This window comes from Balaenoptera musculus, chromosome 15 (genome assembly GCF_009873245.2).
Source record: "Balaenoptera musculus isolate JJ_BM4_2016_0621 chromosome 15, mBalMus1.pri.v3, whole genome shotgun sequence".
NCBI lineage: Eukaryota > Metazoa > Chordata > Mammalia > Artiodactyla > Balaenopteridae > Balaenoptera > Balaenoptera musculus.
This window is the reverse complement of record NC_045799.1, coordinates 32,978,577-33,050,665: the sequence shown is the minus strand read 5'-3', so window position 1 is coordinate 33,050,665 and position 72,089 is coordinate 32,978,577. Positions and strand designations below refer to the sequence as shown.

At 43.0% G+C, this 72,089-nt stretch overlaps 2 protein-coding genes across 3 annotated transcripts; one reads left to right on the top strand and one right to left on the bottom strand.

Moving 5' to 3' along the window:
* Positions 1 to 21,857: 21,857 nt before the first annotated feature.
* Positions 21,858 to 36,867, top strand: LRRN4 (leucine rich repeat neuronal 4). Its single transcript, XM_036826731.1, has 6 exons — positions 21,858 to 22,013; positions 22,365 to 22,472; positions 25,019 to 25,697; positions 27,544 to 27,748; positions 33,180 to 33,317; positions 34,871 to 36,867. The coding sequence occupies exons 1-6, from the start codon at positions 21,858 to 21,860 to the stop codon at positions 36,114 to 36,116; spliced, it is 2,532 nt and encodes an 843-aa protein (XP_036682626.1). The 3' UTR covers positions 36,117 to 36,867.
* Positions 36,868 to 39,807: 2,940 nt separating this feature from the next.
* CRLS1 (cardiolipin synthase 1) lies at positions 39,808 to 66,241 on the bottom strand. Of its 2 annotated transcripts, none has more exons than XM_036825567.1 (7): positions 65,809 to 66,241; positions 62,874 to 63,011; positions 58,179 to 58,308; positions 45,234 to 45,319; positions 44,258 to 44,326; positions 42,551 to 42,642; positions 39,808 to 40,805 (listed from the first exon to the last, which is right to left on the bottom strand). In XM_036825567.1, the coding sequence occupies exons 1-7, from the start codon at positions 66,112 to 66,114 to the stop codon at positions 40,718 to 40,720; spliced, it is 909 nt and encodes a 302-aa protein (XP_036681462.1). In that variant the 5' UTR covers positions 66,115 to 66,241; the 3' UTR covers positions 39,808 to 40,717. The 2 variants fall into 2 exon arrangements, with proteins under 2 accessions (XP_036681462.1, XP_036681463.1); XM_036825568.1 differs by lacking the exon at positions 65,809 to 66,241 and adding an exon at positions 65,637 to 65,789.
* Positions 66,242 to 72,089: the final 5,848 nt, after the last annotated feature.

The window sequence follows — 72,089 nt, the reverse complement described above, 5'->3', positions numbered from 1 at the left end:
ATTTAGAAACAGCCTCCGGGAGCCTCCCCACATTTGCCCAAACATCCGTGTTGCATGAAGACCCAGTTCCCTCAGAAGAGCCCCTATGAAGAATGCACGTAAGCAGAATGGGAATGTGAGGTTTCTCTTCAGGCTCACTAATGCTCCTCACTAACAACTGTTGAAGAGATTTTCAACTAAATGAATTTACTTCCTTCTGACTCGCCATGTGACCTTGAAGACCCATAATTCCCCAGCAGGCCTCAGTTTCTCCAGTCATTACAGAGGAAAAATCCCACCGCCCCTCCTTCTCAGGGGACCCTCACTGACGGTGCTGTCCTGTCCGGGAACCCAGCAGGACATTGTTTCTCTTCTTGGGCCAGTGAGTTGGGAGACCCGGCCCCTGGCTGCTCTCTGAGATCCCTGGGATGTGGGAACTGCCCAGGGAAGAGGCGGAGCCCTTTGTGAGGTGACCCAGGGCCTCAGGGGAGGGGAGGGTCCAAAGCCCAAGCCTGTGTCCTCTGACTCAAGGGCTGTGTCATCAGGGTCCTTGTTGACCCCAAGCAGGGCCCATGACAGGGAAGCAGGGAAGGCAAATGAGGTTCCAGAAGGGAAAAATTTATGTATATATAGCTCCTTGAGAAAAGAGGGGGCGGGGAATGCAACAGAGCCTGGGGGACTCAACAGCAGGGGTTAGTGATGGGATGGCTGGTTTGAGCCCACCACCTGGCTGGTAAAGGAAGCCCCCACTTGTGCCCACTGTGGCTATTGGGAGAGAACAAGGGTGCTCTTGCAGGCAATATGATGGAAAGTGGGGGAGCCAGTTCTGGAATAGTCAGGTATCCCAGGAACCGGTCAGGCTTTGGGATGGAGGTCTGATGAGGTGCTTACAAAGGGGCCCTAAATATCCGTGCTACAACTTAACTCCCTGCAATGTTCCCAAAGCACCAATATTGGCAGCCAGGTCAGCCCACAAGACCCAGCGTTAAAAACATAGCAGAACCAGTGTTCTTTTCTAGGACTTACAAAGCCCACGCACCCAGCTTCAAAATGGAAAGCATCCTCTTCGCTATTGAGGCTCAGATACCGAGCATTAAACCCACATAGACTGCAGCTTGAGACCTTGCTACTCAAAGTGTGTTGCTTGAATCCACAGCATTGGTCAGAAATGCTGAATCTCACAGGGCCGGGACTAGCAAGTTACCCAGGGCACAGCATTTAAGGAGATCCCACCGTCAGGGCCTCCTTACCTCACCCTAGTCCCAGCTCCGAGGCCCACCTCAAACTTCTGAATCAGACTCTGCATTTTAACAAGACATTCAGGTGATATGTGTACACGATTAAGTTTGAGATGCTCTGGCCTAAGACACGTGGTATGGATTTGGCGGGGAGGACACCAAACACTGGAGGAATTATGAGCATAAATGCCATAAACTCTGCATGCCAGTGTGTGGGTTGACTAGTGTCCCCCAAAACTTCATGTTCACCCAGAACCAGTGAATGTGACTTTAATTGGAAATCATCTTTGCAGATGTAATCAAGTTAGGATGAGGTGTACTAAATTAGGGTGGACCCTAAATCCAGTGTCCTTATAAGAACAGAAGAGACACACAGAGACAAGGAGAAAGAAGGCCATGTGATGACAGAGGCAGACATTAGAGTGGTGTAGCTGCAAGCCAAGGAATACTGGCAACCACCAGAGCAAGGAAGCGTTCTTCCCAAGAGCCTTCAGGGAGATCACAGTCCAGCTGACATCTTAAGTTTAGATTTTTAGATTGCAGAACTGTGAGAGAACAAATTTCTGTTTGAAGCCACCAGGCCTATGATAATTTTTTATGGCAGTTCAAGGAAAATAGCATAGCCAGAATTTTCACATCTTTAAAACTGGGGTTGCTGCTTTCGCCACCATATCACTGGGCTACTGGAAAGAATATAGGACAGAATGACGGCAAAGATGTTTTAAAAACTATAAAATGCAATACAAAGGTAAAGTATCATTATTTTTAATGAGGACATACTTTCAGTTATAAAAGTATTTACGGATTTATTTTCAAAGAAGTTCATGTGATAATTTGGATACTTGCTCCCCTCCCAGTGTGGGTAGTGCATACCTCCTGCTCCATTGTACGGGCTTGGCCATATCACTTCCTTTGGCCAATGGGATGTTAGTGGTTGATGTGAGTAGAGGCCTCCATGTGCTTGTACAATCTGACTGGCTTCTTGCACTCCTGTCACCCACTGTGAGAACAGGCTCCCTAGGTAATCACCTGGGCCACAGAATGAGACACGTGCAGCAGGTCAGAACCTAATCCACAAGGTGGACCCAAGCCTGGCTAGATCAGCTGACCCTCAGACTATTAGTACGGGAATCAATTCTTGCTATTGAAACTGAGTTTTGGGGTCATTTGTTAAGCAGCATTATTGTGGAATAGCTAACACAGAATAAAGTATCACAAAAAGCAGAAAAAGAAATCGATCCACTATCTATCTATCCACACTAACATTATCCAAAGACATACTCTGTTGGCATTTTTGAGTGTCTTTCCAGTCTTTATACCATCCTGTACCCTGGTTTGATTTGCTTTTGTTTTTGTTTTTTTGTATTTGAATATAGTATCTATTAAGGTATTACAGACTCGTGGAAATTGGTTAACTAATTGATAAGATATTCATTGGGGGAAAAAAAATTAGTTATTTTAGTGCTGTCTGAATGCACATTGTGGGGCTATGATCCTGCCCTAAGGCAGCTTACAACTTCTGATGTGGAACATAATGCTTCATCTTTTAAGACATTAATCTTTCTTTTTTTTTTTCTTTTTTTTTCCCACCTTCACCAATTTCTCCCAGCTTCCACTCCCCACCTCTGGCAACCACCAATTTGTTCTCTGTTTCTGTGAGTTCAGTTTTTTTAGATCCACATATAAGTGAGATTATACAGTATTTGTCTTTTTCTGTCTGACTTACTTCACTTAGCATAAAACCCTCCAGGTCCATCCATGTTGTTACAAATGGCAGCATTTCCTTCTTTTCTATGATTAAATAAAATTCCATTGTGTGGATGTACCACATTTTTTTTTACCCATTCATCTGTCAATGGACACGAGTTTTTTCCACATCTTGTCTATTGTGAATAATGCTGCAGTGAACATGGGGGTACAGATACCTCTTCAAGGTAGTGATTTCATTTCCTTCAGGTAAATACCCAGAAGTGGAATTGCTGGATCATATATGGTAACTCTATTTTTAATTTTTTGAGGAACCTCCATACTGTTTTCCACAGTGGCTGCACCAATTTACATTCCCATTTTACGATATTTTCTTGCTTGCTTTTCTGATCCCATTCAGAAAATTATCTTACAGATTCTGAACTTGATCTGGTTTTCACCATAATCAAAAGCTAAGAACATCAGCCTGGTCAAAAGTGAAACTGGAAAAACAACAGTAAAGGAAGATCAAGCCTCGGTCTGAGAGTGTCTGTCTCCTCAGCTGTAAGGCAAGGGTTTGGCACTGTGTGGTTTCTTGTAACCCCTTACGTCCCAGCATTCAGTGATTACGGTCCATTCCTCCCCCTCCTCCCCCCTCCCCCCAATCAGGCCAAGTTGCGTCCCCTACTCTGATGTAACACTCCGGGCCTTTCTACCACGCATTTGCTTTTCTCTCAAAACTCTGGCATCACTCTGCCAACAGGACCCTGTTATCTGTATCAGGCAACACAGATGACTCAAATATCAGGACAGGTTGACAGCCTGCCATGGCAGTCAAATATGGCCCAGGGGCAAAAGGGATACCGAGAGGTTAAATGGCTGTGCCATTTTAAAGCCACTGAAGTCAGCTCCTGCCTCCCCAAAGAACAGTCTCAACAATAATATAGCTAACAGGCCACAGCTAAAAGAATTAGGACGCTAACACGTATTAAGGGTTATCACTTGTGCTTCCCACCAGGTCTTTCAATTCATCCTTTAGGTGAGATAGGTATTATCAGCTCCGTTGTACAGATCTGGAAAGTGCAGTGGAGTCCTGATAAATTTTTAATAACTCCATGGGCAGGAGGGAGCCCTGATTTGCCAGTTTCCCTGGTATAAAGACTCCTACTACAGCCAACATGACCCCAAGAGGACATCAGTGAACACAGAGTTGGGAAGAGATTCAAACACCTGGCTCTCTGACAGGGCTGACCCGACTCCAGCACACACTGGAACTGTATACAGAGAGGTCAAGCAACTAGTCAAGATCACCCAGCTAAAATGTGGGAAGTGAGGATGTGAACCCAGACCTCTGACTTTAGCACAGCTCTTGATATTCCCATGTGAACGGCAAGGCCTTGTGAGCCAAGAGCCCTAGACTGTCTTTATATGTGATAATATACCCCTGAGATGACTTTTCCCAGAACATATTAGATCAGGACTACAAAACTCCATAGACATTTTTTTCCTCCCAATTACGTTACATCAGATTTCAAACGTCAAAATGGTGAAAATTTCCTCTAAAAAATCTTTAGACCCCAACAGCTGGTCTACCTGCCCAATATGACATTTGACGGCAAATCTGGGTCAGAGATGGGGTTTAGGAAGGGAAAAGAGTTCTATCTTCTTCCCAACAGAGCAAACACCAAACCATGACAGGAGGCAACCCCTCCCACCCCGACACACAACCCCTGCCCACCCACCCCCCGCCCCACCCCGGCCCAGCCCGACAAAGGGTTGGCCTAGCTCCTGCCATTGCATATAAATGATTGATGACAATTCAACCAGGGAGAGGTGACTCTTCCTCAGGGACTGAGCTCTGTTTTCAGAGGCTGAGTGAAATGTGTTTATTCTGCCTTTTCCGCCCTTTATAAATGGTCCTTTGAAACCGGTAAACATCAGGAGAACAAATGGGCAGTCAAACACTTTGCAAGCTGTTGAATAATCCATTGCTTAAAACCTAACAGAGTCCACTCTAGGCTAAAGCACTGTAAATGCAAATGCATTCGGGGGTAGGCAATGTGCATGGGCACAGTAAGTCAGCTATGAGACCACAGGGATTCGTGAGGCATGCCCAGCCTAGTATTCGCATATCTTTAAAATATGTGAATATATATCCAATATATCTGAGAACGTAATGCAGCCTATGGGCCAAGAGTTTTCAAGCCATGCTAGGATTCAGCCAATTATAATTCAACCAATTTAGTTAAATACACACACACACAATTTTTACACATTTCAGTTAGAATTGTTTAGCTACAAGTGACAGAAAACCCAAAATAATAGTGGCTCAAAAACAAGAAAATGTTTTTCTCTTCTACCTAAAACTAAGGCAAGCCTAGGCCAAAAATACATTATATACCATGTCAGGGACCCACATCCTTTTAGCTTTTTACTCTGCCATCTCGTGGTGTGACTTTGATGTCATCTTTAATGTGGCTGCTTTAGCTCCAGGCATTATGTCACATGGCTTCATTTAGCTACAAGGGAGATTGAAATATTTGGTCTTTATTCAAAGTAACATGAACTCAATTAAAAACCAGCGTTCTTTTTCTGATAAAGGTGAGAATAGTTGTTGGGAGATGAGGAGCTCATTCTGCCATAAGCTCCAGTTACATGCTACACACTATGTCAGCTGCTAAGGAGAATCTATTGAACAGAGTTTATAATCTAGCAAGAGACAGGCCTTTGAGCAAATAACTTTGTAATGCTGTATAACAGGTACTATTCTTGATATATAAAAAAGACATATGAGAAAAAGAGGAGAGAATAGTTTTGTTAGATCAGGAACAAAGTAGGAAGGATTTCCCAGAGGAGGGGACATTTAGACTTGGCTTCGAAGGAAGAGTAAGAGTTTGCCAAGTGAGGAGATGGATGGGAATTAGGCCAAGCTTGCCAGAGTAGCCACTAGTAGAGAGAGCCACTGAATGTTCTTATACTTGCGGGGCCATAATCAGATTTGCATTTTAGAAACATAAGTCTGGCAGCTGATGGAGGATGGTGGTAGGAGGGCTACGTTGGAAGTTGGAGGGTCAGTTCAGAGGCTGCTGTGATAGACAAGTCAAAAGACACTGAGGACTGGAGCTAAGAGAGTGGAGAGAGAGATAGGAAACCTGAGAGCTATCTCAGAACTAAAATCAGCAGACTTTGCAACTGTGACCAACACTATTATTTACCCACCAACACAGTTTTACCTACCAACACAATTTTCCCTTCTTCCTTGCTAACAGAACTGGAATTTGGCTGAGGGAATGTGTCTAGCCCCAGGCATGGATCTTTATTGGTCTGGACCAATCTGCCCATCCTGTTCCACACTTCCCAGTTCCCTTTGCAGGTAGGGGTGTCCATGTGACCGGTTCTGACCAATGAAGCCTAAGGGAAAGTACACTGTGGAGATTTCTGGGAAAGCTTTTTCTATCCTGATAAAAGGGATATGCAGCTGGCTTCACCTTTCCCATTTTTCCTGCCTTGAATGTGGATATGTTGCCTGGAGGTACAGCAGCCCTCTTACAACCCAAAGGCAACAAGCCTGAGGATGAAAGGATCCCCTTTGATGGTGGAGCCTGAAAACAGAAGGAGTCCATGTCATCATGGGACAGCTGAAGGGACACCAACAGCTGCCTAATTCTGGACTTTTTGTTATGTGAGAAAAATAAACAAATGTGTTTAAGCCACTATTATGTAGGTTTTCTATAAATTTCAGCTGAATGTATCCCCAGCTGATTGTGGTGAACAGTAAACAAGTGAATTTGTAGAGTAATGGAGCAGAGGGTCGAGCTTTACCTACAGTTTCTAACTTGGCTAGTTGCGTGGATGGAAACCCAGTTGATAAATTAAATATAAAGGATACTGGAGACCAGAGCCTCCCGTCAAGCCTCTTAGATAGCCTCAACCACCAGAGGGCAGACAGCAGAAGAAAAACCATAATCCTGCAGCCTGTGGAAGAAAAACCACATTCACAGAAAGATAGACAAGATGAAAAGGCAGAGGGCTATATACCAGACAAAGGAATAAGATAAAACCCCAGAAAAACAACTAAATGAAGTGGAGATAGGCAACCTTCCAGAAAAAGAATTCAGAATAATGATAGTAAAGATGATCCAGGACTTCGGAATAAGAATGGAGGCAAAGATCAAGAAGATGCAATAAATGTTTAACAAAGACCTAGAAGAATTAAAGAACAAACAAACAGAGATGAACAATACAATAACTGAAATGAAAACTAAACTAGAAGGAATCAATAGCAGAATAACTGAGGCAGAAGAACGGGTAAGTGACCTGGAAGACAGAATGGTGGAATTCACGGCTGCAGAACAGACTAAAGAAAAAAGAATGAAAAGAAATGAAAACAGCCTAAGAGACCTCTGGGACAACATTAAATGCAGCAACATTCACATTATAGGGGTCCCAGAAGGAGAAGAGAGAGAGAAAGGACCAGAGAAAATATTTGAAGAGATTATAGTCAAAAACTTCCCTAACATGGGAAAGGAAATAACCACTCAAGTCCAGGAAGCACAGAGAGTCCCATACAGGATAAACCCAAGGAGGAACACACCAAGACACATAATAATCAAGTTGGCAAAAATTAAAGACAAAGAAAAATTATTGAAAGCAGCAAGGGAAAAACAACAAATAACATACAAGGAACTCCCATAAGGTTAACAGCAGATTTCTCAGCAGAAACTCTACAAGCCAGAAGGGAGTGGCATGATATACTTAATGTGATGAAAGGGAAGAACCTACAACCAAGATTACTCTACCCGGCAAGGATCTCATTTAGATTTGATGGAGAAATCAAAAGCTTTACAGACAAGCAAAAGCTAAGAGAATTCAGCACCACCAAACCAGCTCTACAACAAATGCTAAAGGAACTTCTCTAAGTGGGAAACACAAGAGAAGAAAAGGACCTACAAAAACAAACCCATAACAATTAAGAAAATGGTCATAGGAATATACATATCAATAATTACCTTAAACGTGAGTGGATTAAATGCTCCAACCAAAAGACACAGGCTTGCTGAATGGATACAAAAACAAGACCCATATATATGCTGTCTACAAGAGACCCACTTTAGACCTAGGGACACATACAGACTGAAAGGGAGGGGATGGAAAAAGATATTCCATGCAAATGGAAATCAAAAGAAAGCTGGAGTAGCTATACTCATATCAGATAAAATAGACTTTAAGATAAAGAATGTTACAAGAGACAAGGAAGGACACTACATAATGATCAAGGGATCAATCCAAGAAGAAGATATAACAATTATAAATATATATGCACCCAACATAGGAGCACCTCAATACATAAGGCAACTGCTAACAGCTATAAAAGAGGAAATCGACAGTAACACAATAATAGTGCGGGACTTTAACACCTCACTTACACCAATGGACAGATCATCCAAAATGAAAATAAATAAGGAAACAGAAGCTTTAAATGACACAATAGACCAGATAGATTTAATTGATATTTATAGGACATTCCATCCAAAAACAGCAGATTACACTTTCTTCTCAAGTGCACACAGAACATTCTCCAGGCTAGATCACATCTTGGGTCACAAATCGAGCCTCTGTAAATTTAAGAAAATTGAAATCATATCAAGCATCTTTTCTGACCACAATACTATGGAATTAGAAATGAATAACAGGGGAAAAAACGTAAAAACCACAAACACATGGAGGCTAAACAATACGTTACTAAATAACCAAGAAATCATTGAAGAAATTAAAAAGGCAATCAAAAAATACCTAGAGACAAATGACAATGAAAACACGATGATCCAAAACCTATGGGAGGCAGCAAAAGCAGTTCTAAGAGGGACGTTTATAGCTGTACAAGCCTACCTAAAGAAACAAGAAAAATCTCAAAAAAACAATCTAACCTTACACCTAAAGGAGCTAGAGAAAGAAGAACAAACAAAACCCAAAGTTCGCAGAAGGAAAGAAATCATAAAGATCAGAGCGGAAATAAATGAAATAGAAACAAAGAAAACAATAGCAAAGATCAATAAAACTAAAAGCTGGTTTTTTGAGAAGATAAACAAAATTGATAAGCCATTAGCCAGACTCATGAAGAAAAAGAGGGAGAGGACTCAAATCAATAAAATTAGAAATGAAAAAGGAGAAGTTACAACAGACACCGCAGAAATACAAAGCATCCTAAGAGACTACTACAAGCAACTCTATGCCAATAAAATGGACAACCTGGAAGAAATGGACAAATTCTTAGAAAGGTATAACCTTCCAAGACTGAACCAGGAAGAAACAGAAAATATGAACAGACCAATCACAAGTAATGAAATTGAAACTGTGATTAAAAATCTTCCAACAAACAAAAGTCCAGGACCAGATGGCTTCACAGGTGAATTCTATCAAACATTTAGAGAACAGCTAACACCCATCCTTCTCAAACTCTTCCAAAAAATTGCAGAGGAGGGAACACTCCCAAACTCATTCTATGAGGCCACCATCACCCTGATACCAAAAGCAGACAAAGATACTACAAAAAAAGAAAATTACAGACCAATATCACTGATGAATATAGATGCGGAAATCCTCAACAAAATACTAGCAAACAGAATCCAACAACACATTAAAAGGATCATACACCACGATCAAGTGGGATTTATCCCAGGGATGCAAGGATTCTTCAATATAAGCAAATCAATCAATGTGATACACCATATTAACAAATTGAAGATAAAAACCATATGATCATCTCAATAGATGCAGAAAAAGCTTTTGACAAAATTCAACACCCATTTATGATAAAAACTCTCCAGAAAGTGGGCATAGAGGGAACCTACCTCAATATAATAAAGGCCATATATGACAAACCCACAGCAAACATCATTCTCAATAGTGAAAAACTGAAAGCATTTCCTCTAAGATCAGGAACAAGACAAGGATGTCCACCCTCACCACTATTATTCAACATAGTTTTGGAAGTCCTAGCCACAGCAATCAGAGAAGAAAAAGAAATAAAAGGAATACAAATTGGAAAAGAAGAAGTAAAACTGTCACTGTTTGCAGATGACATGATACTATACATAGAGAATCCTAAAAATGCTACCAGAAAACTACTAGAGCTAATCAATGAATTTGGTAAAGTTGAAGGATACAAAATTAATGCACAGAAATCTCTTGCAAAATTAATGTACAGAAATCTCTTGCATTCCTATACACTAATGATGAAAAATCTGAAAGAGAAATTATGGAAACACTCCCATTTATCACTGCAACAAAAAGAATAAAATACCTAGGAATAAACCTACCTAGGGAGACAAAAGACCTGTATGCAGAAAACTATAAGACACTGATGAAAGAAATTAAAGATGATACCAACAGATGGAGAGATATACCATGTTCTTGGATTGGAAGAATCAATATTGTGAAAATGACTATACTACCCAAAGCAATCTACAGATTCAGTGAAATCCCTATCAAATTACCAATGGCATTTTTTACAGAACTAGAACAAATCATCTTAAAATTTGTATGGAGACACAAAAGACCCTGAATAGCCAAAGCAGTCTTGAGGGAAAAAAACGGAGCTGGAGGTATCAGGCTCCCTGACTTCAGACTATACTACAAAGCTACAGTAGTCAAGACAATATGGTACTGCCACAAAAACAGAAACATAGATCAATGGAACAAGATAGAAATCCCAGAGATAAACCCATGCACTTATGGTCAACTAATCTATGACAAAGGAGGCAAGGATATACAGTGGAGAAAAGACAGTCTCTTCAATAAGTGGTGCTGGGAAAACTGGACAGCTACATGTAAAAGAATGAAATTAGAATACTCCCTAACACCATACACAAAAATAAACTCAAAATGGATTCGAGACCTAAATGTAAGACTGGACACTATAAAACTCTTAGAGGAAAACATAGGAAGAACACTCTCTGACATAAATCACAGCAAGATCTTTTTTGACCCACCTCCTAGAGTAATGGAAATAAAAACAAAAATAAACAAATGGGACCTAATGAAACTTCAAAGCTTTTGCACAGCAAAGGAAACCATAAACAAGATGAAAAGACAACCCTCAGAATGGGACAAAATATTTGCAAACGAATCAACGGACAAAGGATTAATCTCCAAAATATATAAACAGCTCATTCAGCTGAATATTAAAGAAACAAACACCCCAATCCAAAAATCGGCAGAAGACCTAAATAGACATTTCTCCAAAGAAGACATACAGATGGCCAAGAAGCACATGAAAAGATGCTCAACATCACTAATTATTAGAGAAATGCAAATAAAAACTACAATGAGGTATCACCTCACACCAGTTAGAATGGGCATCATCAGAAAATCTACAAACAACAAATGCTGGAGAGGGTGTGGAGAAAAGGGAACCCTCTTGCACTGTTGGTGGGAATGTAAATTGATACAGCCACTATGGAGAACAATATGGAGGTTCCTTAAAAAACTAAAAATAGAATTACCATATGATCCAGCAATCCCACTACTGGGCATATACCCAGAGAAAACTGTAATTCAAAAAGCCACATGCACCCTAATGTTCATTGCAGCACTATTTACAATAGCCAGGTCATGGAAGCAACCTAAATGCCCATCGACAGACGAATGGATAAAGAATTTGTGGTACATATATACAATGGAATATTACTCAGTCATAAGAAAGAACGAAATTGAGTCATTTGTTGAGATGTGGATGGATCTAGAGACTGTCATACAGAGTGAAGTAAGTCAGAAAGAGAAAAACAAATATCGTATATTCACGCATGTATGTGGAACCTAGAAAAATGGTACAGATGAACCGGTTTGCAGGGCAGAAGTTGAGACACAGATGTAGAGAACAAACGTATGGACACCAAGGGGGGGAAACCACGGTGGGGTGGGGATGGTGGTGTGCTGAATTGGGCGATTGGGATTGACATGTATACACTGATGTGTATAAAATGGATGACTGATTAAAAAAAAGAAGAAGAAGTAGTAAGAGAGTTCATTTTTATTTTCTTCCCAACTTCAGGGAAAATTGTTTAATATTATTTAATATAAACTAAAAATAATGATGCTCACTTCAGGCTTTTGGTAGATATATATACTTTATCAGATGGAGGGGGTTCCCTTTTTTTTAACATCTTTATTGGTGTATAATTGCTTTACAATGGTGTGTTAGTTTCTGCTGTATAACAAAGTGAATCAGCTATACATAAACATATATCCCCATATCCCCTCCCTCTTGAGTCTCCCTCCCCCCTCCCTATCTCACCCCTCTAGGTGGACACAAAGCACCGAGCTGATCTCAGGGTTTGCCTTCTATTCCTAGTTTGCTAAGACTTTTTATTTTAGTGTCTTGGATTGAAATAAATGTTTATTCTGCATTTACTAAGATGATCATATAGATTTTCTTCCTTATTCTGTAATTGTGCTAAAGTACATTGATTTTCAAAAGTTCATACCAACTTGAATTACTGGAATACACTTTGTGATGTCATATCCTTATTGTATTTGAGTGCTGGTGTTTTGTTGAGAATTTTTGCATCAGTGTTCATGAGATAGCTTGATCTGTAATTTTTCTTGTATTAGCTTTGTCAGGTTTTGCTATAAAGGTTACACTGGTATCATTAATGAATTCAGAAGTGTTCTTTTTCTATTTTCTAGAAAACCTTGTGTGATATTGGCATTATTTCTTCCATACGTGTCTGGAAGAATTGAAGACACTTGGAACTGTGATTTTCTGTGTGAAGATATTCAGATTTTTCTGTTTCCTGTTGTGTCAATTTTGGTAAATTGTGTTTTTTAGTATATTTGTCCATTTTATCTAAATTAAATAAAGTTTCTCATAAGATGAAAAAAAAGGATACTGGAGGGAAAGGAGGCATAGATAATAATCAGTGGACATAGACAATGAGTTTGTTTTGGGTGAGTCTGATATCTCTATCATTCCTGACATGATGTAATTCTATGAAGTATGTGTGGACTTTGGCAAAGGTGCATCCTCAGAACTCCCCTTTGGAAATTCTCAGCAAACCCTCATTCACCTTACTTGGGATATCCTGGCTGTAGATGAATCTTCATTACTTTCATGGGGGATTCAGTTTTTGGAAATATTTAAAACTAAATAAGGTGAGTTATGAGATTGCGATAATTTTTTTTTATAAATTTATTTTATTTATTTATTTTTGGCTGTGTTGGGTCTTTGTTGCTGCGCACAGGCTTTTTCTAGTTGCATTGAGCGGGGGCTGCTTTTTGTTCTGGTGTGCGGGTTTCTCACTGCAGTGGCTTTTCTTGTTGCAGAGCATGGGCTCTATGCCCGCGGGCTTCAGTAGTTGTGGCTCGCAAGCGTAGTTGCTCTGCAGCATGTGGGATCTTCCTGGACCAGGGCTCGAACCCGTGTCTCCTGCATTGGCAGGCAGATTCTTAACCACTGCGCCACCAGGGAAGCCCCTAGAACGAGACTGTGATAAAATATTTTGGTGAATGCTCTAATAAATAAAAGTAATCCTGTTGATTGTTTTGTGCACGAATCATAAACTCCTTCTAAAAGCAATTCCAGAACAAGAATTACAAGTATATTTTCAACACTAAAAGCATCATTTGCAAAAGGATACCACCTACCAAGTAACTCTGCTCAAGACCAACTCTTGCCAGAGAGTTTTTTTAATTACTCTCAGGAGGTGATGATCCAAATATCCTCTCAAGTAAAACAGGCAGGTATCTTCCATGTCCTCAGTACTCCTAAAAAAAACAAATGATCTCAGAGTTCTAATCCTGGGTTCTTTCTCAGACTTAATTTATGAAGTTACTCTAGTTCCTCCAAGCAATAAAGCTGAAATAACAGCACATACCCCCCATCTAAAGGAGTGTGGTGAGCAAGAATTTGTCGTCAACTTCCTAGAATTTGGAGCATCTCTCATATGTTCCACAAATACTTGGCATAATTAACAATCACCAATAAACTGATTTTGTTGTTAATATACACTTGAGGATTAATAATCATGTACTTATGATCTATATTCTTTTCAACAATAACAGAAAGTCATCACTGTTAAACTCTGCTTTTCAAACAAATACCTAATGTTCCTACTCTCTAAAATTACTATGACGTACACCTTCTTTTCTTCTTAACCCTCCTCAACACCTACCCTCAGCAGATGATGTGCAACGTAATTGCCTGCACATTATTGGGCATAGTGAAATCATCAGAGGGGAACAGCCTCATCTTTTCACTCTGCATCCATCCTCACAATGTCCTTCCCTCCTGCGCCAGGGAGAATAGTGCTCAGTCTCCAGCCTTTGAGTATTGTCCCCTTGTGACCTCCGAAGGACTTGTTGATTCCTGAGGTTTTCTCTTCTCTCTTCCACATCATTCACCTCTTCCCATTTCATGGTGCATTCCCATCCAGCCTGCAAACATGTTCTGTATCTGTAGGAGTTTAAAACATAGCTGCAAATTCTCTGACTGTCCTCCCATCAAGAGGTGGGGGCTATGTCCCCTCCCTTAAATCTGGGTGGGCTTCTGGCTGGATTGACCAATACAGTACAGCAGAAGTGATATTCTGTGATGCCTAAACATCAGTCATAAAAGGCCATGTAGCTTCTTTCTTGTCACAGGACACTTGGAGCCCTGAAACCACCATGCTAGAGACGCCACAAGAAGGCACTCCAGTTGACAGTCCCAGTGGAGCCCAGCCTTCCAGCCATGCTCACCAAGGTGCCAGACCTACGAGTGAAGCCATCTTGAACCCTTAAAACCAGCCCGTTCAACAGCTGAATACTATCAGTGACTCCAGTTGATGCAACGTGGAGCAAAAGAATCATCCAGCCAAGCTATCACCAAATTCCTGGCCAACAAAAATCATGGAAAAGAATATAATGACTATTGCTTTAAGCCACTAAGTTTTAGGGTACTTGTTAGGCAGCCATAGATAACTACAACAATATTTCCAACCTTAAAAAGTTTTGAACTCCACCTTATCCCATTTTTCTGCTCCTTCTCACAGCAAAATTTCTTCAAAGAGTTAAGAAGGCTAATACTACCCCGTTTCTCATGTCCTTAACTCCTCCTTCTCTGGCTTCTGTCCCTTCGCCCTACCCCAAACTCTGCTCTCATCCAGGTCATAAGTGTCCTCCCGTTATTCGCTCTCTCAAAGCCTGGTTGGCTGTGCCCTCCTCACCGAAACTCTCATGATACAGAACTTTCCTGAGTTTTCTTCCCCCTCCCTTTCTGCTCCTTCTCAGCCAGATAGGCTGACTCCTCCTCCTCAGCTCTACCTGCAAATGTTGGCCCAGTCCCCTCCTTTTCTCTCTCCACACTTTCCCTGGGAAGCCTCAACCAAGCTATTGGCTTTAAGCACCATCTATGTGGTGACGCATCCCAAGTGTAGCTCTCCAGCTCTGACCTCCCCCCGGAATTCCACAGTCTAGTTATTTCCTCAACATCTCCTCTGGAAGTCCAGCAAACATCTCAAATTTAATATGGCCTGAACAGAGCCTGTGATTTTTCTACCCTGAATCTGTTGCTCTCTGAGACTTCTCTTTCCCAGTAAATGGCATCTCAATCCATCCAGTCCACAGGCCCAAAAGCCTAGGGATCATCCTTCATACCTTCTTTTCTCTCCTCCCTCATGTATTAGTTTCCTATGGCTGCTATAACAATTGCCACAACCTCAGTGACTTAAAACAACACATAATATTATTCAGCCATAAAAAGAAATGAAAACTTGATAGATGTTACAACTCAATGGACCTTGAAAACATTATGCTTAGTGAAATAAGCCAGACATAGAAGGGTAAATATTATATGACTCCACTTATAGGAAGTATCTAGAATAGACAAATATAGAGACAGAAAGTAGAACAGAGGTTACCAGGAGTTGGGGATAGGGGGGAAGGAGGGGTTAGTATTTAACGGGTTCAGCGTTTTTATTGCAGATGATGAAAGTCTTTAAAGCAAAGATAATGGTAATAGTTACACAACATTGTGAATGTGTTTAATACCACTGGCTTGAACACTTAATGAATGGTTAAAATGTTAAATATCATGTTATGTATATTTTACCACAATAAAAACAACAACAGTAGCATAGACATGTATTCTCTTAAGAGTTCTTGAGGTGAGAATTCTGAAATCAGATTCACTGGGCCAGAATCAAAGTGTCAGCTGGACCACGCTCCCTCCAGAGGGTTTAGGGGAGACTCCACTTCCTTGCCTTTTCCAGCCTCTAAAGCTGCATTTCTCACTCCAGCAGTGGAGCATCTTCCTTCAGTCTCCACTTTGCCTTCTTCTTCTCTGCTGTAAAATCTCCCTCTGCCTCCCTCTTCTAAAGATACTTGTGATTCATCCAGATAATCCACGATAATCTCCCCATCTCAAGATCATAACCTTAATCACACATGCAAAGTTCCTTTTGCTATATAAAGTAGCATCTACAGGTCCCAGGGATTAAGACATGGATATCTTTGGGGGCCATTATTTAGCCTACCATACCTCACTTTCAATCCATTGACAAATTCTGTGGATTCTACTTTCAAAACATATTTCAAATGTGTATACTTGTCTCATCTTTTATTGTATCACTCTCAAGCCAATATCATCACCTCCCCCTTGGACACATTCAACAGCCTCCTAATGTAACTCCCTAGCTTTGCTCTTGCCTACAATAGACATAGAAAAAGAATGACCTTTTAACACACCAAGCAGGCCATGCACAACTTACTTGCAAGATAGCGTCCCTAAAAAAAAAGATAGCATCCCTGCCTCTGCCTCCCCTTCCCCACATTCCTCTAGACACAGAGATCTGCTTTCTGTGGCTCAAACACAGCAGGCCCTTCCCTGCAGGCTCTTCCCTGCTGTTCCCTGGGACATTATTCCCATGGCTCTTGGCATGACAGCTCCATCCCACCCTTGGGTCTCAGTTCAAATGAAGCAACCCCTCTTGATGACCATCTCCACTCTCCTCCCCAATTCCTTTACATCATATCAGCCTGCTTATTTCCTTTATAACTCTTACTGCAATCTGTAAGTCAGATTGTGAATTATTCATGTGTTTGCGTGTTGTCTGTATTCCCCGACAGAATGAAAGCTCCTGAAAGAAGAAACTAAATCTGCTCCAGCATTTAGAACACTGGTTAGTGCAGAGCAGAAGCTCAGTGTGTTGAATTAATTAATTAATTAATTAATTAATTAGTGAGTGAATGAATAAATGAACAAACGAACTTGACACCATAATCAAGGCCTGTATCAACCCAAATAGACAAGGATATGCTGCAGTAACAAGCAATCTAAAACTACAAGGTTTATTTCTCACACTATATATGCCTGTGTTCAGCCTCAGGGGAGTTCTGGTCTTCCTAGGGACCAGGCTGATGGAGCAGCCACCATCCCAAAGAGTGCCAACTGCAAGAGGGGAAGACCCTGAAGGGTCTCATACAGCAATTAAATGCATTGCCTGGAAGTGGCACACACCGTTTCCTGTTACAACTCATTGGCTGGAACAAAACATGGAAACATGGTCCCACTCAACCACAAAGGGCCAGGAGCACAGTCTCACCAAGTGGCCAGAGGGAAAGAATCTGAAATATGCAGCAAATAGCACAAATGACGACCACAGGGCCTTTTACAAAATGGCCCAAGAAACGTTCCCATTCTCTCTCCCTCCACTCCTCCTCCATGGCTCCTGCAATCCTCCTGCCATATTGAGCTGACCCTTCCCTCAACACACCATCACTTGTCAAAACTCCATTTCTTTGCGCATAACTGGAACCTCTGCCTGGGATGCTCTTCAGAGGTTACCACTATTCTAACCTTTGATTAGTTTTGCCAATTCTTGAACTTCATATAAATGGAACCATATGGTATGTACCCTCGTGCCTGGTTTCTGTTGCTAAACACAGCATCAGTGAGCGTAATCTGTGGTGTCGAGCGTGTCATCCTTCATTCTTTTTTGTGGCTGTGTCATGACTATACCATTGTATGACTATACCATGATTTATGTATCTATTTTCCTATTTACAGCATTTGGGTTGTTTTCAATTTGGGGCTTTTGAATAAAGCTGTTATAAACATTCTTTTGGTGGATATATACACTCATTTCTCTTGAGAAGAAACCCAAGAGTGCAATTGCTGGGTCACTAGGTAGATGTATGCTTGGCATTCATGGATCGATACTGCAAGTTTTCCAAAGTAGTTGTACCACCTGACACTCTCATCTGCAGAGTATAAGAGTTCTAGCTGCTCCACATCTTCCCCAAAACATGGCACTGTCAGTCTTTTTCATTTTGGCCATTCTGGTGGATGCATATTAGTATATTACTGTGGTTTAAATTTGCATTTCCATGGTGAGTATTGACATTGAGCACATGCTTGTATGCCTATTGGATGGCATGCATTCCTTCATCCCACAAAATGTTATCAAACGTCCACATTGCATGTGCATGTGGCTATAGCAATGGGAATAAATAACATCCAAGCTCCATGAAATTCCAAATCATTGCCTTTTTTGTGCAACTCAAACACTGTTGATTTTGGAAGAATTTTATTCAACATATTAAAAATTAAAATTAAAAATTAAAAATCTAAATAAATATACAGGCAAACCCTGACTGTTCTTCTATGTAAAATCCCAAATTAGGAAATATAACTGATCAGAAACAGAAGGGGAGGACACAGTTAATAGACACTTATTCATTCAGCAAATATTTCTTAAGCACATACTGTATGCAGGTAGGGCCAGACCCTGGAAACAGCAGTTCATGGGCTAGACACGCCCTGGGGCTAACAGAGCTCACAGTTCAGCCCTTTGTAACGCGACAGTGAACTCACACTGTGTGGGATTGTTTTCTGTCTTCTGCCCCTTCTAGACTGGGAACTGCTTGAGGACGGGGTCCCTCTTTTATATACTGAGAACCTGGGGCAGGTGCTGGCATGTTCTGAGGATACATGTGCTCAATTGCTAAGCCTGAACCAATTCATTTACTTAAAAATATGAGACAGATAGAAGTTTAAGGATACATTGTACCCAATCAAATATTAGCACTGTTAGGATGCGAACCCAGTATCCTGTCCCAGTTTAAGGAAATTTTCACTTGTACGCTGCCTCTGGGCTGTGGTAAATTCGAGAATGTAGTTTATAAGAACTGCCTATATGCTATCTTATCCCACTTCCTACAGCCACATGCAGAATAAAGTGGCAGAGTCTGACTTTTCAGTTTTAATCTTTTCCACTACAGATTTTAACAAGACCCCAAATGGTATGTATTTTTTTTTATTTCTAAGCATCCTACAAATCCTCATGCTAAAATTTTACTGCCGCTGAGTGACACCTCAATAGAAAAATAAATGAGTCTCAACCCATTACTATTTCATTCCCTCAAGGTCATTTCCTCACAGGCAGATCGGCCACATCAGTGGAGCCCACTCAGATGTCTTGGGCCCCACCTCTGCTCTGCATACCATTCCATGAGAGCTGCTGCCCGGAGACTTGACAGCCTGGTACCATCTCCTCCCACAATCACCCTCCCATTCCTCCAGCTTATCTCTGGTGTCAGAGAAGAATGAGCCTTCAAGTTTGTACATTCCAACTCCAGCACTTGGGGGAAGAACCCTCAGCACAGTCATCTGGCATCTGGACGGCAGGGCAGGGGAGCTGGCTGCCCAGGCACCTGTCATCTAGGCCAGGCCCCCTCACCCAACCCAGGCTGCCAGAACTGTGAACAGAGCCAGACAGGACCGCCTTGGAAAGCACAAATTCTGGGTCTCTGGGGCAGCCTGTATTAGGGGTATTTATTTCTGGGGTTCTGGGGGTGGCATCAGGACAGCAGGTGTCAGAACCCCCAGAAACTCTGCCCAGTCACCTGATGAGTCAGGTGTGTTTAGTCATGGGAAACCATGGGGAAAGGCCCACAGTGCCAATGCCAGGGCAGGTGAGACCTGGCTGACTGTGCAAATGAGCCCAGAGCCCAGAATAGAGCAGTGAGAATTAGGTCACCTTTCCTTCTCACTGGACTATTCGGACACAACTATGTGACCCCAGACAAGCCAATTTCCCTCAGTGGCGTTCAGTTCTCTCCCTCTAAAATGGACAAGGAGGGGTGGAATCAGACAAGTTCTAAAGTCACGTCTAAGGCCAAGGACCCATGACTCTGATTTTGATCTAAATCCAGAAAAGAACTGTGGCCAGGTGTCTAATTACTGGCTCATTGTTTTTCTCCTGCAGGCTATGGGTTTACTAACATTCTAACCTTGTGATCTTCTTCCAAGAGACCTTCCCCCCAAAGATCCATGGGAGTACTGGGAAAATGGATTGGAGACTTCTTTGTGACTCAGTTCTCTCCTTCCATTCCTACCCCCACCCGCACCCACCATGCCCATCTCAACCCTTACCTGAGCCCTTCTCAAGGCTGGGATGCTGGCAGACCTCGGATGCAAATCTCAGGCACTTGCATTTAATGTTTGCTGTTTTGCGTCCTGCCCTATCCACTCCTGGGCACCTCAGAGGACATTCTAACTCACCATGTACTCTTTTCCCATCCATTTGTTGAGTGTTTCTCCCAAGTGCCAGACTCTACTCTGAGCACCTCGGCTGCCGAAAAGAACAATGTGGCCCATTCTCAGGAAGTTGTCTTAAATTAGGGAGGAGCGCATCAGTCCGAGTGACAGCAGTTAACCCCAGGTCAGCTGGGAGAGAACACCAAGTGAGGACCTGCCTGGGAGAAACCTTGAAGGTGCTACAGCAGGTGCCGCCAGTGCCCACCCATCCCCCTAGCCCTCTTTAGAGTTCTCAGGGCAAACCAGACATGCCAGGCAGTTAGAGCCACAGGAAGAAACCTTGAGCCAGCAAGCAGCAGAGACTAGGGGGTAAATACCCCACCACCTGGCCACATGATGAAATAATCCCAAGGCGGCTGGCCACAGCCTCCCAGAGGATCCCAGGGGGACTGAGTGACCTGCTCATTAACACACCTGCAGTGCCTGCCCTTCCCGGTCTCACTTCCTTACTCCCTCTCCATGCTTCTTAGGATGGTCTCTGGAATAAACTACATGGATTCATGTCTTTACATCAGGGCTGACTTTTGAGGGAAGCCACAGTAAGTCTGGAAGAGTGAGCTGGATTGGAGAGTAAGGTGGTCGGGGGGAGGGCACCCAGACAGAGGAGCCACTTGGGAACAGTGCTGGAGGGCGGGACGAGGCATGGCGTTCGGTGTGGGGCAGCATGTGGAGGACACACTTGACCCCAGGACTCTGTTGTGGGACCTTAGCACCCTTGTCCAAAGGGGACAAACACTTCAGTCATCTTTTCCAGATGTGTCTGGAAGAGGAGAAGCGGCTGGAGAAGACAGCCAGGGCTTTCCTGAGAGGTGCCTGGTGGCCCTGCCCAGCCATCTGCCTCAGTCAGTCCTGGGTCCACAGGGAACCAGGAAGTCAGCTCTGTTTCTTTGGAGAATGAGCTGCTCAGCTATGAAAGGAAATATCCCAACTGTCCTGGCTTCTTGAGTGATTTGGATCTCTCTAAATATTTGGGAGAGTTTCTTTTGTGCTTACAGGGATATTACAGTGTCAAATGCTGAGGCCTGTGGAAGGCAATAGAAAGCAGTGGGTAAGCCAGACAGACTAACTGGTAGTGTGCTCCAGAGCCTAGTCAGCCTCTGGGGGCCTCAGTTTCCTTACCTGTAGCATGGGAAAAATCGTACCTGGTGAGCATTCAGTAAGATAATGCATATGGCATTAGGCTCTGAGTATAGTAAGTGCTCAGTTTTGAAAGGTGGGAGGATGTTGGTGACAAGCAGAGTGCACCCCTGGGGCAAGGCCCACCTGCCACCTGGGTGAGATCACAAAGCAAACGCCACCGTGCAGGATCTGCCACCAGACTCCCCGGCTCAAAGGCCCACCTGGGCAGCTCCCCGAGAGTGTGTCTGCTTGGGTTGGGTATGACCAGAGCAACAGAGCAGTCCAAGGGCCGAGCTCAGACGTCGGGTCTGCCTGTGCAGGCCAGGCCCTTGCTGACACTGGTGAGCCAGCCAGCAAGCAGCGGGGACAAGAAGCTGGCTCAGAGGGCCTGGGGCTCTGGCAATGACGCTGGCCAGGTGATGACCTCAGCCAGGGCCTGTCCAGACCTCTTACCCCGCTAGTGTACAGAGGAGCACACTGACATCGCTCTCTGGGGTCCTCTTTATAGGCCTCCATGTTTTCTTGTTTTTGGCCACACCGTGAGGCACGCAGTATCTTAGTTCCCCAACCAGGGATCGAACCCCTGCCCCCTGCATTGGGAGTGCTGAGTCCTAACCACTGGACCGCCAGGGAAGTCCCTTTGTAGGTCTCCATGGAGAGCCACTTCCTCCTCAGAGTCTCAGTTCAAATGGGCATGTTTCAGTGGGTTCGGCTCCCTCTCATCCGGGCACCCCTGCCTGAACACCCCAAACCTCTGCTGGCCTCAGGCTGTCAGTCACCTCCAGGGCAGTCCCAGCTGTTACGCTCTGAGAGAAGCTGAGGCTTCAATTGACCTGCTGGGTGCTCTTCTGCCCGTGAACCAAGTGAAGGCAGAGGTAAGGGCCTTACCTGAGGCCACCCACTGACCCCCCACATTGGTCCTCTCACCTTCCCACCTTTCCCTGACTCCTGCCTCCCACTTGACCTCCCTGTTGTTTATGGCACAGAATTTCTACCTCTGTGGCCTGCGCCTCAGGCTCCCTGGTAGCAAATGCACTGCCCCAAACAGGGCTGCACAGAACAGGCCTCTCCCCACCCCCATGTGGGGCTGATGAAGGTATACTTCTGAGCAGCAAGGCCCCGGGCTAGCAATTAGGCTGAAAGGATATTTTTGAGGCTTTGGGTGGAGAAGGCCTCAAAAGAGATCCCCGGGGATTTGCAATTAACCAATTAAACATGCCAATTCCCAGAGGTCCTGGAGTTCCTCAGCGGCTGCTCAGATAAGAACTGACAAGAGGAAGGATGAAGTTTTGGTCTCAGAGGTCTGTGTACACAATGCTGGGGATGATTAACCCCTGGCCTGGGGTGGGGGCGGGGGTGTGCAAATCAAAGGCCCTCAGTTGAATGAACAGTCTTGGAATTCTGGGGGAGAAAGGCACCGACTGCTCTAAAAAATTTGCTCTAAGCAAAGCACATTTAGCATCCCCACGGTTTCAGGGAGACCTGGGGCTTTTGGTAACCAGGATTGATCACCCCAGCCACGGGGCAGGAATGATCTTTCTGCATTTCTGCCCTCTTTATTGATTCCCACCCCTGATGAGAGACAAACATCCATGCTGTCACTGAACTGAGTCCCAGAGAAACCAAACCCATCCTTCTTGGGGACTCCTGGATCCGGTCCATGCCTGCCCCCGCTCTCACATTCCTCTGAGGACCCCCCACTCCTGCCGCTTTTTCCTTCCTATAGACTGGGATACCTTCCTCTTTTGGGGAAGGGGGCTTCCTCCTCATACCAGCTCACCATTCAGCTTCCAACCATCCCAGGAAATGGGAACCACCTGGCAGGAGGATCAGATTCCTGGGAAGTGACGGAGCTGCCTCTGCCCCACTGCCCCCATTATCCCTCAGTGCTCACCTTGTCCCGGAAGAGTGGACTCCCTCCATCGCTCAGGCCCGGGAAAGGCGGCTGGCTGGCTGGCTTGCTGGCTGGCGAAAGGCCAGGTGAAGATGGGGGAGGGCTGGGGGGAGGTGCCATGCCCCGAAAGGGGCAGGGGCAGGCCCAGGAGACAGGCAGTGAGAGTATTGGCTGAAGACCACAATATCTCGGTAGGGAAGGAGGGGCTGCAGGGGCTGGGGTATCTGAGGATCCCTGGGTGGGTGGGGCCAGGGCCAGGGGCATCTGGGAAACAGACCTCCTTCTGAAATTCAAAGTTGAGCTGCTAAGCTACTGGATCCTGGAATCTGTAAGACAAAACTGAAGACTGTAGACGGGCATCCAAGACTGCCACACTCTGAAAGGACAGCTTCCAGGTGAGTGTGACATATTGCTGGACACATGGACTCCTAGCCTCAGTTTCCAGGATCTTTCTCACTGCCTTGACACTCCAACTAGCAAGAGGGAGGCCCTTCCCCTGGAGCCAGGGTGGTTGCTCAGGAACTTGGCAGTCAGCAGAGAGAGCTGGAGCAGGACTACACACCTGCAAAAATGAGGGGATGTCAAGCAGTGACCTCAAGGTCAGGACCTAGTTGGAAGTAGCTCTGCAGCATCCACAGCAGCCCATGGCTGCCTGATCTATCCCTACCTGATCTCCCAGCTGCCCTGTGCAATCCTGGGTACTCCAGAAACTCCACATCTAGCAGCCCTCAGCCATCCCTTCTGGGCAGGGCTGACCTCAGGAGCCCTAGCTTTTGTTGGGACCAACATGGGATGAGGAAATGCTTGACTCCAGGTTCCCAAGCCCCACAGTGGTCTGTGGGCTCCTTTCTTCCCTGAAGGCAACCCTGAGTGCCCTCCCAAGAAAGAGAACCCAGAATTTAAAGTGTGACTTGCAAACTAGGTTACAGGCAAACTGGACTCACCTGTGGCTCCGCAGTTCTAAGGGGAAAAATTGGGGCAACTGAGTGTCGTTGGAACTAATAAAGTCTTCCTTAAGTCTCATGTTTATTATACCCCAGCAGAGCTTCCTCCCGACTGAGGCCATCCACTGGCGTGTTACTAATATACGTTTATGCAGCAGCGTCTGCACACCTGGGGAGAATTTGCAAAGAGAAAGGCCATGTTCCCTTCCCCCCAGAAACTCATGGGATGGGGACAAGCAAAGGGAGAAGGTTACTGGAAAGTTCAGGGACAAATAAGGGAGGCCTTCCTCAAGAGGTCACCTGTGGGTGGAAACCCTCGAGTGAATTAGAGGGAAAGGCAAAGCTAGGAGAAGGAAGGGCAGGAGGTGCCGCGGGGTACATGCGGGAGATGATCGGGCAAAGCAGGCAGAGGCCAAGTCACCGCACATCTGATGACGCGGGGGAACAGCCCTCGCCCTTCAGGGAACATCCAGGACTGGGCTCTTCCTGGGGAAGAGGCGGCGGGGGGTGGCGGCGGCGCATTTGCCCCTTCGTTCGGCGTTTCCGATGCATTTAATGGGTTGGTCCGCTGTTCTGTCTCCAGCCAAGCGCCATGTGGTTGACTCCGTTGCTGCTGCTGCTGCTGCTGCTGCTGCTGTCGACGGCGCCGCGCCCGAGCCGGGCGGGGCCTCTCCAGAAGGCCCCAATTTTCCAGCTCACTCACCAGGGCCCCTGGGGGAGCGGGGTCGGCAACGCCACGGTCTCGCCCTGCGAAGGGCTCCCCGCCGCGGGAGTCACGACCCTGACCCTCGCGAACCGCGGCCTAGAGCGCCTGCCGGGCTGCCTGCCGCGCGCGCTGCGCAGTCTCGACGGCAGCCACAACCTGCTGCACGCCTTGAGCGCGCCCGAGCTCGGTCACCTGCCGCGGCTGCAGGTGCTGACGCTGCGCCACAACCGCATCGCCGCGCTGCGCTGGGGCCCTGGCGCGCCCGCGGGACTGCAGACGCTCGACCTCAGCTACAACCTGCTGGAAGCCCTGCCGCCGTGCTCCGGGCCCGTGCTGCCCGGCCTCCGAACGCTGGCGCTGGCCGGGAACCCGCTGCGGGCGCTGCAGACCGGAGCCTTTGCCTGCTTCCCCGCGCTGCGCCTGCTCAACCTGTCCTGCACCGCTCTGGGCCGCGGCGACCATGCTGGCATCGCCGACGCTGCCTTCACGGGGGCTGGTGGCGCGCCCCTGGCTGCGCTCGAGGTCCTGGATCTCAGCGGCACGTTCCTCCGGCGCGGTGAGTGCGGGCGCCGGGTGTCGAGCCCGAGTGGCCGGCGATCTGGGGAGAAAGGGCTGTGAACTTCCTCGAGGGGCGCTGCCCCGGGCGCCTGCTCACAAGACCACTCAAAAAGACCCGCCCCGAGATTCCCCAAGCCGAGGGCACCCTGTTCGAAGCGCCGCAACAGGCTTCACTCCTTGAGTCCCATCTCCGTTCTGCATGTGAGGGAACCAGGGCACAGAGAAAGGGGAATGGCTGGCCCGCGGCCTCCCAGGTCATTAGCGGTGCCTCCACATCCGAACCCAAGCGTTCTGGGTCCAGAGCCCACACTTTTAGCCTCTCTGTTCTGCTCCCCAGCAGAGCTGGTCAATGCTTGTAAAATGGGGAGTGGATGCAGCGCTTTGGGGCTGATGAATGGACGAACTTGGTACCAAACATTTAGTTAACGTGAATTACCTGATGCTCAGAGGATGCATTCATTGATTTCTATTCAGTTGGCTAAAACTCTTCCTGTGAATGTTGAATCCTTCAATAAGACACAGGCGGGAGGTGAGAATACCTGTTTTCCTGCACTTGGCATGTTCTGACTCTGATTCACAAGGTTGGTTTTATTTTTAAAAAACGCTTCTCGTCTACACAGTAAGTCCCCTACATAAGAAGGAGTTCTGTTCCTAGAACGTGCTCGTAAGTCCAATTTGTTGGTAAGCCCAACAAAGTCAGCCCAGGTACCCAACTAACACAATCAGCTATATAGTACTGCACTGTAATAGGTTTATAATACTTTTCACACAAATAATACATAAAAACAAACACAAAAAATAAAGAAAATATGTTTTAATCTTACAGTACACTACCTTGAAAAGTACAGTAGTACAGTACAATAGCTGGCATGCAGGGGCTGGCATCGAGTGAACAGGCAAGAAGAGTTACTGACTGGAGGAGGGAGAGGAGGTGGGAGATGGTAGAGCTGAAGGATCGTCAGCAATAGGAGATGGAGGGCAAGCTGCAATTTCATTCATGCCTGACGTTGATGGCACAGGTTCTGGTTCCTTGCTGGATTCAATTCTATCTACCCTCTTAAAAAAATAATCCAGTGATGTCTGGGTATTAGCTCTTTTTTTCTTATCATAGATGACATGGTAGCACTGGATTGCATTCTGAACGGCTGCTGCAACCTTCATGTACTGTTCTACATTCCAGTCCTGTGCCTCAAAAACTAACAGTGCCTCCTCAAATAGAACTAACTTACATGACTGGACATGCGAATGCATGTTCGCATCTTTGAAAGTTCACAACTTGAATGTTCGTATGTAGGGGACTTACTGTTATCACCTGTTCCACCACCGACAAGAGAACAAAGAACAGGAAACAGGAGAAGGGGCACGTTCTCCATTTACTAGGAGAGCCACGAAATGAGGTTTCTGGGCCTCCTCCTGCCTCACTCCTCCTCTCCTCCTTCCTTACATTCCTCAAAGATTTCCCTTGCTTCTAGTAGCCATCAGAGTAAAGGCTGGGGTACTTCTGTGTGGGGTTTAACAAGAGGGTGGGGCAACAGTGGACTTGGAGACAGTGTCCTGGGGTCAAGCCCCACCCTGTCCCTTCCCCACTGTGTGGCCTTTCACCAATCATTGTCCTCTGGGGCCTCAGCCACCTGGGGCTGGAAAAGGAAGAACTGGTCATCTCCGAGGTCCCTTCCAGCTGAAATGGCTCATGCTTCTGAGATTCCCAAAGCTGCCCACTGTACCCATGCTCTGCAATGACCTTCACCACTCACCTTGTCACTCTCATTGTTTCCTTGATCCCGTGCCGGCCTCCTGGGTTTATGCCTTCCCAGGTAGTGGGCAGTTTCCCCTCTGTGTTTCAGTTCAGTCAGGATGGATCAGAGACCTGCCGAAGCTCACGTCCCTCTACCTAAGGAAGATGCCCAGGCTGAACAGCCTGGAGGGGAACATTTTCAAGGTGACCCCTGACCTGCAGCAGCTGGATTGTCAAGATTCGCCAGCACTTACCTCTGTCCATACACACATCTTTCAAGACACGCCTCTCCTACAGGTCCTTCATTTCCAGAAGTAAGTGTTCCTGAATCACGTGACTGATTTTTGCCCATTACACTAAGTTGAATAGGCATAACTATTTTATAGGATAAACCAGACCTTACTTTTCCTTCCACTGCTCCTTCAAGGCCTCGCTGGGGTCTTGTTCCTCCTCATCCTTCGGGTGATATGGTGGGCACATGCTAGAGAGTCCATCCAGCCTAAAAACCAAGCAAATCAGTCTTGTCCAGAATAATGTTAAAACTTCAAACTCTCAGGCATGTTAACTTTCCTTTAAGCCCAGGATGAGAAACTTGCAGTGGGAAGAGGAGTTGAGGGCATCAGGGTCTTCTCTATTTCTCCATCCACCTGCTTCCCCATGTGTTTATGCAAGTCAGCAGCCCCTTCCAGGGCTTGAGCAGGTCCTACTTGCATTGGGACCTGGGGATGGTGCCATCTGGCCCAGTGGATGTCCCAAGTGTCACTATATCCACCCTCCTTCCCAAGAGCAACTACTGTTCTGACTTCTAGCAGGAAGGGCAACATCCCTTTGAAGATGATCCCAGGCCACCTCCTTTCTTGTGGGCCCACAACTGGGCCCTGGGAAGCAAGCACTGTTGCCCCACCATCACTCTCAATGTAGCCACTTCTCTTTTTTTCTCTGCTAGCTCCAGAGTACTCACTTTGGGGCTTATCACAAGGGAAAAGGACACAGAACATGCAGAGCACTTAGCTCAGTGCCTGGCACATTGTGTGTGCTCTATAACATTAGTTAAGATCATCATGGTGGTTGTGATGAAGGTGATATAATGATGACAGTGATGGTGGTAATGGTAACTCTGATGATGGTGATGATGGTGAACTGGTGATAGGATGGTAATGGTGATGACGATGGTAGCAGTGGTGATGATGTGGATGAGAGTGATATCATCTCTGGCTCAGACTCCTCTTTTGAGCTTCAGACTAATGCAGCATTATTTAAGGTTATCAGATATGGAACCAAACTGCCTGGGCTCAATCCTGACTCCACCCACCACTTACTAGCTATGTGAGTTGGGGCAAGTTACCTAATGCTTCTGTGGCTCAGTTTCCTCATCTATGAAATGGGGATAATGATCAAATCCTCCCCCATTGCATTGTTGTGAGAGGAAATGTTTTGATATGTGCCTAGAACAGTGCCTGGCACAGAACAGGAGGTTTGTATTATTACTACTGGACATCTCCACTGGATGTCTCATAGGTCTTTCAGGATCTAGCACACAGCTAGATACACGAGCCTGGAAATCATGGAAGGCCTGGGCTGGAGATCCCTAACTGAGGACGCTTAGCACAGAGATGGTGGAGGAGGCATCAGGTGATGACGGTGGATGCTGATGGGGATAGTGGTGAAGGCACCAGTAACAATGATGCTGTTGAGGGCGATGGTGGTGGTGATGATGACAGCATGGCCCTTGCTTTCAGGGAGTGCACAGTTCTGTAGGCAGCGGACATCTGCCAATTGTCATGATACGCTGGGATCAGTAGAGGCACACACCATGTACCGTGCTATAAGGCAAGTTGGGTTAACGATCAGCTCCAGCAGACTGGAAGAAGAACATAATTGATCCATACCTTCAACGGTGAGTCCAAACTCACCAGGTGGAAAAAGGCAACCTAGACCCCAAGAAAAGCAGGCGTACCTGGGTCAGAAGTGGTGGCTGCTTCCTCTCATCCCTACGCTTCTCAGTTCGCTGCAATCTGACCACCCACTTCAGCTTCATGATTGAACGGGACCAGTGGCATTTCAGCTGCTACGTCCAGTGGACACTTCTCTATCCATTGAGCCCCTTGTTGAGTCTTTCCTCCCTCTTGACACTCTCTCCTTGTCCTCAGGATGTTGCCCTGGTGCTTCTCCATCCTTTCTGGATAGGCCTTCTTAAGGTCATTGGCTATTTCCACTTCTTATAACTTTTTTGCATGTCATTTCTCACCCTACATGCTTCCTCTAGCATTGTCCCCACCCCCTTGTCTGATGCCATAGGATTTGGCAAAATGTGGGGTGTTGGTGACATTCATTCTCAGTGGAGCCAGATGGGAGTGGGTTGAAGAGTCAGTGCAGGTGTAGACGGATCTTAAGGTTGGCTTCCCAGTTACCAGGTCCAGCCTGGTCTCCATTCCCAATAGCTCCTGTGCCAGCCCTTCCTACCCGCCCTGCAGGGCAGCTTGAGGTCAAGTTCTCAACATTCCCTGCCCCAATAACCAAGAGCCTTCTAATGGGTGACTCCACCTTCAGGGGCCCACATGTTAGTGCAGGAAGTCTCAAACGTTTCTGTGCCATGGACTCCTGTGTCAGTCTGTGAAGCCTATGGGCCTTTCTCAGAAGAATGTTCTGATATACATAAAGTAGGGTACGTACGTAGGATTCCAAAGAAACCAATTATAGTTGACAAAATATTTTTAAACGTGTGTTTTAGGAATATATGTGTGTGGGGTGTGCTTCTTTATTTAACACCATAAATAACAAAATCCAGCAGCAGGTCCAATAACTTCCATAATTTTGATGATTATAAATGACAGAAAACTACTGAAAAGTGATATGGAAATATCTGTGATTTGTCGGTGATTCACCTGTGGTTTGCTGCCTTCTTTTGCCACTGTAGCAAATGGTTAATTTCAGTTAGAGGTTTGTGAAAGTAAAGAAGTAATATTCTCCATCCAAGTTCACAGACCCTGTCTCCAAGGACTTCAGGTTAAGAACCCTTGTAACCCAGTCACCATATTCAGCCAAGAGATCTGTCTAAATTGTAATCTGATTGAGTCTTAAGCCAAATGAAAACCTTTCCATGCTTTCCGTGGCTGGAGGGAAAGGTTTAACTCTCTGGCTGGCTCAGCCCAGGCCCCCACGGTACCCCGCTGTGCTCCAGCTGGGGGAGGAGCCACTCCCAGAAGTCTGGCAGCTCTCAAGCCTCTGAAGCTCATTAAATGCCCTCTCCCCTGCTGGACCCTCTTCCCTTCTTCTTAGCCTACCTTGCTTCTGGCTCTCCTTAGCTCACCCACAGCCTCCCCTGGGAGGCTGTCTGTGATAGATGCTGGGGGACGTGTGCGTGCCCTGGCACAGCCAGCACCCTCTGAAGAGGGGATGGCACCCTCCTGGCTGCTCTGCCAACCCGGCATGCCCAAAGCCATCCACAGTCCTCTCCGACAACGCTACATGCAGGAGGGAGACGACTTCGGCAATATTTCAGCAAAAAAAAAGAGAAAAGGGATTGTTTAGAGGGCGAGGGGAAACTTCTTCCACACTAGGGCTTTGTCAGTTCAGATGCAGAGAACACCTAGGTGCCATCATGTGTCAGGACATGATGCAGGCTCTCCCTCAGCATGTGGATGGCAAATGCAGCTTGTCTTTATCATGTGCAGGTTGCACTGGATGGCAGAAAGGGCTGTCAGATAAGGAAAAGACTCCTTTTCCTTATTTATAAAATGAGTGAAATATTGGGAATTCCCTGGCGGTCCAGTGGTTAGGAGTTGGCGCTCTCACTGCTGGGGCCCAGGTTCAATCCCTGGTCAGGGAACTAAGATCCCGCAAGCGCAGCCAAAAAAAAAAAAGAGTGAAACATTATCTACCTCATGATCTGACATAATGATATCAATGAGATAATGTTACCTGAACCACTAAACAATGTTACTTCCCCCAAAATATGGTAATCCTTTTCCTCTCCCCTTCAGGCAAAAAGAAAAATATTTCCTTTGAAAGATGAAGTGCGAAGTAAACTCCCATCCTAAGATTTCTACTCTATCTCTGTGAATCCTGCTAAAAGCGAGCATTTGCATATATATACACATAATGTGGGTACACCTTAAGTTTCAATATAAATGGCACACACATATATTCAGTGCTCCACAGGGGACAACTGTCAGGTGCCCACTGGCCAGGAGTGTTAGAGCAGATCTGGGTGGTGGGTCCTTCCATGCCCAGAACATCTGCATCTCCCCCAGAGCAGGAGAAGGTGGATGTTTCCCAGGCAGATGGAGAAAAGCCAGCCTTTGATGGGAAGAGGCCTGTAGATAAAGTGTAACTCCTGTTGCTCATGATGCTCAGATTTTAACTGAGAACATGTACAAGAGGCCAGGAGACTCCAGGAGTTGAGACAGTTGAGGCCAAACCCTCAGTGAGGCTTTGGGCAGAAAAAGCAGAAAACCAGGAGGGGGCCTGCCATTGCTAGGTGTGGTACATTGTTTGCAAAAATGGCCCTGGTAATTCCTCCCATCCCTGTAGACACACCCCTTTGCAATGTGACTTTGCAGCTCCTCCCATCAGGAAGTAGAGTCTGTTCTCCACCCCTTGAAGCTGGGCGTGGCCATGTGACTTATTTAGGCCAGAGGGACATTAGCAAAGGTGATATAAGCAGAGACTTGAAAGCAGATGAGCAAGCTGGGGCTCGCCCTCTCTTGCTGGTGGGGACTGGTCCAGCACCATGTGCGCAAGCCTCCTGGGTGATGAGAGACACGTGGAGAGAGGTCCCGGAAAACCCAGCTGAGGCTCCATATATGGGAGGCCATCCTAGATCTTTCGGGCCCAGCTGAGCTGGTCCAGACCATAAAAATCACTGAGTCAACCCACAGAATCATGAAAAAGAATAAATATTTATTATTTTAAGCTAAGTTAGCGAGAGCTAACTGATACACTTCAGTGAGGCATCTTCCAAAGGACTGGTGTTGAGTGCCATCAGCTGCAGTTCAACTGCAATAGTATACGTTCAAGAGTGTTCTCACTAATTAAGAATTTCTGCCATTTCTTGTGACTGGTCTATAATAACAATATCTTTTTTTTTTTAATATCTTTTATTTTATTACTTATTTATTTTGGCTGTGTTGGGTCTTTGTTGCTGTGGGCGGGCTTTCTCTAGTTACGGCGAGTGGGGGCTGCTCTTCCTTGCAGTGCGTGGGCTTCTCATTGTGGTGGCTTCTCTTGTTGTGGAGCACGGGCTCTAGGCACGTGGGCTTCAGTAGTTGTGGCACGTGGGCTCAGTAGTTGTGACTCCCGGGCTCTAGAGCGCAGGCTCAGTAGTTGTGGTGCACAGGCTTAGTTGCTCTGCGGCATGTGGGATCTTCCTGGACCAGGGCTCGAACCCGTGTCCCCTGCGTTGGCAGGCGGATTCTTAACCACTGCGCCACCAGGGAAGTCCAACAATATCTTACTTTTATTTAGAGATTTATATTTATAAACACTTTCATCATCACAGACTCTTTTTGATATAACCAGCAGGGAGGATTGTCTCCATTTGTTTTGAGGGGTGATACTGACAGGGTTAGGTTTGTATCCCTACAGATGAAAAAAAAAAAAAATCCAAGGTTATTAAGAGTTTGCCCAAAGCAATATCATCTAGCACCTAACAGAATGGATTTCCCATGACACCACCGTGGCTCTCTGGGTATAGTTTTGACCTGATTGTAAAAGACTGACTTAATAGATTTTTGTGCATTCCAGCTGCAACTTGAGTTCCTTCCCTCCTTGGAACCTGCATTCCTCCCAGGTCCTGTCCATCAACCTCTTTGGCAACCCTCTCACTTGCAGCTGTGAGTTGTCCTGGCTCCTCATGGATGCAAGGAGGATTGTCCTAAGCAGGTAACACATTTACAAAGCAGATGACTGAGGGGTGAGGGCCTGCCCTCCGGAGCTGAAGTTCTCACAGCTCATATCTTGCTAATGTAACCATGCTGGACAGGTTGGCAGTGCTGGGTGGGGCGGCCATTCCTCATGTAGTCACACTCAAGAACCCAGGACATAGAGGCTCTAGTTCCCTCCCAGCCAGCCAGAGGGGCAGAGAGCATGGAGGACCCCCGACTCAGGAGGTTTTAATGGGCCAGGCCAGGAGGTGGAGCTCACCACCGTCACTCACATCCCATTGGCCAGGAGGTGGAGCTCACCACCGTCACTCACATCCCATTGGCCAGATGTCACTTAGCAGGCCACGCCTACTACAAGGGAGGCTGGGAAATGTAATCTAGCTGTGTGCCCGCTAGGAAAAGAAAGTGGGCGAAGTAAATAGCTAGCTTGTCTCTGCTAAAGCGGAGTTATCATTGCTCATTTTACAAACGAGCGAATTGGGGCCCAAGGAAGAGAGGTACTTACTTAGATTCACGTAGCCGCTGGGTGGAGGAGGCAGGATCTATACCGTCTTCCAAAAATGTGCTCTTAACCACTGGGCCCCACTGAGTCCCCAAAACGGAGCCTGGCCTATAAGTCCAGGGCCAGTGGGCTTATAGAGCTCTCGTGAGACAGGAGAAAAAGAATTCCTATGGAGACTTCCCATTGGCTGCTGGCTGGAAGAGTTGTTTTGCAGTGGGGAGCCATGCCCAGGCTGGCCACCAGGAGAGGATGCGGGCTGGGGACACCTCTGGTCTTGAGCACCCTCAAACCCCCTCCACCAGCTAATCTGTTCTCCTTGCAGCTCACTTTGAGAGCCCTGTCCTGTGGGGTTCTTTTCTCACCTCTCACGCAAGCCTGGATATCAAGTGGGGCTCAGTCTGCCCCCCTGCCCCCTTCATGTTGCCTCTGGCACCCAGGCCCTTTGCAGTGAAGGGCCTTGCTCTGGTATAAATGAAAAGGTTGAGAGTACTTACTACTGTTGATTTTGGCTGTTACTTAACCTCTTTGTGCCTCTACCTCCTCATCTGTAAAATGGGGATAATAGTGCCTACCTCATGAGGTAGTGCAGACTAAATTGGTTTATACAGTAAAGTGTTAGCAATAGTCCCTAGCATGCAGCAAGCACTCAAAAAATGTTAGCTAGTATGAGTATTGTTACTAGTACTCACCACTAGGAAGCAGACAGGTGAGAATAAAATGGCAGACCACACTTAGAGCATCTGGACTGCCCTTCACCGGGCTCACCCTGGGTTTTGGCTCTGCGTTTAGTAGCCAGGCTATCTTGGGCAGTTAGTCCCTCTTTCTGAGTTCCCATTTTCTTCTCTGCACAATGGGAGTGATGAGGGGACCCTCCTACACAGGTTGCCCTGATGGTCACTGGGGTGACCCATGTTGCACGTGTACCACATGGTACCTGTCAGATGTGTCACAAGGCTTGGGAGAGGGATTATCTGCACTGAGGACTCAAAGCCCAGCACAGAAGCAGCCCTGATGCCAAATACCTTCTAACCAATTGGCCTCCCCTCTAGGGCAGCAGACACTGTGTGCACACCAGCAGCAGGATCCAGTGGCACCTTCTCAGCCCCTCTTTTGCTGTCCCAGCTGCCAAGTGTGTGCCATTCGGACCAAAACACCACCTTCCTTGATTCCAACCCACCCTCCTCAGTCTTCTCCACCCACACACCATCTACACAGGGTCCCTCCACCCTGCGGAGCACAGCCCCCTCTACCCAATCTGCGGGAGGCCGACAGAGTGTTACCAAGGTGCCCTCCCTCCCTGTGGATCCCCCCACACGAGCGGCGGGGCCGCGGCACAGCCTTGCCGAGGACGGGGCCGTTCCCTCCACTACTGTCTCTCCAGCAGGTTCCAGCAACTCTAGCAACCCACCTAGGGCTGCGAGCACAGCCGGGACAGAGCACCAAGAAGAACATGCTGCCCGGCTTGTCCTGGAACCTACTATCTCAGCTGCCTCCACCCCATGGGCCAGCAAACACCCGGGTCTCTCCCCTACCTCCCGGAACCCAGGGAGCACGCCTCAGCCCGCCCGGGGGACACGGGCCACCCCGCGGGCTCCCCACCCGCCTCCTTCCGAGGGCGGGATTCCGGTCCTGCTGCTGGACGACTCCAGTGAGGAGGAGGAAGAGAGCGGGAAGGAGGAAGTGGGGGCGCCGGCCCGGGATGAGCCCTGCGATTACCACCCCTGCAGGCACCTCCAGACGCCGTGCGCAGAGCTGCAGCGGCGCTGGCGGTGCCGGTGCCCCGGCCTCAGCGGGGAAGACACCCTCCCGGACCCCCCCAGGCTGCAGGCGGTGGCCGAGACAACTGACACGTCGGCGCTAGTGCGCTGGTGCGCCCCCAACTCGGTGGTGCGCGCCTACCAGATTCGCTACGCGCCCGAGGGCCGGCCGGGGAACCAGTCGGTGGTGTGGGACGTCTGCGCCACCGCGCGCCAGCACGCCCTGCACGGGCTGTCGCCGGCCACCACCTATCGCGTATGCGTCCTGGCGGCCAACGGCGCGGGCCTGAGCCGGCGCGGGGCGTGCGCCGCCTTCAGCACCGGGCGCAGCCCAGCGCTCGTCGTGGCCGGGCTGGGTGCTGCGGGCGGCCTACTGCTCGTCAGCACCGCGCTGCTGGCCGCTGGCCTCTGCCGCCGGGGCCGGACGCCACGCTCCCCGAACCGCCGCACGCAGCTGCTGGCCTACCGCAACCCCGCCTTCGCCGCCGAACCCGCGCCGCCGGCCCCGGCCTCGCTCCCGCGGGCGCGCGATCGCTGAGCACCCGCCGCCTACGCGAGGAGAAGGCGGTACCCGGGTCCCGAACGGCCCGTCGGCCCCGAGCGTCTCTCCCTCGCGGGAGGCCCGGGCTCCTCGGGCACACGTGGCACTCCCCGCGCTGAGTTCCTCATCCCCGGGAACCTCACTGCCTTCGCTTCCTGCTGCTTCTCTCTGTTCCCAGAAACGTGATGGTTCACGCTGCCGGGCATCCCTGTGTGTGGTTTTATTGGGGTTTTTCAGCAGTCAGTGCCCTTCAGCGTCCGGTAGAATAAATAGAATTGTGTGTGGAAGTAGGAAGAGAGAAAACAAATGGCGCAATGCGGCCGCTTTTCTCATATTGGAAACGACATCCTCAAGTCATTTCAGAGAAGTTCCTCATGGTCAAGCTCTGGCTAAGGGTCCTGTTATTCAAGGTAACGACTCCAGTGGATTCTCATCACCCGCTCCTCCCCACAGTGGAGTCTTAACCTGAGAACCGGTTATGTTCCCTCAGGCCTTGCAGGTTCATTAGTTCATTTCAGGGTACAGCAGCAAGTGTGCTTCTAGCTTTAAACTGCAGTCTTCCGGGAACATCTGTGAAACACGGGGAAGGCTGTCCTTTCAAACTCGGTTTTTGCTGCATTTCACCTAGGACCAGGTGGGCAAAGGATCTGTGAACTCCTTTTTTGAGGAAGCATAATAATTAATAAGCTCACTTTCAGGAAACTTTTTTTTTTTTTAAGAGAGAGAAGAAATAAAAGGAAAACCTCAAGGCTCTGGCTAGAGGCCAAAGCATTTCTCTGCTCAGATTGCATCAAACAAACCTTTTTTGTATGATTCGTATCTGACTGTGGGCTATGTCTCACTACACCTTTTTTTTACTTCTATACAAACTTAGGGGGGGGAAAGAGACTTTATTAAATTAAAATGGGGGTCATAGATCTAGATTTTAGTTTTCTACGTTAGCATTTATGTAAGTTTCCTGTGGCCACTGTAACAGGTTACCACAAACTGGGTGGCTTAAAACGACAGAAGTTTATTCTCCTACAGGTCAGGCCAGAAATCCGCAGTCAAGGTATTAGCAGGGTTGGTTCCTTCTGGAGACTGAGGGAGAACTATTCCATGCCGGCCCCCCTCCCCCCGCTGCCCCCACCCCTCCGCCCCAGTGTCTGGTGGAAGCCAGCAGTCCTTGGGTTCCTGGACTTACAGGCGCATCACTCTTATCCATGCCTCGTTGTCTTGTGACAGTCTCTGTGTCTCATGTGTCTAAACACCCACCCCCCCCCCTTTTCCATTCTTTTCTCCAGGCTTATTGAGATATAATTGACATATAACCTTGTTTAAGGTGTACAATGCAATGAGTTGATACTCCTATATATAGAGAAATAATTAAAATAAGGTTAGTGAACACGTCTGTCACCTCATACAATTATCTTGTGTGTGTATATGAGTGTATGTGTGGTGAGAACTTTTAAGATCTTAGCTACTTTCTAATAGTATGGTATTGTTAACTGTAGTCATCATGAACTTGTAACGGGAAGTTTGTACCATTTGACCACCTTCACCCATTCCTCAGCCCACCCCCCACCCTTAGGGACCACCAATCAAATCTGAGTTGGTTTTTTTAGATTTCACATATGAGATGATACTGAATTTGTCTTTCTCTGTCTTTTTTCAGTTAGTATAATGCCCTCAGGGTCCATCCATGTTGTTCCAAATTGCAAGATCTCTTTATTTTTTATGGTTGAATAATATTCTATTGTATATATATTTTTTCTTTATCCATTCATCCACTTGACACTTAGGTTGTTTCCATGCCTTGATTACTGTAAATAATGTGACAATGAACATGGAGGTGAAAATATCTCTTCGAGATAATGATCTTATCTCCTTTGGATATGTACCCAGAAGTCAAATTTCCATCTTCATATAAGGACACTAGGCAGTGGCTTAAGGCTCACCCAAATCCAGTATGACCATCCTAACTTGATTACGTCTGCAAAGACTCTATATCCAAATAAGGTCACATTCACAGGTACTGGGGTTAGAACTTGAACAATATCTTTGAGGCACAATTCAACCCACAACAGCATTTACTTCTATTCCAAGAAAAAAAAAAAAATCAAGTTTGATTCCCATGTATCTTTTGTTTCCATGACATGCTGCAGCACAAAAACCATGCTGCAGAAACTAAGCATATCCAAGTTTGACCTGAATAACTGTATTTCTAGGTGAAGTTTTGAAAAGGCTTCCCAAAATTCTGAGGTGGATCCCTAGTTTCATCACATATGTAACCAAGAGAAATAAGACTGATTTAAGATACCTACCAGCTCCAAATTTAAAATTGCAAGGCAAAAGTCCAAAATGTGACTAACATAAAAGCCCTCAGGCATGTAATTAAATTATCCCAATGCCTTTTTTAGCTTAATATCAAGATTGAGGGACCTTCCCTGGTGGTCCAGTGGTAAAGACGCCACACTCCCAATGCAGGGGGCCCAGGTTCAATCCCTGGTCAGGGAACTATGATCCCACATACCGCAACTAAGCCCGCACACCGCAACTTCTGAGCCCGTGCGCCCTAGCTGCCTGTGTACTGCAACTAGAGAAGCCTGCGAGCCGCATCTAGAGAGCCCATGCACCGCAAGGAAGACCCAAAACAGACTTAATTAATTAATTTAAACAATATTCCTTAAAAAAAATAAGATTGAGTCTGTCATGTGGAGGCATCAAAATGAATCTGTCTTGCTTGGAGTCTGTATGCATGAATATACACTCAAACATACCTAATACAATTTCAATGTTTTATGGACCAGCAGAATCTATGTCTTATAGCAATTCAGTATCCAAAAACCTACAGGTTGAGGAGGAAAAAATCTATTAACCAGAACCAGATTAAGACTTTGATACTAAAGACACTATGGACCCAACCCATAAGTCACTCCAAATAGTATCAACACTAGACCATAAATAAGCATAACAAGACACAAAATTCTAATTTTTCCCCTACTTTATTTCAACTTCTCCCTTTTTTAAACATCATTTTTGTGTGCTCATACTTTGCTAGTGCTGAGACATGGTCAATGTGTCTCTTGGGTGGTCCAGCAATGGGACTTCCACCTCGAGGCTCACTGCATCCCAGGCCATTATGAGACATTACAGGAGGTTCCCGAAAGGGAGAATGGCCAGCCTCACACCACCCTTCTCTCACCCCCTTCCACTGGATTCCTTAGCAGTGTCCCTGGCTGCAGGCTTCAGCATTTTCCAAGCCAAGGATGGCTCAGCAGCTAATCTGGGAACAAGGAAGCCAGGAACAGCAGGCAACAAGGGGCACACTGATCCAAGGATGCCACAACCAAGAGGCATGAATTTTGCTTATAACTTCTCATTTTAACACAGTTCAACAGGCTATGTTTAGATAATCTCACTGTATGAGTCCATGTTACACTTAGGTTAGACCTCGGGACAATGAGCAGCAACAGGCCTCCACTGTTAAGAGGAAGCAACCAGCACCAGCCACTTGTCTTCCTCTTCCCTCTCCCTGCATCGTCCATTCTCTTAAACATGACAGCGTAGCAAGAATAGGGCTTTTCAGTCAGATGATCCCAAACCAATTATTTTTACAATGTTAAGTGCAAGTGACATATCTGAATGGACTTTATGAATCAGAAAACTTCGCAACAGCAGACGACCGTGGAACACAGACAACCCAAACTGAAGGTCACTTTTTTCCGGCTCTTTTATTCCTTTAACATCTTAACAAAAGAAGATTCCCCAAAGCTTAAAAAAACCTTTGAAAAATATAATTTCATATTATTTACATAACATATGAATACAGGTCCCAATATCATACAAACATTGTTATGTTAGAGATACAGTGGGAAGGCATGATGTAACTCACTGCCTCTTGGATGGCTAGGGTAACAGACATGTTTTCATTTTTCAACTACCTTTGTCACTTATTATCCTGATGCATGAACTTATTAGGCACCTGAGAGGTTGGAAGACTTCTGAACATGAACTTCAGTACCTTCTATTTTGATCTTATTTATTATTTTCAAAATTTACTGCATTTTAAATCTCTTTACAAGTATACTTCATCCACAACTAAGCTACCTTTATAGTCATTATCCTAAACAATCAAATATTAACCACATGTACTGTTAATGTGTGCACAGACCTAAAAGTCAAACAAACAACTGTGCAGCCAAGTTGTACAGGATACATATTTAAACCCAGGAAATTCCCTAGTGCTTTGTGAGCAATCTAAATTCTATTAAAGTGACAACTCTTCAGTTTCCATGCTCTAGACTGTTTTTTGTTTTACAGATCAAAAAATGACTGACAATAATTGGAATAATTGCTACTTATAAATTAATCAAGAAACCTAAGATAAAAAAATTCTAAATTATAGTTTTATTTGTATTTAAAAATACATTGGAAATTCTGCATATGCCCATGATCAAGCTTATTTTCAATGCATATTACTTAAATTTTGATGACATGGTTTGTTCTGACAAGTCCTTTTTCAAGCTGAACACCAAAAAAGGAAACTCCTGTAGATTTCCACTGGCCCTGCCGCCGATAATATATATTGCTTCCTTGCTAATGATGATGGATGACTTTCATCTGCCTTTTATCACCTGAACAGTTTTCCGACCATAATGATAATAACTGTAAGCTGATGCAGCTGTGGTAAAAGCTGTAAGACACCTTTTATGGAAGGAAAGAAATAAAATTTAGTCTAAACTCTAAAAAATGTTAACTATAAGAATCATAAAGAATACATTTAAAAGAGTTGTTTCAAAGTAAAAAAGCCTGTGTTGGTGTAACTTTTTTTTTTTAACAAGAATTTAAATATACTGCTTTTCTTTAAGACTTCATTTGAATCAGTAATGTCAAACAGAATTAATCTAGTTAATCAGTCTGAAAAAAATAATAATAGCAATTGTCATTTTTTACACAGACATTATTCTAGGTAGTTTTATTTTCACAGCAAGCTCATCTTACAGAGGAAACAGTGCGCCAGAGAGCTTGCTGAGGGCCACAGAACTATGAGTCTGGCTTGGTTCCAACTCTAGAGCCCTTGTGCTCCTCCCACTGTTCCATGCTGCTTAGAGTGTTAGTTTTAGAAGCTATTTCTTACAGATCTTGGGAATTCTAATATCTGAGTCATTTTAAATAAAATTCAGCTTTCTTTACTGATATTTCCTTAAAATTAAGGAGAATTAGATTAATCAGATTCTCTTTGAAATGACACGAGTGACACTCAGGGCTTGCTGAGTGCTCGCAGCTAACACATTCCTTTCTGGTGCACGCATGTGCTTCTGTTTCCACCAGGTGAGGTGTAGGCTCATCAGGACTCTATCTGTTTGATCCCAAACCTGTTTATGCCAGTTTGATATCCTAAATTCACACATAATGAAACATACAGGTAGGAAGAGTCACTATTTCTGAGAACTAAGCTGGAGGCTTTGAAAAGGCTTGATATCATGGCGAGTTGCTAAAAATTACTGTCAAAGTAAGTAGACAATGTAATTGTTAAAATACTAGAGAAAATGGTAAAAATCTAGAAAGTTTCTATACTCTGCTTCATAAATGTCTTACATTCTTATATCACTTTAAAAGAAGCAGAACATGAAAATCACAGAGGTTGTATTATGGATGTAGTTTTTTGCAAGAAAGAAAAAAATCCCACTGATGAGCCTATAATCAAAGAAAAGGCATTGGGCCTTTATCAGAAGACGTAGGACGAATCAGAATGAATGTATGATTATATATTTTAGAAAATAAAATGTCTAGCGTGTGTATCATTTTTAAAGCTTTTTAGCTTAACTGACTTTAGTTAACCAACTATTTTCTGGCTCAGACTGCATCAAGCAAAGTTTTAATTATCGAGTTAAAAGTAGAGTAAAAATACAGTGCTTTAGTATCAGTGTGGCATAAAGTATGAATGTGACACATTTTCAAGGCTATACATAACCTTAATAAAATAAAACTCAAACTCCTTTCTCCAAGTTTCTCTCCCACTCTGCCCCCTTCACTAGGCTGGGTGCACTTTCCCCTTATCCACTCTCCTGCATGTCTGACTTTGCTCAGGGTCTGTCCTTCACCAGAATGGCCTCCCCTCAGTCTCTCTCCACCTAGACCTCATGGCTCAAATGCCACTTCTTCCCTGAAGCTTTCCCTCTTCTTCCTACCTGGAAGTATTTTTCTCTCCTCCAAAACCCCAACACATTATCTGTACCTCTCATCCCTTCTAACTTGCATGAAACCCCCTATAACTTCTATATCCTACACTTGATAGTAAGCTTCTTAAAAATGGTATCAATCAAAAAATATAGCCCACAGCTTTACCCAGTGCTTAATAAACATGATTAAGAACAAAGTAATTCTAGGATTGTCACAACAAGCCATTTTGTTGACATTCTCAGAGAGTAATTCTAAGTTTAGCTTACCACAGGATCTGAAGATAAATGCTGTCAGCATAATTGAAAACCGGAGCTGCCAAAGAAGCTGCCACCAAGATTAACTGGACTGCTGTGTTAACCTAAAAAAAAGAAGTCATAAACGAACAGTGCCAACCCAATCATGTTTCAAGCTCACGAGAGAAAGGCATAACCCATCACAGTGTAACACAACAGACCCTCAGCATGCTTGATGTTGTAATATCCCTGCCAAAGAAGCTGGCATTCACACAAAAGGCTAAACTTCACTAACGGGCTCATCTGTCTCCACAGCTGCCCTATATAGTGAGGAGAAGGGCAACTATCAGAAAACACCACTATCTTGAATTTCCATAGCAATTCAACAATGTTGCAAAGTTCTTTGCCTTTTTCTCAGTTGCCTATTAAAACAGCCCTGTGAATATGGAAATAATGAAGCTACTCTTCACAGGTAAAAAGGTAATGAGTTAAGTGACTTGCCAGCAGTCATAGCAGGTTACAGATCCAAACCCAGAACCCAGATTTCCTAGTACTTCATTCAATACTCCTTTCACTTGCCTACCACCTGTCAAACCTATGAGGTTAGAAAATTGAAATGCACTAATCTCCATGAGAGAGGCTCTCAGTTCGGAAATGAGTAGGTTTCCCTACCCTAAAAGACTGCGTGGTGGAGAAAAGGAAGACAACAGAACCACTGGAGACTTCCTCTACTCACTGAGAGAAGCATTCTGGGGAAGCAGGTGATGTATGAATCCGTGGGTGATGTGGCTAGAGAAGCACCTATGTTCTCTCATCCATTCTGCAGCCAAATTACAAGGATTCTACTCCATTTTAAAAATAATAAAAATTGTCTGGAGAACTCCCTGCAAGCCCAAGGAATTGAGGCATTTGTCCCTGGTACCTCTTTAAGCCACCTTCTGTACAGTGCTATACTCCAATTACTGTACTTGATAGTTATGTAAGTCACAAAAATAAATAGGTAAAATAAATAGATAGATAGATAAATAAATAAATAACGCATATTTGTAGGTAAAAATTCACCCTAGGGAGTCTCTGGTTTAAGAGTAATCATCCCTCCGTCCCAAAGATGATCGACATCCCTAACCTGTTAAACCTCTGTCACAAGGCATGGAGCAAAAGAATAATTACAGCAAACTTACCAAGGCTACTAGTAAAACAAATGTGCCTTCAGAGGCATTAATAGTGTCCTCTCTGTGTGCAAAGACTGGCATACAGTTATTACCCTGAAGAGGGCTCAGGAAAACAGATGGACAACTAGGAGTAGGAGTTGTTTATTAGTGAATAAAACTTTCTCCTATCCCTTTCCATGTTAACAATCGATCTTGCAAATGAAAGGACCTTGTTATATGGTGTTTTCACTACAGGGAGGGGTGGGTAGTGAAACCAGAAAGGAATCTTCATACTCTGTGTCAATATGCAATTACATTTCCACTTTCTCCACCTCCCCTAAGTGGTGGCCCTAATACCTCATTTGGAGACTTAAATTCTTACACCACCAACACAAAACACAACATATATACTAAAGATCCAGAAAGCCTGGAGGACAAAAGAACTGGGTTAATGACCCCACTCTCTATTCTCTATGGTCAATGCATTAAAATGTGTCTCATTTTCAGCTGCTCCAGACTGAGGTTTATAGTCATCATAATAAAAATCCACAAGGGTTTTTAACTTAAAAGGATATTGTGTGTCTCTTACCTTGCTGATGAAGGTTGGTTTTAACCTAGCAGTGGCATAGCAAGGATTGAAATACTTAGAAAGTGTTCTCTGGCAGAGGACAAAAAACATAAAATAAAGTTTATTCATCATTCAAGTTTAAAATAAATATTTTGTTATTATATGTAACAGGTACTGAGTGTATAACACATGCCTGGCTATATGCTAGATAAACCCTTTATCTCCATCTTCTTTTATTATACTAAATGAGCAACATCTACATTCTTCATAAATCACCCACAGTTTACTGAAAACATATTTTTTAATTTATAGATTTCTCAATTTCTATAAATTTCTAACACAATAAGTATCATAAAGTCTGCTTGACTACGTCTTTCTACTAAATAGACTCAACAAATCTCCCTCATCACTATTTTCTTTATAGGCTAAAAAGAACCAAAATGAATAAAATACTGCCATTTTCACTGGACTGGGAATCAAAAGATGAGGTTATGTTCATGAGGTGGTTATAAGCTATGCTATGCTTATGTGCTCAAATATTTGTAGAACCAATGAACAAATGTGCAAACAGACCACTCCATGCTCATAAAACTGTGATTTTAAAAACCAGTTCTAGATAATCCATACTAGAAGCTAAATTAGACAGGGAAGGGTGCTTACTTATACAAAACACTCCTAACAGAGTTTGCTGCTAGGGATGGGGCCAGCTGGCCTGAGTTTTATGGACTATCAACTAAAACAATTTTGACTTATAACAAAAACATCCTTTTAAAAAAACTGATTATTCATATGTTCACTGAACAGCTACCATAATGGGTGATTCAAATAGCAAGATGACAGTTATGTCTGTTTTCTTTAAATTCCTAGTAAATGGATTGAATACATAATTGTCATAAATTATTCCCATAAAGTGAAACTCAGTACACAATACTGATTTTTTTCTTTTGCCTTAAGTTACAAGTAATACTAAAAGAACATTTTTTTCAAACAAACTCACCGGTGTTGGAAGAGTTCGATATCTGACATAAAAAACAGCAGCAATCAACATTACATCTCTTGAAATTATCATATAAGTAAGTGGAACTGAAAATCAAATATAAAATAATTTTGATTGGGATTTTGAAAATTATTAAGACATTATACATACAATGAAGCCTTACCATAAACTGGTGCTTCACCTAAGCAAAAATTTTAAAATAAACACTTATTGATGGCTGTTTAGGGTCCTTACAGTGAACCACTGATTTTTATATTTTTTTAACCTGCCTTCAAAACAAAGTGAAAGACAGACTATGGCTTTTAAAGTCACATTTCAGAATGTTGATCCTCTCACCCCTTTCTGTATTTTTTTTTCCTTGCATACGTTTTTAAATTGCAGTTATCAGTGTCAGCTCTACTCAGCCCTATTTCCTTTGTTAATTCCCAGCTTTGTAAATTTAGAAAAAAGATCACCAAGCTCACTATAATTACATGGCATGAGATGGTAAAAAGGTTGGAAAGGATGCCGGGACTCAAGGCATTCTTTTTTCTTTTTTTTAAAAAATAAATTTATTTATTTATTTTTGGCTGCGTTGGGTCTTCGTTGCTCACGCGGGCTTTCTCTAGTTGCGGCGAGCGGGGGCTACTCTTTGTTGTGGTGCACAGGCTTCTCATTGCGGTGGTTTCTCTTGTTGTGGAGCACGGGCTCTAGGCACGTGGGCTTCAGTAGTTGTGGCACGTGGGCTCAGTAGTTGTGGCTCGCTGGCTCTAGAGCACAGGCTCAGTAGTTGTGGCACATGGGCTTAGTTGCTCCGTGGCACGTGGGATCTTCTGGGACCAGGGCTCAAAACCGTGTCCCCTGCATTGGTAGGTGGATTCTTAACCACTGTGCCACCAGGGAAGTCCCAACTCAAGCCCTTCTGACTTTCAATAACTCTTGACTGCTTGCTTCTGCATTCTAGATTATTTTATGAACAGTAAAATTTGCTATGTGTACCACTTGTGGAGAACCAAAATATCTTCATTTTTGCCCGGCCAGTTCCTATCCAGGCAATTGCTATTTTTTCTTCTGCTCATTCATTCAATGAATTCTAGTTAAACATGAATTCAACTTGTTGATAGTTTTCTCATTATTCCTAAGATCCTACAGGATGGTCCCAGTGCCAGCAGAAGGACATTTTAAATGGATACCCAAGGAACTCCTGCTCCCTTGTCGAATGAGAATGGGAGGGCAGAGATCTTGTTTCATTTTACATCCTTCCACGTTGAAGGAAGTTTTAACCATGAATATATGTCATGTTATTAGAAAAAAATATTTTTTTAAAAAGGAAAAAATCTCGAGGCTAACAGTTCAAATTGTTTCAATTACTAAAATAAAAGAACCATGCACATCCCTTCCATAATACTTTCAAACAGCTCTTTGTGAATTACTTTTAAGGCTATACTTAGGGTCCTCTATTGGTTCAGAAACTTATGAAAAATCTCACTAATTAATTACAGATTTAAAATTTAAATCTCTCCTGGTTGTGGCTGCGATGTAAGTGTTGATCCTTGGCCTAGTACTCAATGACAAGACGATTCCAAAGAGAAAATGTTTATCCACTCAAGTCATGGCATTTGGAGCATAAGAAGACTCGGCTGTATGAACCAAGTAACAAAACAAGGCATTCATGATTTTTAGGAGGATTTTTGTGCCTGTAAACCAAACTTTTCTATAGTAATAATCAGCTGGCAAAATCAAATAACAATCAGATTTTATTTATTTTTAAAATGCAGCAAACTCATGTGAATTATATACAGTAAACACAACATTAGAGGAAAATAAACACCTGTTATTGTAGTTCATCACCACAGGGGAAAAAGAATATAATTTAATTCTAAATAAGGTTTCTGCAGAAGAACAGAGGAGGCAATTCAATACACTGCAAAGCCTTGGGCTCTAGTTCTATTAACTACTAAAATTACCATTTATTGGGCATCTGGCACCATTTAAGTATTTTATACATATTATGTCATTTAATCTACATATCAACTCCATGATATGTGAACCATCATTACCCCATTTTACAAATATTGAAAACAAGCCTCAGGCAGATTATAAAACCTGGCCAAGGTCACCAGTTAGTCAGTAGTACTGCAGAATGCATCTCTGGGCTCAGTTTACCATCTGTTAACAGTCTGGGGGAAGATAGGACTGTTTACAAAATCCAGTGTTCCCCAAACTGACTACTCATCACAGAATCACCTCGTGAAAGCTTCATAAAAGCAAAGATGAATGCTCCCTGGGGGTTCACAAGCACAGCCAGACTGGGACCAGGCTGCACCGGGTGATCTCTAAGGCCTCTGCCAACTGAGAGCACGTATACATACAGGCTCTTACTGTGATTTGGGGGGCAATTTTGTCCAGTTCCCTGGCTTTTGAATCTTCTAACTGTTCCTGCCTTCTCTCCCGGCCTTCCTTTCCCTTTTCTTCCAGGGCTAAAGCAGCTTTCCTTTGTCTATTAGAGTATGATAGTGTGTTAGGGAGGTGTAAAATGTGTCAGGGAGTGCTCCAAGGTTTTCCTCTCTATTTGCTAACTCTGTCTGAAATACAGTTTCTGCAACAAAGAAGTACATCATGGGCAAATTTATTAGTGTTAAAGGGAAATAAAATCAAGTCACTTTTATATAGTAGAAGTGATCACTATCAATAGCATACATTATTGCATTGAAAATAATAAAGTTAACACACAGCCATAGTCATTTGTTTATGTATTTTCTATGGCTGTTTTCACACTACAATAGCAGACTTGAGTAGTTACAACAAAGACCACATGGCCCATAAAGTCGGAAATATTTACCATTCTGGCCTTTACAGAAAAAGTCTGCCAACCCTTGTTCTACATGTTAATCTCTAAACCAGGACCTCTGCAATCTCTAAGGAGCAAATGGAGAGCTCTTACCTACAGAATAGACCTAAAGGTACTGAGAATTAAGGGCCATGCCTGGTCTCTCACTGCCTGTTCGCCCTAGAGGGTAGTATACCACCCAACAAATTCCACCAATGCCCAGGGAGCACCCAGTTAAACATTTATGAAGTAAGCAGCCAAGGATCACCAGACATTTTAGCAAAGTCTCCATCATGAAAGAGAGACCAAAACAAACAGAAAAAAAAAAAAAAGAGGAAGAAAAGAAATAGATACAATATAGGGGCTTAAAACCACCCCCCCACACACACACACGCAAAAACAGATAGACAGAAGATGTCCTGAAATGATGATACTCACCTATGAAGTAAGAAAAAGACATTTAAAAAAATTTATTTATTTATTTATTTATTTATTTATTTATTTATTTATTTATTGGCTGTGTTGGGTCGTCGCTGCTGTGCACGGGCTTTCTCTAGTTGCGGCGAGCGGGGGCTACTCTTCGTTGCGGTGCACGGGCTTCTCATTGCAGTGGATTCCCTTGTTGTGGAGCATGGGCTCTAGGCGCACAGGCTTCAGTAGTTGTGGTACGTGGGCTCAGCAGTTGTGGCTTGCGGGCTCTTGAGCACAGGCTCAGTAGTTGTGGCGCACGGGCTTAGTTGCTCCGCGGCATGTGGGATCTTCCTGGGCCAGGGCTCGAACCCGTGTCCCTTGCACTGGCGGGCAGATTCTTAACCACTGCGCCACCAGGGAAGCCCCTTTGTCTTGTTTTTAAAGAACATACAGAACAAGAGCTCTTTACTTCCTCTTGGAAATTAAAAATGATAGCAATAAAAATGTCAATCGAGGGGCTTCCTTGGCAGTCCAGTGGTTAAGATTCCACGCTTCCACTACAGGGATTGAGGGTTCAATCCCTGGTCGGGGAACTAAGATCCCACATGCCACGTAGTACAGCCAAAAAACAATTTTTTAAATTAAATAAATTAATTAATTAAAATGTCAGTAGAAGGGGTAAATGACAAAGTTGGGGAAATCTCCCAGAAAGAGAACAAAAAGAGTTTCCAGTAAGAAAAGAACCTAGGGAAAAATGTTTAGAACTGAAGGATAAGTTTTCAGACTGAAGGGGCCTTCTTAGTACCCAGCACAATGGAAGAAAGACTTACTACAAACTCTAGTAGGATCTAGAACATATACCATTGTAAAATTTCAGACCTATAGGTAAATAAAAAGATCCTCAGGTTCAGCTCCATTAATATCTGAGCAGGTAATAATTCTCCTGCTAAGACAATTAAAGAAGAACGTTAAACAAAAAAATCTTGAAAGTGAAAAGCTTGTAAGATGCTAAGAAAGTATCAGAATGAGAACTCAGGAAAATAAGCCTAGGCACTCAAAGCCACTCAAAGCCACTGTCCCTGACCCTAGGGAAGTAAGCCACAAAGCTGAATAGGGGTTTTGGCAGCCTTAAAGGGTGGGGGAACAGTAGTCAAAGCCCAGAGCCCTCAGGTTGGGCAGTGACAAACCACCTCCTAGCTTTAAGCTGGGATCTGAACAACTATTCCCACAGGGTTGGGAGAGGAGATGGCCCTAAGCAAACTAAGCCTTAAAAAAGAATGTCTTATCATCTGGCCATCTAGGTGGTCCCAGACTGTTAGCATGCCTAGATACCTGGCAGAACTGAACAAAAAATCTCCTCTGGAGAGTGATGCCATCATCCTACACATCAAGATATTCCTCCAAATTATTTTTTTAAATATTAGTACAGTGTCTAAACAGTCAAAAATAACCAAAGACGTAAGATACCATGAGTAAGAATCAATAGAAACAGACACATGAAAGAGACCCTCAAAAGATATTTCAGAATTATCAGTGTTTATACAACAACTAAAGCTTACTATGTTCAAAGGGATATAAAAATCAAGATTGAAAATTTCAGCAGGGAACTGCAAACTATAAAAGATGATTTACTAAGTTTGAAGAAGAATAAAATAGATTTTATAACTAAAAAATATAATAGAAGACTTAAATGAATTTGGCACAGCTGAAGAGAGAATCAGTGAAATGAAAGAGTAATTCATTAGTAATGATTATTATTATCATTAGTAATGATTCATTAGTAATCACCTAGAATGGAGTGCAGAAAGATAAAATGAGGTATCATGCAGAAAAGAGGCTGAGACACTTTAAGGATACAGTGAAATCTAACACAGGTATACTGCAGTCCCAAAAGAAGGAGAAACACAGACAACAATACCTGAAGATTGTGGCTCAGAATTTTCTAGAACTGATTAAAGATATCAATCCACAGATTAAAAAGCCCAACAAATCACGAGCAGGATAAATAAAAAAGAAAATCACATCAAATATTGTGAAACTATGGAAAACCAAAGAGAAAGAGGAAATCTTAAAAGCAGACAGAGTAAAAGTACCTTTGAAAAAGAAATGGGTTAACAATTTCTTATTACCAACAATGGAAGTGAGTAGACAATTGCATGGTTCTTTAAATGTACTGAAAGAAAATAACTACCAGCCCAGAATTCTATACCCAACAAAAATATCCTTCAAGAATAAAAGCAAAATCAGACAGAGAAAGACAAATACTGCGTGATATCACTTATATGTAGAATCTAAAAAAAAAAAAGGGAAATAGAAAGAGGTTGGTAAAAAGACACAAACTTTCAATTTTAAGATGAAAAAAAAGATGAATAAGGTCTGAGGATCTAATGTATAACACACTGACTAGTTGGTAACACTGTACTGTATAATTAAAATCTGCTAAGAGAGTAGAATTTAAATGTCCTCACACACACACAAAAAAAGAATAAAGGCAAAATAAAAATATTTTCAGAGAAACAAAGAAAAGAATGTACCACCAGTAGACCTCTATTAATAGAATTTCTAAAGATATACTTTAGAGAAAAGGAAAATGATTCCAGGTGGAAGGTCTGAAATACACCAAACATAAACCAGAAAAAAGTATGAAGATACATCTAAATGAACACTGACTTAATAAACAATATCATGTGGGTTGAACACATATATAAAATTAAAGTATGAGAATAACCTAAATTGAGAAAGGAATAAATGGAGTTAAAGTATTCTAAGGCCCTTCCAGTGTCCAGAAGGCGTATAGGCATCCCTCGGTATCCATGGGGGGCTGGTCTGAGGATCCACCCTGCTTCCCCCCAACATATACCAAAATCCACAAATGCTCAAGTCCCTTATATAAGATGGTGTAGTATTTGCATATAACCAATGCACACCCTCCCATATTCTTTAAGTCATCTCTATATTACTTAATATCTAATACAATGTAAATACTCTCAGTTTCCAGTTGGCAGCAAAGTTTGGTTGGACTTTCTAGATTTTTTTCCCCCCAATCTGAGGTTGGTTGAATCCGTGGATGTAGAACCCACAGATACAGAAGGCCAAATGTATAGATTTGTTAACATTAAACTTTGATAAAGATGAATTATAATTTTGAGACTAGCTAAACGTTAACAGAGTGTAAAACTTTCCAATTGGTACAGGAAAACAGTGATAATAATAGAATATAGACAAAAGTAGAATAGAACATACAGGCCAAATAAAACACAAAATAAAATGGAAGACCGCTACACAAATATTAGTAATCATAGTAAATGGATTAAATGTTCCAGTTGAAAGATAAAATATTTTTAGACTGGATAAAGTAAAGAAAAACCATCTATCTATATGTTATTTATAAGGAATATCTAAAGTATAAAGATGTGGACAAGTTGAAAGTAAAAGATTGATTTATCATGTAAACACTGACCAAAAGTAAGCTAGTGTAGCTATAGTAATAGTCAACAAAAGAGACTTCAAGGCAGGGACTTCCCTGGCGGTCCAATGGTTTAAGACTCCACCTTTCCACTGCAGGGGGCACAGGTTCAATCCCTGGTCAGGGAACTAAGATCTCACATGCCACATGGTGTGGTCAAAAAAAAAAGAGAGAGAGAGAGAGACTTCAAGGCAAAAATCATTTCTAAAGATATAGAGGGTCACTTCAAAATAAAACATTCAATTCACCAAGAAGACATAACAATTCTACTTTATATGCACTTATTAATAGCATGACTTCAAAAGACATGAAGCAAAACTCAGAGCTAAAAAGAAAAAATAATGGAAAATTGGACACAGCAGGAAACTTTACTCTCTCAGTAACTGACAGAAAAGCAGACCAAATGTAAAAAATAAGTCCGTAAAGAAGGAGATTTAGCCACCAAGATTAAAAACTTGACCAGGGACTTCCCTGGTAGCACAGTAGTTAAGAATCTGCCTGCCAATGCAGGGGACACAGGTTCAATCCCTGGTCCAGGAAGGTCCCACATGCCGTGGAGCAACTAAGCCTGTGTGCCACAACTACTGAGCCTGCATGCCACAACTACTGAAGCCCGCATACCTAGAGCCCATGCTCTACAACAAGAGAAGCTACCGCAATGAGAAACCCATGCACCACAACGAAGAGTAGCCCCTGCTCGCCGCAACTAGAGAAAGGCTGCGTGCAGCAACGAAGACCCAACACAGCCCAAGATAAAGAAATAAATTTATTTACTTAAAAAAAAAAAATTGACCAAATGGACATATGTAGAACATCATACCCAATGACTGCAGAATACACATTCATTTGAAAAATGCATAAAATGTTTATAAAATTTGACTGTATACTGGGCTGAAGGGCTAAAATCACAGAGCATGGTCTCTGAACACAAGGTAATTATGCTTGAAATCAATAATAAAAAGATACCTAGAAAATCCCACAAATTAAGAAATAAATGTTTATTAACACCATAGGCCAAAGAAATATCATAATGGAAATAGATTACTTTGAACTCAATAATGACAAGAACACTAATACCAACATATGAGATACAGTGAAAGGGACACTTAGAGGAAATATATAGCCTTAAATGCAAACTTTAAAAAAGAAAAGCTGAGGGAATTCCCTGGTGGTCCAGTGGTTACAACTTCGTGCTTCCACTGCAGGGGGCTCAGGTTCAATCCCTGGTTGAAGAACTAAGATCCCACAACGGCACAGCCAAAAAAACAAAAAAACAAAAAAAAAAGGAACAAGTTAAACATTCATCTACAGCTGCGTTGTTCAATACAATAGCCATGAGCAACATGTAAAGATAAAGCACTTGAAATGTGGCTAGTCTGAAGTGAGAGGTGCTGTAAGTGCAAACAGCACACTGGCTTTTGAAGACAGAGTATGAAAAAAAATCTCATTAATGATTTTTTATTGATTATATAATGAAATGACAATATTTTCCATCTAGTGGGTTAAATAAAATATTCTTAAAATGGGGGGTGGGCTGGCACAGGCAGCAGTGCATGCACAGAGCACTCAGTCTCCACTGTAGCAGAAGTGCAAGCACACACACACACACACACACACACTTCACCTGTTTCTTCTCACTTTGAACATAACTACTAGAAAAATTTAAATTAGATCTATGGTTCCCATTATATTTCTACTAGACAGGACTGATCTATAGAATTTAGAAAAAGAGCAGAGAATAACCAAAGGAGACAGAAATAAAAGAGCAAGATTTAATGAAGTAGTAAACATATCAGAGAAGTTTGACAAAGTTCAAAGTTGGTTCTTTGAAAAGATTCATAAAACAGACAAACCTCTGGCAAGACAAGTCAAAGAAAAAAAGGGACAAATAACTAATAATTAGGATGAAAAGGGGGGCATAGCTACATAGCCTACAAACATCAAAAAGTTAATGTGGATACTATAAATAGCTTATGGTAAATTTTTTTTTAATGTAGCTGAAATGGACAAGTTCCTAGAAAAACATCACAACTCACAAAACAGACAAAAGATGAACCAGAAAAACTGAATCACCCTGTAACCACTTTTTTAAAAAATGAATCAACTATTTTAAAACTTTTTCCCAAAGAAAACTCCAGGCTTCAATGGCTTCAACAAGTTCTACCAACATTCCAAGAAGGAATAATTGCAATCTCACACAAACATCTCCCAAGAATGGGGTGTGGGGCGGGGGAGTACACTCCCTAAATTCATTTTATGAGATTATTATAAACTTGGTATTAAAACCTAACAAAGGTAGGGGACTTCCTTGGTGGTCCAGTGGCTAAGACTCCACGCTCCCAATGCAGGGGGCCTGGGTTCGATCCCTAGTCAGGGAACTAGATTCCACATGCCGCAACTAAGAATTCACATGCCACAACTAAAGATCCCGCATGCTGCAACTAAGACCCAGCGCAGACAAATAAATAAATATTAAAAAAAAAAAAAAAAAAACCTAACAAGGGTATTTGTAGAAAAGAATTCCAGGCCAGTCTTGTGAATCTAGATGTGAAATCTTCAACAACATATTAGTAAATCAAATACAGCAATATCTTCATAATATATCATGACCAAGTTAGATTTGTAACAGGAATGTCATCATGTTGATTTAACTTAGAAAATCAATAACGTAATTCACCACACATTAAGCTTAAAGGGAAAAAATATGACTATCGTAATACATGAAGAAAAAAATTTTCATAAAATTCAATATCCAATGTAAAAAAACTTCTGAACAAACTGCCAGTAGAAGTGAACTTCTTTAACCTGAAAAAGGGGTATCTACAAAACCCTACAGGAAATGTCATATTTAATACTGAAAGACTGAAAGCTTTCCTTCTTAGACTGGAAATAAGAAATAGATACCACTCCTACTCAACACTGCACTGTGCACTATAGTGAGGCAAATTTTTAAAAAGGTAAAAGGATTGGAGAAGAAGAAACACACTGTCATTAATTATAGATAATACATAATCAAGGATACAGAAAATCCAAGAGAATAAAGAGTTCAGCAAGTTTTGCTAGACACAAAAATCACTGTTAGAGATGGAACTGATTTCATCCTATCAACATCAGCTATTACAAAATGAAATATTAAAAAAGCTACCATTTACAAAAGCATCAAGAACTATCAGTCACCTAGAAATAAACCTAATAAAAAATTACTTATTACCTCTCTAGAGAAAACTGTAACATTTTAACATTTTAACAGACCTAAATAGAGTAAATACAACATGTATATGGACTGGAAGACAATACTGTAAAAATACCAATTCTTCCAAATAAATCTGTAAATTCAGTGCAATCCCAATAAAATCCCAACAGGTTTTTCTGGGGAACTTGAAAGCTGATTCTAAAATTCACACACAAATGAAAACAGGTAAGAATATCAAGGTGGAAGAACATGCTCTATCATATATCAAGACTTTTGGGGGACTTCCCTGGTGGCGCAGTGGTTAAGAATCTGCCTGCCAATGCAGGGGACACGGGTTTGAGCCCTGGTCCAGGAAGAGCCCACATGCGGCTGAACAACTAAGCCCGTGCACCACAACTACTGAGCCTGCACTCTAGAGCCCACGAGCCACAACTAATGAGCCTACGTGCCACAACTACTGAAGCCCATGCACCTAGAGCCTGTGCTCTGCAACAAGTGAAACCACTGCAACGAGAAGCCTGCGCACCACAACGAAGAGTAGCCCCCGCTCACCGCAACTAGAGAAAGCCCGCACACAGCAACAAAGACCCAACGCAGCCAAAAATAAATAAATAAATAATAAATTTAAAAAAAAAAAGACTTTTAGCAAAGTAATAATAATTAGGGACGGTACTGGTGCAAAGATAGACAAATCAATGGGGAATAAACTAGACAACCCAGAAATGGACCCATGTATATATGCACATGGCAGTGAGTCTGGAAAGTATAGACTTTTCAATAAAAAGTGCTGGGATAATTGGGTATCCCAAGAAGCAGTTAGAAAATTAATTTTTAAGAGAGAGAATTTTTTTAAACCATCAACTAGGAATTATGCAAAGAAATCTTAAAAGCTTTCTAATACAAAACATAATCACACGTAAAGGAAAAGGTATCAGAATGGCATGAGACTTCTCAACAGCAAGATGGAATCTGTTAATCTATAATCAGGGTCTTTAAAATTCTGAGTGAAAATAACCTGCAATTGAAAATTATGCCCCATTCAAGTATGGAGGGTAGAACAAATACATTTTAGATGTCTGTAGAATAAAGACATTGTACACCTCTAAAAACCTGGCTGCCAGGCTGCATCCTAGCATAGGAAACAACTGGAGATTCTACTCCACCAAAAGGAGGACCATAACAAGGAAGCCATGGGAGCCTGGAAAAACAAACCCAACACAGAAGACAGAAAATGGAAGTTCCCAGAATGATAATGAAGGGAAGTTTCAGTTCCAAAAGCGACCTACATCAATTGTATCAACAATATCCATAATACCAAAACCTGGAAACAATTTCTGTGTTCAACAGGGAAATACCTGGGCTGGCCAACCTTTGTAAAACAATACAACAAAATACAAAGTAACTGTGAAAAATGGGAAGCATGAAAATACACATACACACACACACACATTAATTTTAATTGTGAATGTTAACAGAATGCTCCTTAGGATCTTTTTCCCTACAAATTATATATATTACTTATAGCATACCCCTGCCCCTTCAATACCCCCAACCATACACACACCATAATTCTGACTTTCAAAGTAGCACATAAACAGTAGTCTAATTCATTTTTAAATTTGGTATGTGGATTTAAAAGCCTAAAAGTAGGGACTTCCCTGGTGGCGCAGTGGTTAAGAATCCACTTGCCAATGCAGGGGACACGGGTTCAAGCCCTGATCCGGGAAGATCCCACATGCCGTGGAGCAACTAAGCCCGTACGCCATAACTACTGAGCCTGCGCTCTAGAGCCCGTGCCCCACAGCTAGAGAAGCCACCGCAATGAGAAGCCTGCACACCGCAACGAAGAGTAGCCCCCGCTCCACTCAACTAGAGAAAGCCCGCACACAGCAACGAAGACCCAACGCAGCCAAAAATAAAAATAAATAAATAAATTTATTTTTTTTAAAAAGCCTAAAGGTAGAGGAGAAAAAGAACCTCTAGATTAGGAGACTATACTAGACTGAAACGCCACTAAACTTCTTCCTATCAAATGTCAGTAATAACATGGTGTTGAAGGACCAAGTGGCAGCTTCTTTGTTCTCAGGTTCTAACTCTTGGAAATAAACAGTTTAATCTGAACCAAAGGATTAAAAACTGAGAAACACAGCTGAAGTAGAAAATGAACAACCAAAAAAGCACATACAAAATACAAAAGATCATAAAATTTTGTTACAAAGAGTATTCAGGGGCTTCCCTGGTGGTGCAGTGGTTGAGAATCCGCCTGCCAATGCAGGGGACACGGGTTCGAGCCCTGGTCCGGGAAGATCCCACATGCCGTGGAGCAACTAAGCCCATGTACCACAACTACTGAGCCTGCACTCTAGAGCCCACGAGCCACAACTACTGAAGCCTGTGCACCTAGAGCCTGTGCTCCGCAACAAGAGAAGCCACCGCAATGAGAAGCCCGCACACCGCAACGAAGAGTAGCCCCCGCTCACCAACAACCAGAGAAAGCCCGTGCACAGCAACGAAGACCCAACGTGGCCAAAAATAAATTAATTAATTAATTAATTTAAAAAAAAAGTATTCAGACAATGTACAAACTACGTGTATAATTTAAAATTGCGTAATACCATCTAAGTAATAATAATAACAATGTGAAATTTTATAGACATCTTTAGGATTTCAGAGCTCTCACTTATTAAATTGTACTTAATAAATAATAACTTAGGAAAACTTTAAATTGCTTTCAAAAGCTAGGCACTAAGAAAATCATAGTTTCAAAAGATTCTAAGATAATATGAATTAGCTCAATTTTTTAAAAATATTTGCTCAACTTTAATTTTACAAATTTTACTAAGAAAACAATGCATTCTATAGTATATACAAGGTCATAAATTCTAAAGTAAAACAAATAGCTTGGCAAGCAAAACAGTTCAATAGTTTAAATTTAGGGAAACACTTTAAAGTTGAAAACATATTTTTGGAACAAAAATTATTTGTCTCTCAATCAAGAGAAATCCTAAGCTGATAAATGTGATTCTTCCCTGTACTATTCAAAAGTACGCATGATGGCGTTCTTACCTGGAATAAGATCTGCATAGGTCAAGCTAACATATAAGATACTGATAAGTATTTTATCAGCAAGTGGATCAAGAGCACTTCCCAAAGCTGATTTTTGACTGGCCCAGTTTCGAGCAATAAATCCATCCAACTGAAAATAGAAGTTTTTTTTTTAAATAAATGTCATAATAGGTACAGAGTAGATATCTTGAAGGTTAAGAGATACCAGAGTAACAGCTATACTTGCATAAAATGTAGATAAAACCTCTTCTGTCTCTTACCCCCAAACCTTCTGTTTTACTGGTATACATTTAGCTTTTAAATTACCAACTGGTCAGAAAATGATTTCACTTTTCTACAGAAAAAAATTTTCACTTTTCTTTCTCAAGGCCTTCAGCTATTTTGCAATGTTTTCACAATGCCCCTTTGTGGGATGAACCCAGACACAAATTTAGAGATGTAAAGACCCAAATAAAACTCAAAGAAAGCAGGACTGACACAGCATGGACTAGGCACTCCACCCCAACCCACCCCTCCCATCCCCCGCCCCTTGAGCGCTGGGCTAGTTCACTACAGCCAAAATAGCTGCTTTTACTTGCAAGGACTACCGTTTAACTTCGAGATTTTCTAACTTCCATTCCTACCTACTTTTCTATAATATGACCCAACTCCCTATGTTTTAGCTGTTATTATTTTTATTTTATTCTCTTTTAACTGTTATTATCAATATTTTTTATCTAGTGCCACTGTTAATTCCATGTCTGACTATATTGCATGACCTGTATTTGAATACAAAACTCAGTCCTCTGTACCTGGCCTACTTAAAATTTTTGATATGAAAACTACTTATTCACTACTCTTGGAAACAAATTATATTTTAAAGCAGAGGTCGTACTTGGGTTACCAGGGGGCCAAAGAGGCCTGCAGGCTGGTTTTGTCTGACCTGCCCAGTGATTTTTTAAATATAAATTAGTTGCCAATATTTAAATATTCAAAGTCTTAACTCAAAAAATCCAGATCTCCAGGCTCACTTGAGAAATGGGAAGATCTGGCCACCCTGGGGCCACAAAATTGACTGAAACCAAGTACTGCCTATTTTCATTAAACGAGGCAGATATTTTCTGGTTTTCCAAGTCCCTACCCTGGCTTTTACTCATTTTATTTAACTTCAAACTTCAACAAATATTTGAATTTTCCAGTCCTAGTTCCAAGGAAAAAGATCAAATTAATCTAGACATAATTTAACATGGTACATTTTAAAGGACAAATAAGTCCTCCATATCTCAAGTATTCCAATGACTTAGAGCAGTCGTACAGGACAATGGTTAAGAACTTACTCTTCACAGCAGAGCATAAGTGGTTCAAGCACTGGCTCTCCCACTCACTTAACTGTGTGACTCTGGGCAAGTTATTTGGCCTAAGCCTCAGTTTCCTCATCTGTAAAACAGAGATAGTGCTACCTACCTCGAAGGGTGGGTTGTCTCAGTACATAATGTGATTAATACTTGTTTAGCACTCAGCGCTTAGTAAATCCTCAAAAAAGCAGTTACTAGCTATTACTACCTCAACTGAAAAAATCTATTTTCTTAAGTATACTATAGGTAACACTAACAGAAAGTGCCTAGAACTGGGAGTTGGGGCCTTGGAAGATTCAGATGTCAGTTTCTGATCTCAGGGAACTTAACCTCCCATCTTTTCACCATCATCACCCTCTTGTCTTCATTGTTCCTCTACCCACATTGGATTCCAAGGTCATCAACATCATCTCTTCTTTGTAAACCTCTTTAACTCCCTACTCCACTCTCCCTCAACCCTGCTTAAATACAACTATCATGTACTCCAGGCCTGCACCCAAGCAGCTGAACACTGATCAAGAAAAACACATAAATGGGCTGATTGATCTCTCTTTTTCATGACCACAAATCTCCTGTGGGCACTCAATACTGCCTGCAAACCTACATCTGCTTACTGTGTTTACCTTCTCTATTCACAGTCTGCTCATCCCTCCCAAAGCCTCTCTCTCTAGCTCATGACCATGTCTATATTTGCTCAAAAAACAGAAACAGATTGTCAGCCCTCCCTCGTATTCCCACCTCCAAATCCACCACCTACTAGCATCCATGCACATTCTCTCTGTGTTCCCTGATCCCAGGCCCTCTTACCTTGAGTTTTCCCCACCTCCCCTGCATCATCAATCTCTCTCTTCCTACCCAGTCATTTAATTAATTAGTTAATTAACAACAAAAATTTCCCCAGTATGTATCTCTTTATAAACTACCCTTCCTTGACTATCTCTCTATTCCCCTATGAAGCAAAACTTCCTCAGTGTGACATCTATTGTCATCACCACCTCATGTATGCTCGCCAGCCCATTCTGACTGCCCCACCCTCTAGAGATTGTACTCATAAAAGTCACCAATGAATTCTACATTCTAAGCTTACTTGACTTCAACACAATTGAAACACTTTCTTCACTTAACATCTGAGACACCTTACTGCCCAATTTTCTTTCTTTCTCACCAGCTATTCCTTCTCAGTGTCCTTTATTGGCTCCTTCTCCATTGCTCCATTTATTGTTCTTTTCTCTGACCTCTTCTCTTCTTTTACCACAGCCTAGATGATTTCATCCAGATTTGACCATCTATATGATGATAACTCTTAAATCTATCTCTAACCATGATTGCCTCCAACTCCAAACTACTGTATTCAACTACCCAATGTTACCTCTATCTGAACAGGCATAACAACTCTTTTCCCACAAACCCTGTCCTACCCTGAGTGTTGACCATCACAGAAAATGTAAACCTCCATGCATCTGCTTGTTGAAAAGGAAAAAAAAAATAACAGCCTAGCACTCCTATTTAATTCCTTTCTCTCACCCCACATATCCAATCCACTAACATATCAACTCTATCTTCAAAACATATTTCCCAACCCACTTCCCTAGATTACTATCAGCCTCATAACCAGCCTCTCTGCTTCTATTCTTGCATTCCTGTAATCCATTTCCCATATACAACATTCCCCTACTTAAACCCTCCATGAGTCCAGCCATCTGCCCAGCAGCCATTCTAGAGGCATCAAAACCTACATGAAGTAAATGTAATATGGTGCCAGTTAACTCAGGTTTCCATACACATTGTCTTAGTTATTTAGAAAAGTATAAATGAGGCCTCTCCCATTCGATGAATATTGCAATCTCAAGTGGCAACTAAAAAAACCTACAAACCAAAAAAGAGCAAATCCAGTAACTGAAAAAGATCTTGCCTATTACGAAAAAAAAAATTCCATTATCAATATAATGGCCTTTGACAGACTTGGAGACCATATTAATAAGTGGAGGGCTTCAGGCTTCACAGACAAAAGCAGGGACAAAAGAAGAGATTGTGAGAATGAGAAGTTGTGACAAACAGGAGCTAAACTCGGGAAAAAGAGGTGGTAACCACTTCAAGAAACTGTATTTGATGCATATTTGGAAATGCCACATAACAATGCAAATGCCCTCATTTATTTATCCTGCAGAAGCTTCAGCTAATTCTGTATTGCTCAACAATGCTACTGGGCAGGTGGGATTTTGTTTCTATGAACCTCAAAGGGAATAGCTGATGTTACAAAGAAAGATGCTACGTGATTTTTATTAACAGAAAATTAGTTTCTCTTTATTCTCACTGAATACTGAGCAAAGCTTTTCAAACATACATCAGTTCAAAGAGGCACCAAATTATTATTGCCTGTCTGGGTGCTCACTTGGATCTCAGACCAGCCTTGTACAAGAATATACAATTTATATATACAATGTCTATTTCTACATGCTTTTGTCCTAATTTAAAATCTTTCCTCTACCTTTTCCCCACTTCCTTCAATTGTGTTTTTGCAGGACATGTAGTTTTACAAGGCATTTCAAATCTTTTATGCAACAGGGTGGGTGATAAATGCAAATAATGTCATACATGATGATGACTGGCCAGTCCACAAAAGCCTATATAACACATAGTGAGGCTTTCTGTTAGAAAATTATTTTCCAAGTTCTAATTAGAGATAACCTGAATAAATCTTTCCCTTCCTATAAACTGACACAGTGGTGTCAAGGTGCTCTTTTCTCCTTGGTCCATCTGCTGGGAGAGTGGAAGAAGGAAGGATGTCTAATGCCCACCCAGGGCAGGGTCTTCTGGAAGGTGGTCAGAGGGGTGTAGAGAAGGAATCAAGGACCAAATCTGTGGGGTGCCTATGGCCTCCTGCCAGCATAAACCTGAGCAGAGATCTGGCCTCTGCAAGCTCCCTGGTCACAACAACTGGCCCACTGTTTCCCTCTCCACCAGTAAAACCAACTGTTGTTGCAGATCAGATATTTCTCTCTACTATATAAGTAGAAAAAAAGTCTCACAGCTTCTCTCCTTTATTTCTATCCCTAAAGCAAGTACTTGGCCCTTTGAGAATTTCTAAGGTTTTTTCTTTTATGAAAAAGTTAAAAATCAAGAGTAAAAAGCTCCCTCTCCCATGCCTCCCTACAACCTCCACTTCCTTCCTTAGATCATATAAAGAATAACAGAGTCCCACATAGATGTTAAAGACAAGCCTTTCACAAAGTACTAGGTGAAATTCATCTTGAGGATTTCCTTCCAAAGAAAAGCAGACTGAGGCTGTGCTATTTCAGTGTAGTAGAGACCCTGGGATTTAGAAGGGGAGCAAAACAGGGGGAGTGCCGGTACAACTTACCAAATCAGTTAGCCCAGCTAAAGCAAAAACTCCTAGTGCAATATTAAAATCTTCTTCAATAATCAAATAGCCCAAAACCGGGGCCAAGCCAATTCTCGTCATTGACAACATATTTGGGATTGTCCATGGGTTTTCATACTGAAACATAAAGACAACAAAATTTAAATACTATAAATTCGTACTTTAAATAACTATATACATTGGAAAAATACACTCCATCAACTTAAAGGTTAGAAGCTACATAAACCTTAAAATTAGTACTTTCAGTTTTAAAATCCATTCTGTTCTTTTTACACACATCTAAAACTGTTAAGAATGCATAAGATGAAGATATGTCATATACCCAAACACAGACTAAAATGTTGGCTGTATATAGAGTAGGTTTTCTCACTAAAGAGAGAAGGAAGAAACATGTATTATCTATCATATAAGTCAAGCCTTTAATGTATTACTTCACCATCAGAATTCAAAACTAAAAACATACTGCTTTTAAAAGTGAAAATTCAACATTGTAAATCAACTATATTAAATAAAAATTTTTTTTAAAAAAGAATTACTTTCCCATTATACAAAATTAAAAAAAAGATCTTCAGGAAGATCTTATACTTCAAGTAGACAAACGGTCTAGAAAGTGTCAGAAAAAAGCCAAATTGTCAACCATGGGCACTTTGGCTAAAAAACATTTATTGCAAATAACCTCTCCTCACTCCTCTACACATACCCATCAAAAGAATGCTAAATGCCATATACAGTGTTGGAGATACGAATGAAGAGGAAAAAAACATTTAATTCCATAACCTCATCACTAAACTGGAGAACTGCTAGAAGGAAATGGAACAAGGAAAAGGGATTGAGATACTTAGGAAATAAAAGAGGTTTTGTAAATTTGTTTAAAATAGCCACAGAAATGTTAAGATCCCCAACCAGAAGCTGAGGGCTTTCACAGCTCCCCTGTGGGGGGCTTTATGATTCCTTGAAACTTCATTTGGAGCCAAGGTGTTTGAAGTTGGCACCACCAAAAGGGCACCTCGGCAGCTGCTCTGAAAACCATTCCTTCCTTGCCAAAGTCTGTTTCATGAGAGGGTATTTCAACTTTAAAAAGCCTCAGCCTAGTGGAACTACGATACACTGCACAAGAAAGGGTACAGAAATAATACAGAGAAAATGTCATTCCGTAAAGGCTGGATTTTTTTTCTCCACTGAGTCAAGACTGCCAGCTCTACCCCATGGGACTATCTCCTCACAAGATAACCCTACTTAACCTCTTTATCAATCAGTAACCTATTTGCCTGAACCTTAATTTTGATTTTTTTAAAAAGTAACAATTTCCTCTTCTAAATACCTCTTTTAAAATACCTTCAACCATTCTGTAAGAAAAGCCAGTTCTCTAAAGATATTAAGTTTGTGTTTATAAACAGAACCCAGCAAGAAATGTTCACCTCAGTTTGGAGGAATAATGGGGTTATTGGGGCCCAGTGGCAAAATACCGTCACTAAAGCTACAGAAAAATTCAAATTCTCCAGGAAACAATCACCAAACAAGCAGCACTCCAAACCTCTACTCAAGGACCTTCTGTTGAACTAATCCACATTATATTAATTAAATGGAATCATTCTTGGAACATATTCCAAATTCTAGTTCAAAGGTCCAAGTGTTTCAGAGTCCAGAGAAAAAAGATAAGTCTGTTGACCATACTGTGATACAGAGTAAGTCAAATACTGATCCAGCATTACAGTGGCTCACTGAGGGGGGTGGGGAGGTACAGTTCATGATTGACAAAAAGGAAAAACAAAGCAAAAGGTCAGAATACAGAGGCCCAAAATTAAACTCAGAGAGGCCCATGGGGAAAAATTAAAGACACAGTTGTAAACAGCCAGATCATTTCATTTGGTGAATTAATAAACCAGACTGAATGTTCTCGGAACAATGAAAGGGATTCCTTTTAGCTCCACATAAAATATTTCAGTTAAAATAAAATACCTCAATTTCTAATCATTAAATTCGTAAACGTTTCTAAGTTAAAATTAAGAGCGCTAATCTCAGATTACCCAACCAGATAACCTGTGGCATACTCGACCAACTACTGCCGTTCTGGGAAGGACTTCAGCCAGGATATGGCAACCTCAAAGCATCCAGCATTCATTCAAACCCCAACATGCTCTAGCTATTAATGTAGCTGAGACCCCTGCCAGGATGTGGCCACCCCAACCCATGCTGTACAACTGATGAAAGCAGCACAGGGGCCCACTGAAGACATAACAATTGAAGATGTAATAATTGCATGAGTCTTGCTACATGACATCAAAAGCTCTCCCACACTCATGCTCTCATGTCTTCTGTTTGGTCAGTATTTCAACAGGTAAGCAGACAAATATTTTCCTCCGTTACCTCAGGAAGAGAGGTTTAATCTTTTTCTATAATTAGAGATTAAAGGATCTTTTAATTACTATTTAAATTACTTAGTTATCCTTCATCCTACAATATGTAAAGTTACCAAAGGTCAAATGATAGTTAACCAAACCTGCACAAGCAAACAAAAGGGCCTGTATATCTTTCTGAAGACGCCCAGAGACTTGCCCTAAACATTGGGGATTCGCTTCAGAAAATTTAAAATGGGCTTTTAATAAGACAGGTGAAGGCTATTTTTACCAATGCAGTATCCAGAGGCGCGTCCAGCTACCGGTGCGGATAGAGGGGAAGAAGAGGGTTCTAACTTGACCATCGAGACAGAAGGAGGACGCGGCTGGTACCCCTGACACTCACCCCGACCGAATGATCTGCCCATAACTTCTCTTCGGGGAACGCTGTAAAAGTTCTGAAACGGAAGCATCGGACCTCACCGGCCACGGCACTTTATTTGCGTCCGGGACCGAGCCCCGCCGGAGCAGTCGACCCCGACCCAGAGTCGCCCCTCCGCCTCCTCCTCGGTACGTACCAGGCTGGCGGCGCTCGCCGGTCCCCACCGGCCGCCCCGGGCCTCGGTGGCGGCGTCCTTTTCCGCTGCGGGCCCGGGGGCTGCCTTCCCCGCGCCCGAGCAGTGGGCCCGCGGGCTGGACCCAGGCAGCCGCAGGCCGAGCGCAGCCGGGCGCAGCCACCAGCGCTCCGCCAGGCAGCCCAGGCAGCAGGGCACTGGCGGCAGCAAGGCCCCGCGGGCGCGCCCCTTGCCCGGCCGCGCTCCGGGCGCCCACACGGCTACGCGCAAGGCACCCCACGAGGCGCGCGCCACCCGCGAGGCCAGCATGGCCCTGCGGGCGAGCTGCGGGGACGCAGGCGGCGAGAGCTCAGCAGCCCGGGGCACCGGCGAGTCGCTTCCCCATCGAAGCCCCGCAATATCGGAGAACCTCGACAGCCTCCATACTGGTTCTCAAGCCTCAACACGTTCGCTTATACCAGTGGCCTGGGCCGCCAAGAACAGACGCCGTCGCGACGCTTTTGCGACACCGTCGCCGCTGACCTTCCCAGCGCCGGCGGCGGCGGCGGCGGCGGCGGCGGCGGGAGTCACGTGCCGTTAGGCCCAGTGGGCTGCCGGGTAGCGGTCCGGCGCGGCTCCGCAGTCCGCCCACAGGCGGGACCTGGGCTCCGTGGGGAGGCGAGGAGAGGAACGCGCAGGGTACGACTACTGCGCGGCGGCTGTGGCCGAGAGAGAGCGGGAGACATCTCGCGCCCCGGCCGGAAACCCGAGGTGTGCGCGGCTCTGGGCACACTCGCAAGAGTTTTACATATTGCTAAAATGTCTGATACAGAGGAAGTACTTAATACTAGCTCTCTGTTCTTTTCCCTCTTTTGAGCGTTGCATATGCCCAAAAATATGGGTGTTAGAAAATGTCAGTAATAGCAATTACTGATCGTTTACCTGAAAAAAGTGTTTACTGTAGCCAGGCTAGAGTGCATCATCCCGTTTAATCTTCCCAGCAACTCTAGGATGGGTTCCATTAGTATCTTACTTTTACAGATAAGGAAATTTAGGCTTAGAGAGGTTAAGAAACGTGCTTATTAGAGGAATATCCAAAATAAGAATCAGCTCATCGTTAATTAACTGACAAATTGTATACATTAATTATTAATATAGAAGTTATAAATTATATTGATTATTGCTATATTGTTTTTAATATTTATTAATATTGCAATGTTACAGACCTGTTTTCTTGCAGAGTCTATGTCAGAGTGAATTTGAATGGTTCTTGTGGCCTCTGCACCATCCCCCTCAGCCATGTCTGTGATGACAGACCCACATTGAAGTTGATCTTAAACTTAGTTCAGGTAGCTTAGGAAAGACCAATTGAATTTGAACGTCATTGTAGAGCTGAGTATTTATCAAAAGAAATCTTCAACTTCTTACACACATATTGAGATGCTGATATTGAGAGAAAAATTAAAGTGTAGTAGCAATGTAAAAAGGATAATTTTAAAAAACAATGATATTGGAATCAAATACCTACAACTGATACATAGACTTTCTGGATAATCCTGTCAAGGGGGAATGGGCAGTATTTCAGTCTCTTATCCCTTCCACTCAGGGAACTGCGTTTACTCACTCTTTCCGTTTACTCACTCTTGCCACCTTCTCCTAATTTAGGACACTTTCTCATTGTCTCTTGGGATTTTTTCTTCTCTGTGCTCCATAAGCTGTCAATCCTGCTGCATCTGCCTCTAATAGTTGCTATGAGGGCATGATCTTACTTGCTTTTCTCTTCATATTTTTTTCATTTCTTGCTCTGATAGTTTTTATTTCTATTCCTTTTGGTATTTACCTAATCTTGTTTTTCTAAATTCTAGTTTAATGTGCAATTATTTATTCAACTTATCTACTATCAATTTATGGTAATCTAGTTTTATCCAGGACCATCAAGAATGATACCATCAAGAATAACACCTGAGGGCTTCCCTGATGGCGCAGTGGTTAAGAATCCGCCTGCCAATGCAGGAGACACGGGTTCGAGCCCTGGTCCGGGAAGATCCCACATGCCGTGGAGCAACTAAGCCCGTGCGCCACAACTACTGAGCCTGCACTCTAGAGCCCACAAGCCACAACTACTGAAGCCTGTGCGCCTAGAGCACGTGCTCCGCAACAAAAGAAGCCACCGCAATGAGAAGCCTGCGCACCACAACGAAGAGTAGCTCCCGCTCGTCACAACTAGAGAAAGCCCGCGCGCAGCAAGGAAGACCCGACGCAGCCAATACATACATACATATATACATAAATAAATAAAAAATTAAAAAAAAAAAAAAAAGAATAACACCTGAGCTCTTCACTTAGTTGCTTTATTGTTTGGAGATAGCCTTTTGGCTCATAGGCAAAAAATAGTCACAGAAATTAAACCATGAAATATCATTTATGGTTTTCTGTTTAAAATACAATTTTAGTCGTATGTATTTTTTGTATATTTCTGTGTATGGAATTACATTATACTAAATTGTAAGTTTTTAAAATAAAACTTTTGTCTGTTGTCTATGTAGTGATTTCATTACTTTCTTCTGTTTCTCACTTCAATATAAAATTAGAGAAAAAATTAACCCCCAATTAAAACAAAACTCACACTTTAAATATAGTAAACTAGGAAATGGGGAGGTGTTGGTTAAAGGGTACAAATTTCCAGTTATAAGTTCTGGGGCATACAGCATGGTGACTATAGTTAACAGTACTGTATTATATACTTCAAAGTTGCTCAGAGAGTAGAGCTTAAATATCCTCACCACATACACACATACACAAATAATTATGTGTGGTGATGGAGGTGTTAACTAACCTTACTGTGGTAAACAATTCCCAATATATACATATATCAAATCATCATATTAAATTTACACAATGTTATATGTCAATTATATCTCAATAAAGCTGGAAAATGTTTAATAAAATAAAATATAGGAAACTATTATATATATGTATATATGTGTAATATAGAAAGTCAGCTTTACTACAGACTACTGATATTACTACTAAGTCTTTATAAAGTAGGGCAGTTAAGTGTCTGGCATTTTGGCCTAAAGGTCAATGACAGCTCAATACATAGAACTAAAAAGTAACAGTGCTTCCAACAAACCATTTCCTTAACATTTTAAGACAGGAGAACATGCAGCTATCAGTCTTTGATCTCATTTTGTAGAACATGACAGGTGTCAACAAATGAACAGATTAATCTGGGATGAAGCGTGGAGAAAATGCAGAAACCCAGTAAAACAACAATCCCAGATATAAGCTGTTAGGATACACATAATAAATAGTAGTGAAGCATATTTGCTAACATATTCAGCTTAGGGGAGGGCAGGGGGCAGAGGAAACCTAAAAATTCTACAGTTAGTATTTGATTTATAATAAGTTAATTCCCTGTTTCATAAATTGTATAAGTTAATTTCTATCCAATAAGATTAACTAAATAGGTGGGCAGCTCATATGTCTGAGGGATTGGGAATCTCTGTCACTGGACTTTTTCCCAAAATTAGGAAAAAATAATTGGAAAAGTAAGCCTGTAACAAGAATCCAAGTAAGTATCCATATATAAGCCCTAAGTCTCTTGCTTGAAATTAATTCCAATTTTTATCTCTTCACCCTTTTTATTAGAATTATTTTTTTAAAAAACTAGTCAGGTGTCTTATCCCAACTTCTGTAGTCAATCATGTAAATTCTAACAGAACAAAAGAACAGGAAAAGAGAAAGGATTGTAAATAATTAACCTTGAATAATTAGCCAGTTGACAGTGTGCTTAAGTTACTTCTTTGAAAGCATAAATGCTAACAACAATAGCTACTAATATCTACGGTGCAGTCACAGCGGAGCTATGGAGCTATACCATGTATGGCTTTTTTATTTAAATAAATTTATTTACTTATTTATTTATTTTTGGCTGCGTTGGGTCTCCGTTGCTGCGCGTGGGCTTTCTGTAGTTGCGGTGAGCGGGCCTCTCATTGCAGTGGCCTCTCCTGTTGCGGAGCACGGGCTCCAGGCACACGCGCCTCAGCAGCTGTGGCATGCGGGCTCAGTAGTTGTGGCTCACAGGCTCCAGAGCACAGGCTCAGCAGTTGTGGAACACAGCCCGTGGCAGTTGTGGCACACAGTTGCTCCACGACATGTGGGATCTTCCCGGACCAGGGCTCGAACCCGTGTCCCCTGCACTGGCAGGTGGATTCCCAACCACTGGGCCACCAGGGAAGCCCCTGTGTGTGGCTTCTTATCTTTTGATTGATCCTTTGCCGAGGAAGTTGTGAAAATAAAAATGTTGCCCCTAGAGGGTAGTATTGTCTCGCCACTCAGGCTTTCCTTGGTTAGCCGCAAAGCGGTGCAGGTCGGGCTGTGCTGAATATAGGCACGTCTTACCTCTGCTAAAGATTCCTGGATCCTGGTTTTAGGCTTTTGAAAATTCTGCAACCCACTCATTCTTTCCCACTTGTCACTTCTATTTGAAGCATAAGCTTTTTGAAAAGAAAACTATCCCAAATCTATTCATTAATATTTTCTGTCTGTTAATAGTCTATTGATAAACATAGAGATATGTTTACCCTCTTCTTATATTAGACATACAATAAGGTATATTGTTTGTTACTTATATTAAGTTGTTCGATCTGGGACACAATAAACTTGAGCCACTTTCTGTTTCCTGGGACCAGAAGAAAATAATTATAGTGCAAAGAAAATAGCTCTGCAAGTGGATGGGTCTTATATAAATAATAATTGGAAGTTAAAGCCAAATCAGGAAAATGAAATTATTTCTCTCCTCAGGAATCAAAGAGAGTTAAGTTTTGTAGGAGTGAGCTGTAATCACTCATCCTAACCCCAAAGGTATTTTGAATACCTAGTAACACAAATAAGGTACAGGTTTAAACCATTGTAATAACTACACGAACTAACAGTCTAAACAGGTAAACTCTATAATTTAGATTGCTCTTTAAATTATTAAGAGATCTAAACTAAATTCTTTTTTTGTCAATTTCTAGTGCCAGCCTTTGATTATTCCTTTCTGAGAAAGTATTGATGCTACTAGAATATGTGAACAAGTCTTTAGCTAAGAGTTTATAAAAACTCATATAAATGGTTCATTTCTTGTAGGAAGCTTCAAAGGAAGTAAAAACAGTCACATAGGCAGGCATTATCTACAAACAAGGAAGTGAAAGAGTTGGTTTTAATACTTTTGTCCTATTTTCCCTTAGTAATAAAAAGAAAATTTTTTTTTGGCCGCGCCGCACAGCTTGTGGGATCTTAGGTCCCTGACCAGGGATTGAACCTGGTCCCACAGAAGTGAAAGCACCGAGTCCTAATCACTGGACCACCAGGGAATTCCCAGTAGTAAAATATTTTTAAAGTAACAGCAGGATTTTTAACATTATTTAGCGTATGACTTGCTTTATTTTTTGTTCCATTTCTCCTTGTCAAAAATTTAAGAATCTTGTTTTCTATAGCTTAGAGAGACCTTTTTTTTTTTTTTTTTTGCTACTTTATTTATTTATTTATTTATTTATAGCTGTGTTGGGTCTTCGTTTCGTGCGAGGGCTTTCTCTAGTTGCGGCAAGCGGGGGCTACTCTTCATCGTGGTGCGGGGGCCACTCTTCATCGCGGTGCGCGGGCCTCTCACTATCGCGGCCTCTCTTGTTCCGGAGCACAGGCTCCAGACGCGCAGGCTCAGTAGTTGTGGCTCACGGGCCCAGTTGCTCCGCGGCATGTGGGATCTTCCCAGACCAGGGCTCGAACCCGTGTTCCCTGCATTAGCAGGCAGATTCTCAACCACTGAGCCACCAGGGAAGCCCGAGAGACCTATTTTAATGTTATCCTCTAACTATCCAATCCATTTCAGGACAAGTGACTGAATTTGAAAGATGATAAACACCTCCACACACCCCTCCCCAATGGAAAAAATTTAAACCAATACTGTGGATTCTTTCAGTGGTTTACTTCTGAGAGAAACCTTCAACTGTGAGCACAAGATAATTGTTTTCCTCCACAGAATACTCAGCACTTTAGTTAATTTTAAAGGGGTTATATAATATCTGCAAATTGAATACAAATTTGAGAATTTTGTTTTTTAAAGTGTTTTTGAATGTGGTAAATATTCTTCAGCTACTGATTTCCTATACATACCCCATATTCCTTGAAAACTTAACAGTTTGTTAGTTCTCATATTTTTAGAAACCATGTCTCCACACAACTCAGCATTAATTTTTTTTTTTCTTTTGGCTGTGCTGTGCAGCTTGCAGGAGCTTAATTCCCTGACCAGGGATCGAACC

Excerpts from the sequence above, each read along its gene's own strand:
- LRRN4 (XM_036826731.1), top strand. The coding sequence starts at position 21,858 with ATGACCAGAGCAACAGAGCAGTCCAAGGGCCGAGCTCAGACGTCGGGT. Across the intron at positions 22,473-25,018 it reads TGAACCAAGTGAAGGCAGAG|CCAAGCGCCATGTGGTTGAC; the intron begins GTAAGGGCCTTA and ends TTCTGTCTCCAG. Across the intron at positions 27,749-33,179 it reads CAGGTCCTTCATTTCCAGAA|CTGCAACTTGAGTTCCTTCC; the intron begins GTAAGTGTTCCT and ends TGTGCATTCCAG.
- CRLS1 (XM_036825567.1), bottom strand. The coding sequence starts at position 66,114 with ATGCTGGCCTCGCGGGTGGCGCGCGCCTCGTGGGGTGCCTTGCGCGTA. Across the intron at positions 58,309-62,873 it reads TAGCTGGGCTAACTGATTTG|TTGGATGGATTTATTGCTCG; the intron begins GTAAGTTGTACC and ends TTCTATTTTCAG. Across the intron at positions 44,327-45,233 it reads ATCGAACTCTTCCAACACCG|AGAACACTTTCTAAGTATTT; the intron begins GTGAGTTTGTTT and ends GTCCTCTGCCAG.